The following is a 72,089-nucleotide window of genomic DNA, read 5'->3' as shown; positions in this document are numbered from 1 at the left end:
CTCGAAAACGAGACGAGACGGGACGTCTCGTGAAATGTCTCGTCTCGTCTCGTGTCTCGAAAATGCAAACGCTGGCGGGAAAGGCCAAGATCGAAGTTGCCAGTGGTCATATAGATTGCAAAAGGAAAATCCCCCTTGTGAGAAAAGATTTTGAAAGGCCTTCATAGAAAAGTGTCCTCTGTCTATTGAATGAAACAATCGTGATACATGAGCTTCCAGAAATGTCATCCTTAATGTCTTGTCCCGAATTCCCCTTGCTGTAAACTGAGGAATTCTCTAATTTTTTTTCATTTCTGGCTATAACGATGAAAACAAAACAAAGACAGGGGAGATTTTTACAAGCTCAAGAAACCGATTCAATTCATTCAATTTGAAAACTGGGTACACTCTTCACAGTGGTCTTTATTCTTTTTGCTAAATGCACCGAAAACGGCAATTGAAGCAGGTCATATTGCAACTAAAAGTTTTTCTCCTCTCTCTCGCGCGCGCGCGCGTGCACACACACACACACACACATACACACATACTTCTACCATTTTACCAATCGCTAGCTTAAGGGCATCTACAATATACAGCAGTCGTGTTGTAAAATTCAGCTCTTCGTTTGGAAGCCGGACAAAGGACAAAGGAAGACAAAATATTGTGGACGAACCCTTCAAATTGTTGTTTGCATTCAGTAAATTTATGATACTAGCGATAAAGGTGAAGAGGTTTTACAGGAGGTCTTTGTTTTGTTCCGCGGAAATGCTGGATCTGACCAGAGTGCGAAATTGCCCTCTGCTTCCACGTTGAGAGGAGGGGAATACTTCCCTTTCCTAGTGAATAATATTAATTAGAACCTGAATTATCTTCAGAAACGGTTTCCTACAGGCACATAAAACCTTTCGAACTTGATAAGTGTAAAGGACATTTGGTACAATATTCATGGAACTCCGTTGAAAGCAGAAAATATAATGAGAACGGGCAAAATTCGAACACTGAAGAACATAATTAACAAAAAAGAAATAGGATACCAAACCATATTCTCTCCAAATTTTTCAGACTGAAATCCTCTTATCCCGCACGATTTTGCCTCCTGACACTGATACGAAAAGACAAGTGCTGTTAAAATCCATACACATAACTCTTCCGGGACTCAACCCGGGGTCTTCGAGCCGATGGTATATCGCCGCAGACCGCTCGGTTTGGTATGAAGGTGTACATTGTACGATCATGAATAGATCACGACGATATAAGAAAATGTTTTAAAAAAGTCGCCATCATTAATCGAAAATGGCCACCCAAAAATATTTTTTTTTACACCACTAGCTAACCTGGGTGTACCGTCATGAGTATGTTACACAAACGGGGCGAACACCATATAGGCACAGACCCCGCGAGTATGGGGACAGATTTGTAAAACGGGGGTGTAGAATGTCCCCCAAGCATTCTTTCCTCCGATGTGTCATTCAGCTTCCAGTACTATGGCATTTTAAATAGAGCTTATTGTGCAGTAACCTATAAAATTTGAACTTTTATTAAAAAATAACTAACTCTATGGCCTATGGAACCCGGAGGTTCAATGTCGCGTTCACAAAAGCTCTTTACTGACTTCTATCCTTAGCTAACTGCATCCAATTTCTACTTTGTATTCCAATCTCTGCGAGATCCATCTTAATATTGTCCTCCCATCTGCGCCTAGGTCTTCCTAATGGTCGTTTTCCGATTGGTTTTCCAGTCAAGACTTTGAAAGCGTTTCTACTTTCTTCCATTCTAGCTACATGACCCGCCCACCTAAGCCTCCTAGACTTGACGACTCTAACAATGTTGGGTAAACCATATAAATTATGTAGTTCCTCGTTATGAAGTTTCCGCCATTCCCGTTCCTCTTGGGTCCGAATATTCGTCTCAGGATCTTGTTCTCAAATACTTTCAATCTATGTTCTTCCCTCAGAGTAAGTAACCATGTTTCGCAACCATACAGAACAACAGGCATGATTATCGTTTTGTATATTTTAAGTTTCAGATTCCTCGACAAAATTCACGACAAGAGATTTTGAACTGAATAGTAACACGAATTCCCTGCTTTTAGTTGACATTTAATTTCTTCGTGAATGTGATTTTCCTCTGTTAATACTGATCCTACTTTTATTACTCAATAAAATCATTTTGTTCTACACTTTTTTTTTTTTTTTTTTAATAATTGCAACAAATCTAAACATGCTAAATTGGAAAGTAGTCTTTGGATTAGTCTGGGTTAACATTGCAAAACCTAAAGGCTGGAATATATGAAATCAAAGTATATACCTAGGTATATCTTTCTGCAATATATGAAATCAAGTGTCTCCGTCTTCGATGTGCCTATGAGCAATTTACTGTATATTCGTGTGTTGAAACTCGTGAATAAAATTTCAATGTTTCAGAATGTAAAAAAAAAAATAATAATAAAATAAAATAAAATAAAATAAAATAAAAAAAGTCAGGGTCGATGAGAATCAGACAACTAACAGCAGAGAAATATTAATTTGTAAACTATTTGACCTTGCCTTGTGAGCTTTTTTGAATTTATTTTTAAGACGTTTAGGCAATTTTGGCTCACGCTGAATGGATGATGATGGGAAAATTAGTACAATAAAGAAAGTGGTAGGATACGAGGCAACTCCTAGAAAACACACACACTCGTTTTTTTCACCACAAAGCTCACATGGCACTAACCGAGATCGAACCGACTACCACACGCATCAGAGGTGAATACTTCACGGTGTACTTTTTTTTAGCTACCGTGACATTTCTTGTCTTGTGTGTTCTGGGCAGTTGGCGTGGGTCAATGAAAACTTGACCCGCGACCCACTGACCCAGCACCCACCGCGACCCACTGACCCAGCACCCACCGTGACCCATGACACACTGACCCACCATGACCCACTGTGGCCCACCGTGACCTACTCTGACCCACCACCCACCATGAACCAATCTTATCCACTGTAACCTATTCTGACTCACCAAAATCCATCGTCATCAACTCTGAACACGATCCACGCAGGCCGGTAGCCAGCCCAAAAATGTAGGGGGGTCCGGCTGAAGTTAGGGAGGGCCCGATCCAACCATATTATAGTTCATCATCATATTATAGTTCGTTTGCAAGCCTACCGTGAAAATTTTAGAGGGGACCCGCAAAAGTTTAGGGGGGCCGAGCCTCCCTAGACCCCCCTGGATACGGGCCTGGATCCATGGCCTCTCCTGACTAAAGAGTTTACACTTGTAATAAAACAAGACTGTGAAATTGTTACTAATCGGAGTTTGAATTTCTAGTCAATCGCTCAAGCACCACTCTGTTACAATAACGGTGGATCTGACCTTTACGATATAATATGGTAAAGTGTTTGTCAGTGAGGACATTGAAACAGTCCGAGGTGAGGGGGGGGGGATTAGTGTGTGCCTAAAATATACTTGAACTAAGAGAGTATTCTTGCAAGTGTTAATTTCTGAACGCATTCCAAAAGAAACTTCTATATGCAGGAAAATACCTCTGTACAATATGGAAAATGATATGGTTTCTCAGTTCACAGTATTTTTCTCACAAAAGACTTGAAAAATCTGTTTTTCATAGTGTATAAAGGTGCTTGGGTACCCTATATGAGAGCATTTCCATAAAGTATGCTCATAATTGTAATTTGTGTAATCACTAAAACACCACGTTAAATTTAAGTTACAAATATGCATAATTGCAATTATTATGAATATTTATTCAAAGTAGTTTACCTAAAGCAAAGAAGAGACTTACTAAAAATTAGGTACAAAGTTGAATAACACAAATAGGCCATTAGTAATATAAGTATACATTTTCCATAACTCGTAATTTTCCACTTAAAATAAATCTAAAATAGGGTTTATTTCCTGTTGGTAACTTTTTCGTGGTAAATCATCCGCAGCGGAATGATGTCCATCCTTCAGCCAAGAAATAACTAGCTCGTCTACTTTGAGCTAGTCTAGTGGTGGGCCATTAACATTCATGAACAGCAAGTTAGACAATGTTTTGAGCACTTAGTCTATTTCTAATATAAGTCATCTGTAAATTCATAAGGGGAAATCCTCGTTCGCACTCTGTCGTGGAAATTGATAATATTTCTACCCGATTTCTGCAACTCCTCATCGACAATCTACTTGTTATACTTAAGTCTGATAACGATTTTTCTTGGTCAGTTTTGAAATACTCAGCAAGAAGTGTCATCTCTCTATCACCATACAACATCTTTTCCATATCCACCATGTCAGTTGGCAATGTCGACTCATGGAGAACAGAAACTTCATCTACCACACCTTTGATAGGAAATCTTGTGAATAAATTATCAATTAAAGCCTAATAAACTGATGATTTCTTATTTGTTTATAAATTTAATTTTTGTAATTACACATGAAGGTTTGATGCCATTACCAAATTTCCTCCCCCGTCTAGAAAGCGAAAGGGAATGAGGATCCTGGAAAGTGTTCAGAGGTGAGTGAGAATTTCCCTCCTTCTTCCCCTTCAATTACCACACTGATGTTTGCCATCTGCCAAATTACGATAAATTTCAATTAAATTATCATAGTATAATTATTTCCTTGTTGAATTATCGATACTTTTCAGTGGAAAAAAGGATGAAATTTGAAAGTTTCAAATCAAGGTAAGTAGACCAACGTAAAGGGGAAAAAGTGTAAAATTTTTCATATAATTATGCGTACGGTAAAAACTTAAAATTTCCGTGTAATTAAGCTTACAGGTCAAATTTTATGCCTATTTTCTCACAACTTAATGGGTTGATTGCCCTGTGCTGTAAGCGCTCAATATAATAAACATAAGTTTCAGCAACTATTATAGTAAAAAGCAATGGATATATGAAGCCAAGCACTGTATTTTTTGTTTCTGATTTTTTTTTCTTAAATAACATCGATCGTTTTCGATCATTTCTACAAACCAACTCACTACCAATTTTCCATATATAGAATGCCCCCCCCCCCCATAAAGGAGAATTTTAAAAAATGCTAGGACATTGATTATTTTCAATAAAGAGTTAATACACTGAATTTCAGCTCCGTAAGTTTAACTGCGTGAGACTCATTTTTTTCCCCGCAAAAATTCGGATCCTCACTACCTCCTTAGGATATTATGTATTATAATGAAAGCAATATAACATCCCAGTTTCGATTAAGACCTAAGTATATACCAAAAGTCATTTAATTTGACTTTGCAATTTGACCGTGATGATCAGACACACATAGTTACATTCAATTTTTTATATAATAATTTATATATTACAGTGATTCAAAAATGTATTTTTTTCCAGTAGTTAGGTCCTCTAAAAACTCACAAGCCTCGAAAGCTAAGTAGTAGTATAAGTCCTATTGGTATTATTACAATTAAAAATATCAATATCCAAAAGTGTTTGAAGTTCTTTTTTTACTAGGTTAGATATACTTACCTCAGGTAAATAGACAGAAACAAATGGAAACGGAAGGGAAATGAAGGTCTTGAAAGTAAAACGTAGACAAATTTACCAGTCTTCATTAGATACTGTCTGCAATGCAGTGAGCAGAGTGGATCGGTAGATCATACTGTGTCGGTGGGTCGGAGTGGGTCATGGTGGGTGGTGGGTCGCAGTGGGTCACAGTGGGTGGTGGGTCACAGTAGGCCATGGTGGGTGGTGGGTCGCAGTGGGTCACAGTGGGTGGTGGGTCACAGTAGGCCATGGTGGGTGGTGGGTCGCAGTGGGTCACGGTGGGTGGTGGGTCACAGTGGATCACATGCTGTTCACCCACGACCCACTGACCCACTCAGAAAACTTGACCCACTTGACCCACCAACCCACTGACCCACTCCATCTCTTGTTCTGGGTAATAATTTTGTTGTATCTTGATAAGCATGGCACAGTCTGGTTACATTTTACTTTCGTTCGTATGATATGCCACAATATTTTACGAGGCAAGACGAGACAAAACGAGACAAACGAGACGAGACGGGACGAGACAGAACCCTTCGAGTCGAGACACGAGACGAGACGAGCATATCTTTTCGAGACGAGACACGAGACGAGACATACTTTGCACGAGACGAGACGAGACAGCATGGAGTCTCGTCTCGTGGCAACACTATTTATGATTATTAAAGGTAACAAAGATTTTATCAAGTGAGAAACCACCATAGAGCTTAATTGGTTAAACAAGTAAATAACAAACATAAAAGACTTTTAAAAATGGTCTTAAGATTATGTCAATTAGGTAATTTTGAGTGCTCATATAATTATATGTTATTAGGTGTTGTGTTGTGTTTGTATTTTGTCTTAATGTAATATGTGTAATTATGTTTTATATAATGTAAACTAAAAAATTTTTTTTCCAGGATATAGAAGAAAAAATACATAAAATATAAGCCTGTTTTAAAGTATCAGGAAACAGGCTAGAAATAGCCCCAAAACGAAAGAGAGCAGAGATTAAAAACAAGGAGAGAAATTTGTCAGAGTTAGGGGCAGATACGTCTGCCATTAAGACCTGATTATAGGCATGGGGTAGTGGAGGATCTGAAAGAAAAAAAAACGTACCATACTATAAACAATACTGGAACATGTAATACCATTTGGTATTTCACTTGCTAATTGAACATTACTACAAATTGTGCTGATCTTATGAGCACGCCAGTTCACGGTTTTGGCCTCCGTGATCTAATGGTAGCGTAACAAATTCTACTTAGTAGGTCAAGTACTTGATTTTATCATACGTTCTTTAGGTAACTACGGCTAGGGTGGACGGTTCCTGGAAACGTAAACCGCGGTTTCCGTTTGCCGCTTAAACCGGTTTGGAACGGTTAACCGAAACCGAACCGAACCGTTTCCAAACCGAACCGAACAGATCCCAAACCGAACCGAATCGTACCGTTCTGAACTGTCGGTAGAACTTTGAGAAACTAAACTGAACTGTCCAAAGGCTTTGAAACGTGGTTTCGTTTACTATTGGCTAAGCGAACTCCGTCAAAGCGAATTCAGCTATGCCGAAATGGAGCTAAACTTAACCTTTAACTCACTCGTAACATATGATCAGTCAGCGGATTTGTGTATAACAAAAGAATAAAATAGCAATGAGCCTAAAAGTACTCATTGCTATATATATATATATATATATATATAATTTTGTATATCTTTTGTATGTATGCAGATACATAAAAATATCACACAACTTGATACCACGTATGCACACAAAAAATCCTGGCAATACAAGTATTTGATGGAGAAATGATCCCAATAAATTCCTTCAAATTAAAAGCATTTCATATGTCAACGAAAAAAAAAACTGGTAGTGATCAGTCTTTGAAAAAGATGAAATTCGTTGGGTTAAATTCTGACCTTTCAAGCCCCTATTCTACAACAGCTTCAAATTTGAAAATGTTATTATTCCCCTTGTTTACCTTCACTTTTAATATCCCCACTCAAATAGCAGCTTGGATGTGTGTCTTCATTTCTCTCATTTTTCATACTTTCATTCTCACCGTCGTGATTAATATTATAAGAAAAGCGTGGTTAACTAACCTGACTCATCATGATCAAAACGCCTAACACATATTTCAGACTTTGACGGTTTCTGATTTTGAAAACGCTCCTACGTACAACATTAGTCAATACTCGGCACCTTGTATATCACATCGTTATTAATAAATCATATATAATAACTTTCTGTAAGTAAGAAGTAAAAACTTCTTGTGAGTCTTACTGAAACGTTTGGATTGCGAGCGTAGCGAGGAAGAAAATTTTTAACAAATCTATTTCTTTACTTCAAACAAAAAATGAACGACCAAATCGTATGTGGAGAATCAAATGGTGATACTTCCATATATAGTGGCGTGGCGGAAATATTTCCATGGGGTGTCAACTTCAAAATTTCAAATGGAAAGTGGTATCAATTTCAATTTCTTTGGAAGTATTATTGAAAAAGAAAGAACTTTTACAGGAAACGCTTTTCGTTAAATTCTACGATTTTCCATCTATGCATAGCGAATAGAAGAAAAAGTGTGATCACTCCTCGTAGTTCAGTGGGCCGTCGCTAAGATGGCACTAGTGGCGCTATGGCCTCAATGTAGCAATCGAACCCATATGTAGTAGAAGGAAAATCTACTCATCAAGTAACAGAAAGCTTCAATAATCTACTTGCAAATTACATATAATTTTATATTAACAAGGTACTATGTGGAATGATCAGTGGTGTATTTAAGGGAGGTTCCGGACTCAAGCCCCCCTGAAATTTTAATTGCTATATTACAGTAAATGATATAGGCTTGCAGAAATTTCACATTTCCAATAATAAAGTTAGCAAAGCCCCCCCTAACAAAATCGTAAATACGCCACTGGAAATGATAAACAATTATACAGACAAACAAACCTAAATCTAATAATTAATAACGATAATAAAAGTCACTTACCACAATTAGTTTCCAGCCACCTTAGAAAGTTTTCGATTAGACTTCACAAAGCTTCGACTTTTTAGTTCTTTACGAATTTCTTTTGTGCGAAATAAGACTCTACACTTCATATAATGGAACAACAATTTAGGCAATATGCCCACACTGTGGTCCAGACAACATCCCAATCCTGTAGTATTTTCTACAAGTATATTGTCTATGTTATCAAGACACTCGTAAAAAAATGTCACTCCAAAGAGCATCGGCAACACGCAACTTCTGAATTTTACTTTCTAATTGTAGGAAAATATGATAAATACTTTTTGAGGGATAAGTTAAAAGTAGGTCGTTGTAAGATCCGCTGTCTTTTATCCTAGTAAAAGATGAATAAAGTTTTGTTGGTGGAGTTTCACTGCGGAGGGATCTGTTGCAAATTACGCATGAGATGAATTTTTAAGAGTGTTTAACAATATAGCCAACTAAGTGATAGACCAAGCACGACTTAACAGCACCATTTCCTTCACCTTCTATTACTCCACTTTCCCAGTCAAGGAACTGTGTGGCGTGTTGTCCGGAAACATTTTTTTCTTTAATGGAAGCTTCTACTGCAGATTTAGTAGATTTGTTTATTTGTTCTATTTCATTGGCTAAAAGACGCATTTTTATTGACGAAAGACGTAAGAGGGGCTTCACTTTTTGACTCACAATTTCCTTTTGATATTAATGCTTGCTTAGTAGGAACATATATACACTGCAGCAAGTGTAATTGCAGAAAATCTATTGTGGATGGATGGTCATTGCAGCTTAAGGATCTCAATATTCCAAAATGACGCTCTAATGGATCTTGATTGAGCTTTCCGGTTAAAACATACTTATACCCTCTACTCCATAGCCACTCAGACATTTCTAAAACGCTCTGTACTGTTACTCGCAAAGATTCAATCGTTCTTACAGAGGCAAAAGTGTTCACGGTGGAATTAAGGACTTTGAATTCTCGTATAAAGCTTTCGAAGGAATACGAGAATTAAGAGCATCTGCAAGGTCATTTAAATCTCTTGTGAACATCTCAGTATTTTCAGAATCTTCGAAGCCCTGCGATCCAAGTTCGCGAAGAAATTTTAAACTATCTGCAACGCTGTTGCTAAAAAGTTGAAATGCGAGCTTTGCATTCATTCTTTCAAATGGTTTAGGGTCTATGTGAGCAGAGGTAAGTTTTGGAGAAGTTCTAAGTCCTGCAGATTCATCAGATGTTTCTATTGCATAAAGGAGTCTATAGTGCGAAAAATTGATGAGAGTGTCTTTATAACAAACTTGAACTTTATCATGAAAATAATTCCTTATACATTTCAATATATGTACAGCATCTTAAATTCCCACAATTTTCTTTTATTATCAGCGGGGTTCAAAATGTGACACTGTGTTTCTCCTTTCTTCGCAATGATTCCTAATGATTTCCATGCTTTCTTTATTTGACTGACTCCCATCAGTAGTGAAACCTATTACGATAGTACCAGATTGTTCCAACTACAATGTTACTTGAATTAAAATTTTTGCCAGAATATCCCCAGGTGTCGCATTTTTGCTAGCGTATACAGCAACTCGTAGAATCCAGTCGTGCATAAGCGGGACAAACATAAGTACCAAAGCGTGATTTGCAAGCATTTTCTTTTGAAAATCAGGGGTGTTATCCCCCAAATCAACGAAACCGTCAACTTTAAGAGAGCACGAGTTGAACTGAATTACTTCTCTCAGCTTCACTTCATCAAATATTGACACTCCTAGCCATTTATTTTCGTCGCTTTCATCTTCCAAATATCCCATTACTGCTCTAAGAGCATGTGGGTTAATTCCATATATGCATTTAAGTCCTTTGCAAAGCTTTCTTAAATGATTCGAGGATGGAAGTGGCAGTAATTCGTGTTTTAAACAAAGTTTATTCCCTTTTGGATATTTGATTTTTAATAGCAAACTTTCCAGTATGAATTCATTGCTGTACCTCATCCCTCTGGAACTTCTAACCTGACTTTTTTTAACATTGCATCTATTATTAACTTTTGCTTTTTGCTTAGATATTTTTCAGCTGTTCCTTTCGCTTTGACTTTGCTAAGACCCCTCTCTAAAGAATTAATCCTTGCTCTAGCGGAGGATAAATTACGCTTTGCTGTAGCTAATTTTCGGTTTAGATTTTTAATTTCTCTTTTGAGAGACACAATTGTCTTACGAGCATCTGAAGCGTTAAAGTTTTCAACAGAGGAAACAGATGAATTTTGAGGGAATCTAGAACTTATCAAAGAACTCACTACGTCTAATTCCCTTACTTTGGTCTTCTTTACTACGTTTTTTAGTTGCCTTTCTATAGGGGGCTTCCGACATTTGATAGGGGTGGTTAAATATTTGGGAAGATTGGGAAATATATGTGGGATCGCGCCAGGTAGTAATTTGCACTTTTCCCTCGGGAGTTCAACTTTTTCTCCTTTTATTACGAAAGAATCTGCTTTAATTATAAGTTCTCCGCGAAATGTAGGTCACAGATCCTACTGTTACTGGTTAGTTTCCTGTCTTTCCGTGGGATTGCACTGACCCACTTATCAAATAATGCCTCGTCCCTGGGAGGTGTAAAGAAGTGTTTAGATTCGCTATCGCCACGATAACCTGACCGGCAACCAGGAACAAAACACGTAGGCATATTTTACAGATTATACGATCAACACTAAGAAAAAGAAAGAAAGAAAGTAGCACCACACACTGAAGACCAATAAAAAGCACTTGAACACAAACACATTGACTACAAACAAATACCACTGGAAACAATACAAAACAAAAAACCGCTACTTCTCAAACAAACTTTCACAACGCTAGAGTTCTTAATCCCTTAGACACTTGCTACGATTTGAAGCCACACCGATCGCAGCGCCATTATTGCGAGGGTCCACCGCTTCTAATGGTAAAAGGCAGAGAAAGCGCACTTTTTCTTCTATTCGTTATGATCTATGTCTTATTTATTGTTTAATTGCAATACAGAACAAAAACTTAACGAGGGGCGCACTGAAAGTCGTGAGCAATATTTTTTCACCAGGAACAAAACACGTAGGCATATTTTACAGATTATACGATCAACACTAAGAAAAAGAAAGAAAGAAAGTAGCACCACACACTGAAGACCAATAAAAAGCACTTGAACACAAACACATTGACTACAAACAAATACCACTGGAAACAATACAAAACAAAAAACCGCTACTTCTCAAACAAACTTTCACAACGCTAGAGTTCTTAATCCCTTAGACACTTGCTACGATTTGAAGCCACACCGATCGCAGCGCCATTATTGCGAGGGTCCACCGCTTCTAATGGTAAAAGGCAGAGAAAGCGCACTTTTTCTTCTATTCGTTATGATCTATGTCTTATTTATTGTTTAATTGCAATACAGAACAAAAACTTAACGAGGGGCGCACTGAAAGTCGTGAGCAATATTTTTTCACCAGGAACAAAACACGTAGGCATATTTTACAGATTATACGATCAACACTAAGAAAAAGAAAGAAAGAAAGAAGCGCCACACACTGAAGACCAATAAAAAGCACTTGAACACAAACACATTGACTACAAACAAATACCACTGGAAACAATACAAAACAAAAAACCGCTACTTCTCAAACAAACTTTCACAACGCTAGAGTTCTTAATCCCTTAGACACTTGCTACGATTTGAAGTCACCCCGATCGCAGCGCCATTATTGCGAGGGTCCACCGCTTCTAATGGTTAAAAGGCAGACAAAGCGCACTTTTTCTTCTATTCGTTATGATCTATGTCTTATTTATTGTTTAATTGCAATACAGAACAAAAACTTAACGAGGGGCGCACTGAAAGTCGTGAGCAATATTTTTTCACAATCGTGATCTTTATTTGTAAGTGAAACCAAATATATCGTCTCAATCTATAGACCGTTCCTTTCCTTTTCTACATAATCTCCGTTCTTTTGCGCACATTTTTCCCATCGTTCTCCAAGCTTGAAAGTATCCTTGTGATAGAATTCCGTTCCAGCTGCCCATAGACACTGACGTGCTGCTTGACGAATATCCTCCAATGTTTTTATCGATAGCCTCGCATCTGTTCCTTTACAAAATCGAAAAGATAGTAGTCAGAGGCTGCCATGCCGGGGCTGTAGGGAAGACGTGGAAATGTTTTCCAACCAAATCTTCTGACCTCCTCCATTGTTTCACGCAAAATATGCGAACGCGCATTATCGTATTTAAGGATGATCTTGTTTCCAGGGTACTTATCACGCAACGCACGACGAAGCTTCAAAAGTGTCTGGATGTAGCGGCCAGAATTTGTGGTTTGTCCAGGCTCAAGAAAGTGAACCAGACTGCAATCCTGTGCATCAAAGAAGACGCTCCCTATAACTTTTCCTATCGATTGCACTCTCTTGGCTTTATTCGGTTGTGAAATCAAGTGGGCCATTCCATACTTTGTCGTTTTGTTTCAGGTTCATAATAATGGAACCAGCTTTTGTCTTCAGTCACAATACCCGTCAAAAGGTCATACCCTTCATATCAAAATCTCTGAAGAAAGGTTTGGGCAATGGTTAGTCTCTGACGTCTGAGATCCTCGATTAATAACCGTGGGACCCAACGGGCAAAAACCTCCCGATAACCTAATCTGTGAATAATTTCTTGCACCGCACTATGTTCAACACCAAGTTTTGCAGCGATATCATTCACAGTGATAAGTTTTACCCCTATCTCTCATGATCAGCTCATCAACCGTTACCTTGTTACGTTTCGTTTATGCACTCCGAGAGTGTGCGCTGCGTGGCTGATGTTCGATAATCGTGTTTCCATCCTTAACATGCTTGACCCATCTCCTAGCACTGCTGGCACCCATGCACACATCTCCATAGGCACACTGCAGTCTGCGGTGAATTTCAGAAGCGGATCTTCTTTATCAAGGAATTCAAACCAGAGCCCTGCAAACCCAGGCCCGTAGACGGCCCGGCCCGGATGGATCTGTATTCTGTGCCCGGCTCGACCCGGCCCGGATCTCAAGCCGGGTGGATAACGGGCCGGGCTCTAAACGGGTCGGGCACAAACCCGGGCGTAACCGGCCTGAGAACAACCAAGTCTGATAAGTCAAGTCAATTCTTCAATATGTAATGGAAAATGAGAAATGTGTCGTCATAATATTGCAATGTCTGTTTATCCTTCTGGAATGGGAAAATCGTGTGAAAGGTTACCCAACGTTTGTTTTCTATATCCCTATCTGTGCTTGATCTGTCCAGCCATGTTTATTATACATAGGTATCCTCGTCGCCAAAAGTGCCTTTACATCGCCGTGACGGGTATGTGACTGTGCAGTACTCTAAGGAAGGGATGGTTGCATAAGAGTTTGTGATTAATTTTGAAGAGTTTTTATTTTGACTAGGGATATAACGTAGGTATAGAGAGTAAAGGCCCAGATTTCAAGCATCAGTGCACTGTCATCTCTGTTTTTCAATTTATTGCCTTATATGTTGAGTTAAACACCACAACATCTGTCACTTATAGCGTAGATTATCTTACTTTTTAAAATTACCACTTTAGCTTATTTGTCCAACACTAATCTCCAGACATGATGTAGGGAAGAGAAAGAAAGAGATACAACATCTGTAAGATTTATGTGATTCACTAAGGAACTATAGGGGCTGACTGAGCTAATTATTGCTACTAGCACTTTTCACTCTTCAGGAATTTACTACGACATGTTCGCAGGGCACTTTTCTAAGTCCTAAATCTGTGCATGAATTCATTCGCCTCACTGTAATTATTTGGAAATTGAAACTGATTACGCTGAACGTGAATATGTTTCGCTGTCGTAAAGCAAGGAACGTAATAAATGTAAATAAGGCTCTCATTATTATATAAAAAACAGAAGTATTTATTCCGTGTATAAAACAATATAATACAGTAACTAAGCAACATCATAATCAATAACGCCCGCAGAATATTTTCCAACGGGGGGGGGGCAAAAGACCCATTAGAAAAAATCTTTGAGTTTTACGTCCCACGATTATGCCGGTTAGGCTAAGGGAGACGGTGATGATGAGTAATGAATGAAATGGTGGAATGAAGAAAGTGGGAGGAAACGGGAGAACCGCGAGAAAACACACGCACACGGTCTTTGTCTAACACAAAGTTCAATTGGCGTGGGTTGGGATCGAACCTGGGACCCCAAGCAGCAGAGGTGAACGCTGTACCACAGAGCCACCGCCTCCCCTGACTCAAACGGCCCCGCGTCAAAAGGGCCCGAGTCAAAAGGTCTCCGCAACAAAAGGATGCGAGACCAAAATCCCGAATCGAAACGCAACTCATCAAAAGGACCCGGGTCGAAAGGGGCCGAATCAAAACGCCCCTCAAATAGAATCAGGGTCAAAAGGGTCCCACGGCAAAATGACCCAAGTCAAAAGACCATGCGTCAAACGGGCCCGGGGGGCAAGGGTCCGTTACAAAAGGAACCGAGTTAAACGGCCCTGTGTCAAAAGATTCCCGGTTAAAAGGGCACGAGTCGATAGGAGACGAATCAAAACGCCCCTCATTAAAACAGCCCGGATCAAACGTGTCCCACGACAACATGACCAAAGTCAAAAGGCCCTGCGTCAAACGGGCCCAGGAGAAAAAGGGTCCCTCTACAAAAGGTCCCTAGTCAAACGGGGCCGAGCCAAAAGGCCCTTCATAAACAGAATCCGGGTCAAAAGGGTTCCACGACAAAATGACCGAAGTCAAAAGGACCTGCGTCAAACAAGCCCGGGTGGAAACCCACGTAACGGTGTTTGTCCGCCACAAAGTTTAATTGGCGCGGTCTGGGATCGAACCCGGGATCCCAAGCAGCAGAGGTGAACGTTCTACCACTGAATTACCGCAGCCCCTGAGTCAAACGGCCCCGCGTCAAAGAGCCCGGGACAAATGGTCTCCACAACAAAAGGGCGCGAGTGAAGTCCCGAATCAAAACGCCCCTCATAAATAGAGCCCAGTCAAACGGGTCCCACGACAAAATGACCCAAGCCAAACGGGCCCACGATAAAAAGGATTCCGCTACAAAAGGTCCCGAGTCAAAAGGCCCCTTATAAAAAGAGCCCGGGTCAAAAGGGTTCCACGACAAAATGACAGAAGTCAAAAGGCCCTGCGTCAAACGAGCCCGGGGGAAAACCCACGCAATGCTGTTTGTCCATCACAAAGTTCAATTGGCGTGGGCTGGGATCGAGCCTGGGATCCCAAGCAGCAGAGGTGAACGCTCTACAATTGAGCCCCCGCGGCCCCTGAGTCAAATGGCACCGCGTCAGAGAGCCCGGGTCAAATTGTCTCCGCAACAAAAGGGCGCGAGTAAAGTTCCGAATCAAAACGCCCCTCATCAAACGGGCCCGGTCAAAAGTAGCCGAATCCAAGTTCCCCTCATAAAAAAATCCCGGATTAAAGGGTCCCTCGATAAAATGACCCAAGTCAAAAGGCCCAGTGTCAAACGGGCCCAGGTGTAAAAGGTGCCCGCTGCAAAAGGGCGAGAGTCAAACGGCCCCGGATTCAAAGGCCCGAATCGAAAGGAGCCGAATCAAAACGCCGCTCATAAATAGAGTCCGGTTAAACGTGTCCCACGACAAAATGACCCAAGTCAAAAGGCCCTGCGTCAAACGAGCCCGGGTGAAAACCCACCCAATGCTGTTTGTCCATTACAAAGTTCAATTAGCGTGGGCTGGGATCGAACCTGGGATCCCAAGCGGCAGAGGTGAACGCTCGACCACTGAGCCACCGCGGCCCCTGAGTCAAATTGCCCCGTGTCAAAGAGCCCGGGTCAAATTGTCTCCGCAACAAAAGGGCGCGAGTAAAGTCCCGAATCAAAACGCCCGTCATCAAACGGGCCCGGTCAAGAGTAGCCGAATCAAAATTCCGCTCATAAAAAGATCCCGGGTTAAAGGGTCCGTCGATAAAATGACCCACGTCAAAAGACCCTTCGTCAAACGGGCTCAGGAGAAAGAGAGGCCCGCTGGAAACGGGCCCGAGTCAAACGGCTCCGGATTCAAAGGCCCGAATCGGAAGGAGCCGAATCAAAACGCCCCTCATAAATAGATCCCGGTCAAACGGGTCCCACGACAAAATGACCCAAGTCAAACGGGCCCAGGATAAAAAGGGTCCCGCTGCAAAATGTCCCGAGTCAAAAGGCCCTTATAAAAAGAGCCCGGGTCAAAAGGGTTCCACGACAAAATGACAGAAGTCAAAATGCCCTGCGTCAAACGAGCCCGGGTGAAAATCCACACAACGCTGTTTGTCCACCACAAAGTTCAATTGGCGTGGGCTGGGATCGAACCTGGGATCCCAAGCAGCAGAGGTGATCGCTCTACCGCTGAGCCACCGCGGCCCCTGAGTCAAATAGCACCGCGTCACAGAGCCCGGGTCAAATTGTCTCCGCAACAAAAGGGCGCGAGTAAAGTTCCGAATTAAAACGCCCCTCATCAAACGGGTCCGGGTCAAATCGAGCCGAATCAAAATTCCCCTCATAAAAGAGCCCAGGTTAAAGGGTCCCTCGATAAAATGACCCAAGTCAAAAGGACCTGCGTCAAACGGGCCCAGATGAAAAAGAGGTCCGCTGCAAAAGGGCCCGAGTCAAACGGCCCCGGATTCAAAGGCCCGAATCGAAAGGAGCCGAATCAAAACGCCCCTCATAAATAGAGCCCGCTCAAACGGGTCCCACGACAAAATGATTCAAGCCAATAGGCCCTGCGTCAAACGAGCCCGGGTGAAAACTCACGCAACGGTGTTTGTCCACCACAAAGTTCAATTGGCGTGGGCTGGGATCGAACCTGGGATCCCAAGTAGCAGAGGTGAACGTTCTACCACTGACCCACCGCGGCCCCTGAGTCAAACGGTACCGCGTCACAGAGCTCGGGTCAAATTGTCTTCGCAACAAAAGGGCGCGAGTAAAGTTCCGAATCAAAACGCCCCTCATCAAACGGGCCCGGTCAAAAGTAGCCGAATCAAAATTCCCCTCATAAAAAGATCCCGGGTTAAAGAGTCCCTCGATAAAATGACCCAAGTCAAAAGGCCCAGTGTCAAACGGGCCCAGGTGTAAAAGAGGCCCGCTGCAAAAGTGAACGAGTCAAACGGCCCCGGATTCAGAGGCTAGAATCGAAAAGAGCCGAATCAAAACGCCCCTCATAAATAGAGCCCGGTCAAACGGGTCCCACGACAAAATGACCCAAGTCAAAAGGCCCTGCGTCAAACGAGCCCGGGTGAAAACTCACGCAACGGTGTTTGTCCACCACAAAGTTCAATTGGCGTGGGCTGGGATCGAACCTGGGTCCCAAGTAGCAGAGGTGAACGTTCTACCACTGAGCCACCGCGGCTCCTTGAGTCAAACGGCACCGCGTCAAAGAGCTCGGGTCAAATTGTCTCCGCAACCAAAGGGCGCGAGTAAAGTTCCGAATCGAAATGCCCCTCATCAAACGGGCCCTGTCAAATGTAGCCGAATCAAAATTCCCCTCATAAAAAGACAGACCCGACAGTTTCAGAACCGAGCTAACTCCCAATAAATAGTTTCAGAGATCAATGATAATCCAAGAAAACTATTAGATCTGGCCGAAGATTTTACAGAACTAAGCTAAACTTCCAATCAAAAAACTTACGTGAACTGGGAATAAAATTTGTTACCCAAACGCCATTCGGAAAATTAATAGCAAACAAACGATAAATTATTAGTTCAAAGAAAATAAATTAGGACTACAAATTGTAGCAAAAAATTTTTAATGAACCAATTCAGACGGTTGATTTAACAATTAAAGAAACCCAAACTGAATACAAAATAAACTCCAACAACAGGAAATGACGTTAAAGCACAGAATCAAATTTATTCTTCCGTAATTTTAATTTGAAAGCTAGCTTCATTCAACTAGATCAAATAAACCAAGAGTATCGAACTTGAATAATAATCAAGTATACCAACTTACACGAAGGAAACCTTCAAACAATAAGGCTAACGTTGCATAAGTACTCGAAACTAACAATCCGAATGGGACACTAAATTAAAAAAACTATACACAAACTAAATTACTACGACAAAATTACTCAAAACTGAAAGAACAAAAAAGGACGCTAAATCTAAAAAAAACTTTTACAGAATTGACTATTAACGCAAGATACTCAAAACTGAAAAGAATTAATTATGACACTAAATTAAACTAACCGAACTTCAAACCTAATTAATCACAAAAACCCTGAAACTGAAACAAATTAAATGAGACGAGAAACTAGAGCAACTAACCTCCCAATTAATTATGCAAAAATAGTCGAAATGGAAGCAACTCAATGGGGACGCTAAATTAAATCAACCTTCAGACCAATTAACCAAGAATACTAGTAATTGAAGCAACTTAATGAGGACCCTAAATTAAATCAACCTTCAGATCAATTAACCAAAAAAATATTAGTAATTGAAGCAACTCAATGGGGACGCTAAATTAAATCAATCTTTAAACCAAGTAACCAAGAATACTAGTAATTAAAGCAACTCAATGGGGACGCTAAATTGAATCAATCTTTAAACTAATTAACCAAAAATAACAGTAATTGAAGCAACTCAATGGGGACGCTAAATTGAAACAATCTTTAAACCAATTGGCTAAAAATAACAGTAATTGAAGCAACTCAATGGGGACGCTAAATTGAATCAGTCTTTAAACCACTTAACCAAAAATAACAGTAATTGAAGCAACTCAATGGGGACGCTAAATTAAACCAATCTTTAAACCAATTAACCAAAAGTAACAGTAATTGAAGCAACTCAATGGGGACGCTAAATTAAATCAATCTTTAAACCAATTAATCAAAAATAACAGTAAGTGAAGCAACTCAATGGGGACGCTAAATTGAATCAATCTTTCAACCAATTAACCAAAAAAACTAGCAATTGAAACAACTCAATAGGGGCGCTAAATTAACTCGAACTTCAAACCAATTAACCAAAAAACCTAGTAATTGAAACAACTCAATAGGGGCGCTCAATTAACTCAACTAACTAAACCAAAGACAATAGTACCTCAAACAGAATATTGAACACAAACTATGAAAAATCCACTCCTTTAAAGCAGAGAACTTAACAACCCAAAAGAAAAACAGAGAGAAAGAAATACAAAAATAATATTTCTTCACTTACCGCAATTACGTTAACTGAAGAGGCTTTCTTTTCCTTTCTTCTCAATAGAAATTACAGCAAACATTTTTTCTCAAACGGAAATAAATCCAAACGATGGATAATCAAAATGATTCAAAAAGTCCAAAGATTTCGATAACAGTACCAAGCGACGTAAAAGCAAAAACCACAAAAACAGCAATGAATTCAATTAGAATAAGTCCCTCTTAGATTTCAAACACACCCACTCAAACATGCATACAGCAACTCGTTGACGTGGCAGTACAGAAAGCACGGATGGGATTGCTTCGGTGCTGAGAAATAGCACCTCAGGCAACGTTCAATTCTTCCTAGCTTCTGGCGCAAGGAAAGCAAGGCACCAGCCACGAGGAAGAGAGCAATGGTACAAAGTTGACTATTGACGTATAAATACATAAAACTCTATACAAAACGTCTCTATTACTTTTCAAAGTGATTTCTTTTCAATTTTTCTTCACAATTAATGTATCTTCTTTATTCTTTTATTTCTTCTTTTTTTAAAAAAGAAAGACAGAAAGTTCTTTATTTTTGTATTATTTTCGCATAAAAATAGTCCATTTCACACCCATAGCAGAACGTATTTCTTAAATCAAATAATGCCCGTTGGTTGTAGAGTCCAAACAACAGGGTACCTCAAAAGTTCAAATACAAAAATTGAATTTCACAGAAAATATTGTGACGATGAGTCCAAGTTGTCACAAGGGCCCGAGTCAAACGGCCCCGGATTCAAAGGCCCGAATCGAAAGGAACCGAATCAAAACGACCCTCATAAATAGAGCCCGCTCAAACGGGTCCCACGACAAAATGACCCAAGTCAAAAGGCCCTGCGTCAAACAAAGCCCGGGTGAAAACCCACGAAACGGTGTTTGTCCACCACAAAGTTCAATTGGCGTGGGCTGGGATCGAACCTGGGATCCCAAGCAGCAGAGGTGAACGCTCGACCACTGAGCCACCGCGGCCCCTGAGTCAAACGGCCCCGTGTCAAAGAGCCCGGGTCAAATGGTCTCCACAACAAAAGGGCGCGAGTGAAGTCCCGAATAAAAACGCCCCTCATCAAACGGGCCCTGGTCAAAAGGGAACGAATCAAAATGCCCCTCATAAAAAGAACCCCTTGTTAAAGGGTCCCTCGACCTAATGACCCAATTCAAAAGGCCCTGCGTCAATCGGGCCTATGTGAAAAACGGGATCGCTGCAAAAGGGCCCGACTCAAACGGCCCCGGGTTAAAAGGGCCCAAATCGAAAGGAGCAGAGTAAAAACGCACCTCATAAAAAGAGCCCGGTCAAACGGGTCCCTCGACAAAATGACCCCATCCAAAGGACCTGCGTCAAACGGGCCTTTGTCAAAAATGAGCCCGCTATAAAAGGGCCCAAGTCAAACGGACCCGCGTCAAGAGGTCCCGGGTCAAAATATCTCCACAATAAAAGGGCCCGAGTCAAAAGGCCTGAATTAAAACGCGCCTCATTAAAAGGGCCCGAGTCAAGAGGCCCGAATTAAAACGCCTCTCATTAAAAGGGCCCCGGTCAAAAGATCTCCGCAACAAAAGGGCCCGAGAATAGTTTGTTAACGCAAAAATTTGTGATTTAAGTAGCGATAAGAAACATAACAATTATAATGACTATCTGCATTTTTGCATTACGTTACTATACTCAGAATTTTTGCGAAGACTGTTAAGGAATGACAACCAACGTCAGTAACAGAGGCGAATTTTGATGCAAGTTACAATTTTAAAAATTAACGTTTTACGAATGTAATCCACGAGAACTGCGCAAATGTATGGTGGAAATTCATTTACGGTGGAAAACATTAATGGTCTCAAAACAAACGTTCAAAAAAAGAAAAAAACACAACCACTTTTTGTTCATTGTTATGCAAATTTTATTATTATTATTATTATTATTATTATTATTATTATTACTTTTTCTATTTTTCATCATTAATAATAATAATAATAATATACAAGGTCAGTGGTAGCCCATGCTTTCAAACCAGTATAGCCACTGCTCGAAACTATTAACTCTATATTAATATCGGTCGTCTTTCGATCATTTTATGTTACTCCGTCCCACTGCCCAAGGTGTGCAAGGGTGCCTTCTTAATCCTTGCCCCAAGGCAAGAAAAGCAAACACAGCCAGGCTTAGAGAGGGAGTGACTCAGAGCGCACACAGCTCGCTGTATAGCTGCAAGAGACCCATGGGTAATTAGTTGCCCTTTTGTTACAAGACGTTTAGTCAGTACCTATCAAGGTCAGTTCCAGCAGCAACAACTAGTCCATTCTCTTTACTTTTCACGAATATTTTTCACCATCATGCGTACAGGTCACGTATTGCGTAGATTAAATGACATGTGTCGAGTATATATTCCCAAAAAGATATGAGTACTCAAAAGGCAAAAACATGAACTGTAGCTATTTTTGTTTTCCCCTTTTCTATTAGCCAGTGGAAGTGTGTATGGTTGTTTCACATCCCTCTTGTAGTTTGCTTACTATTCCTTCTTCTTTTTAGTTGAGCTTTTGGCTATGAATACCACCGCGACAAGTCGTAGTTCTTATGATAGTGGCGTATTTTCGCCCCGAGAAATTACGGAAATAATAAATAATGTAGACTACGATGCTTTTGAAACGGACGATGAACGTAGTTTGTAGGAAGATTCTAGCATCAATTTGTGACACACATACCATTTTTCTTATAGCCTCGCTGCTGAACGGGACGTTAAACCAGTGGCGGAGTAGGCACATACATTATATATACAGAGTGGCCCATTTTAATCTTTCCACGGAAATATCTCGAAAACGTTTGAGCATAAATAAACTGAACAAAAACTCAAATAGAAAATACCATGGGGCAAATCGAACAGCGATGTCGAGATGCCCCCAGAGCCGCTTTTCAAGCGGGCCCGGGGCTAAATTAAAAATATTAAATGGAAACATGAGGCAAGTGAGACTTCATTCGATAGATCTTTAAAAACTAAGAAGCGATGTGGCAAAAGATTTTTCATATCGGTCACCGTGTTCAAAATGGCCGCCAAAATATGTTACCTGTATCACATAAACGTCCAGTAGCACTAATATGGAAACGGTTGAACATAAATCAACCAAACAAAATCTCAAATAGAAAAGTCGTGGGGCAAATCGAATAATGTTTTCGCGGTGCCCCCAGGGCCGCCTTTCATTTTAGCCCAGGTCCAACTTAAAAATTTTATATGAAAATATGGATCACGTGATACCTCGTTCGATAGGTCTTCATACACTAAACAGCGTTGTGACAAAAGATAGTTCATATGGACCACCATTTTCAAAATGGCCGCCAAGACATCTTGCCTATATCAGATAAAACGTCCAGTACCACTAATATGAAAACGGTTGAAGATAATGACGGATGAACAGAATAAAACTCATATAGGAAATCACAGAGGGTATCTATCATTCCACGACTCGAAAATGTTGCAACGGAGGAGAAGATGATTAGAGTAAAGGTGCCATAATGCAAAGGAGGAAATCTAATTCCTAGAAAACGGTCCAACGATAAGTGGGTGAAGGGGACGGGAAGGAACGGTGAAATTCCTAACGAGAACCTTAGTTTTTGCAAATTGTATCTACACAACAAAATTATCTGATACATGTTTTATTTATGAGATATATGTCTGTAATGGAAAAAAGTAGGTAAAATTCTTGTTAAACGGTACCTTTCATTTTGATTGCAGGAAATAATTTGTGCAAAATGAATCAACTGAAATGTAAAACCAATTTGTCGAACAATGTAATTTTAGAACAATGTGTAGAAACGTTGGTTTCCTCAAAAGCCGTCTGCAGAATATTGGTTCATATTACAGTACCAGTCACTTGTACACCCCAAGTGTTTCAGGAGCTCCTCCGTGGCTAAGCGGTTATCGTACGCGCCTTTGGTGTGGGAGACCCGGGTTCGATTCCGGGCGGGAGCACGTGTAGTTCGGATTAATCAGTAGGTCCACGTCTCATATAGCCTCGCTGCTGAACGAGACATTAAACCGAAAATCAACTCAACCAAGTGTTTCAGACAAACCATACCTATTGCAAGTAAATGTGGGGGTTCTCATTTGAAATTTTACCATTCATTTCCGCTTTACCCCTTACGGAAGAAGATCGGAAAGAGAATTTTCTAAGAATTAGAGTTCCTCTTTAGCATTATCACTTATACTTTAATCATCTTTTTCTCCATAGGATCATTCTCGAGGCGTGGAACAAATAATACCCTCTGTGATTTCCTATAGCAGTTCTATTCTGTTCATCCGCTATTATTTTCAACCGTTTTCATATTAGTGATACTGGACGTTTATCTGATATAGGTAACATATTTTGGCGGCCATTTTGAATACGGTGACCTATATGAAAAACCGTTTGCCACATCGTTTTTTAGTTTTTAAAGATCTATCGAATGAAGTGTCACTCGCCCCACGTTTCCATTTAAAATTTGTAAGTTGGCCTCGGGCCAACTTGAAGAGCGGCCCTGGGGGCACCCCGATATCATCATTCGATTTGCCTCATGGTGTTTCTTATTTGAGTTTTTGTTCAGTTTATTTATGTTCAACCGTTCTTGAGATATTTCCGTGGAAAGATTAAAATGGGCCACAATGTATATATATATATAGTAAAACCTGTCAACTTGGCCACCTGTCTATCTTGGAAGTTGGACACATTGAAACAATGTTTACCCTATGATGATAATGATAAATTTACCTGCATATCTTGGCCACGCAAAGTATCATTTTGTTGTTTTTCTTAACTCTTTCGTATTCCCATACACGAAGCAGATGTTCTGTATTTGTAAGTGGAAACAAAGAAGCATAGATTCCCACGATTTGTTCTTGGAAGTCAAAGGCCAGAACACTACCCTGATAAAGGGTTAGGGAAGGAAGACATGAATAAGAAAAAGCATGTACAGGTATTCCGGAAATGATTGCACGTATTTGTTTACCCTATCTGTTTTGGTAAAATCATTAACTATAGCCTATCAGCTCCGTTCATCAGTGGGGAGCTTTAGTAATTTCGGAAAATTCTCAAGGCTAAAGCTAACCATCTCAATTCTCAACTATTGGCACATGACTTCTTGTCAAAAGGTAGTGGAGGTTTTGAAATATGAGTTCCCTTAACATTTCTCAAAACATCTTTTGCTCCGAGAGAAACACTTGTAGCTCATTAACAAAAAGTAGTTAAATGATTAATCTATATACATTATTTTAAAGTAGCTGCTGTGCCATTGCTTATTAACAACCAAGTATTACTAGAAATCCTATTCTAAAAATACACGAATCACACTTATTTTCTGTAAGTTGGCCACTTTTCAATGGAACCAATGTTGGCCAGCATAGAAGGCTTCGCTGTACATATATATATAGTATTAGTAAGGCTATATGTTTACTCTCTTCCTTTAAGTATAAAATTTTATAATTAGTGAAATTTGGTGAATAGTTTTTTTTTTTCGAAGTATAGATTTCTGAATGGTACTTCATTTGCAAGAAATGGGGACATTACTTCCCCATACCCTCCTTAGGGATAGTCATTTCTAAATACCTTAGAAATGAACTGTAAAGTAAACAAAAAAAGATAGAAGTAAAAAACCAAACACCTTACAACACCTAACTTAATACCTAATACCAAATACCTTAACTAATACCTTACAGTTTTGTGAATGAGCTCCATACCCTGTTCTTCATTTTGGCGAAAACATTAATAACTCTTTTTTTTTTCCTTTAATTCAGGTATCCTACAAAGCTTCCATACCAAGTTCTTTATTGTAAGTGTCAATAATTCAGAAAGTTTGTCATGCTGTTTGTTAAGTAAGTTACACTCTTTTCAGGGCATTCATTGAATGTTTACAAAAAACTGGAGTTGATGGAATGCTCAATACCATATTTAGCAGCTTCGTTGTTTCCTGATATATGCTTTGAGGTTCATTACTGAGAATATATTTCAAGTATTCAGGAAGAGAAATGTGTTTGTTCTATCGGAACATATGTTGATAAGTTCATTCTTAAGCTGATCTGAGCAAAAAATGTTAGGAAAGGTGGATATCAAGTCATTCAGTTTGCCGTATGCAATAATCTGTTGATGCATACTAAATATTCTATAATTTATTAGTTCTTAAATGACCAGATTTTTGTATTTTTCAAATCTTTTATCTGCACAATTATTGAGCGAAGTAGAGTTTGTTTGTGTGTCTATCTAAATATCTTTGTGTCTGTGTGCGCCAGCGGAGCAGACGAGTGGACCGAGTTACCAAAATTTGGTCACGGGTACCTTGATCCAAGCCCCAGACCAAGACAAAAAGGTTTCTCTTTTTCAAAATTCGAACCGGAGGGGGGGGGGGGCATTTACCGGGACATGTAAAAGTACTGGTCACTCTCGCAAAAAATATAAAAGTGATAGAATACATCTAAACTTTTCGTTAGGGAGTCTTCTTTTTTTTTATTCTGGTGTTGGAGACATATAGGAACAATATATATATATATATATATATATATATATATATATACTAATGTTCTTCAAGGATACAACAATTTAACATTTTATAGAGGGAGCTCGAAAGATGGTTTAAAATAAAAACAAATAAGAAGAAATAGCGGTCTGTTTCTGTCACTTACAAATCCAGCTTAAAATGAAGATAGGTAGCCCTGTAAACGTATAGTCAAAATAGCAACTGTCTTTTCGCAAGTACTACAGTGAAACCTCTATCAACGGACATTTCCCGTAACGGATATATTTTATAATCCCCAAACACTGTAATAGGAAAAAACATATTGATAAACCTCTCTAAAGCGGACACTCTCTAGTACGGACACGTACAGTCTTTCCTGTCTTTTATAGGTATTATTTACCTCTGTATTACGGACACTTTCTCTAGAAACAAGTTGGAAAGTGCGGTAAAAATACATTTCTAGTAATTCATACATGTGTCATCAAGGAAGCATTGTGACATTTTGCCTCCTCAACTGGCTGCTCAGCAACCCAGACGAAGTCTCTGTTTAACAACACTCTCATGTCCTGTGCTTACATCCACTCCCACCCAAACTGTTTTAGACAGAAAAGTGTTTGACAGTTACCCACAATTTGGGATGACACGTTATGGTACTGTTCCTCTAGAATCTGTAAGCAAGCAGAAGACAAGTTTGGTATTTTTGGCCCGCGGGGTACACATATTGTCAGAAAAAAGACACTACTGAACTGCAATTAACTCACAAATTAAAACAACATACCGAAAGTGTAGTAAGTAGTAGCAAGTGTAAAGAGCAGAGAACTATATCATCTGATTTCCATGTTGTGCCTCAAACATAGAGTATTGGGTGGCGGAGGATGATTCAGGCATTTTTGTAATATCCGTAAATACATGATTCATGCAAAAATATGTGTATTACCTTGTTTACTAATTTACATCATAAAATATTGAAACCTCTCTAAGGCGGACACCTCTCTATAGCGGACAATTTTTGATTCCCCATGGCTGTCCACTTTAGAGAGGTTTCACTGCACTACATAGCACGAGTCTTTGGACTTCGCACGTGGTTGTTTGTTTCTCCTACGCTTCTATAGGAATAATGTTCAAGGTTTCGCGAGATCCATTGCTTTCTGTCTTTCATACGCAAGCTTTAAAAACAGCTCAGAATAAATTATAGGAAATTTTAAGTTCAGAATCTAAATTGCAAAATTTTAAGTTAGTAATTTAGGCTTAATGGCTTAATACATATAACATTCTAAAGGGTAGACGCTGTCTACCCTGTCTACCCTCAGGACTTGCCACTGCGTTAAACTCAACACATACCTTTTTTATTTAAAAATATTGTGTGGTATACAATATGCGGAATTCAAGATTGCTACTATGATGTATACTAAATCATTTAACGCAGTTTCTACACCAATACCAAGTTGTAACATTTGCTTTTCATCCGTCTATACATTTTGCTTTTCCTCCATTTCTTTGTTACTGCCCTATCATGATACATTTTTTTTATTAGGTACATATGTCAAATATAGCACACTCTGTCTCAAACAAATGATGTGTAATAAATGAGTTCACATTCTCATTTGTGGGAATATTCAAGCCTAAGTTGAAGTGTAAAATCAAACCTTTTATATTTAAAACAATATTGTGTGATATGCAATATGGCGGAATTCAAGATGCCTTCCATGGTGACCACACTCCAAATCAATGCAGGTTTTGCAATAATACCATTTGTAACATTTATTTTTCCTCCGTCCGCGCATGTCTTTATTATTGTTCTGTCCCAATACTTTTCACTAACCCTGTATGCAGATCCACATATGTATTCTCACAGTAAAATTAAACTAATTTTTTCCACAGAATATTTCCATACTATACTTTGATCCAGGGGAAGAAATGGAATTTTACAAGTAAGGGGAAAATCAGCAATAGATAAAGTTTGATTGGGCTATTTCATGAGAATACAAACTCAGAAATACAGGAGTCAGGGGCAGACTGGCCAGAGCCGTTAGGCCGCAATCGCGGCCTAGGCCCTCTCAGAAAAAAAAATTATGAAACAATAAAGAAAGAAAGAGAAAGAGAGAAAAGCTAAAACAGAAGAAAGCTAAATAATTCTGTAGATCACTGTTATTATGCTGCCGACACACACTTCTCTTCCATTCTTTCATCAATCAGTAAGTTATCTTTTTCAATAAGGTCCTTTTGTTACTGAATTTGTGGCTAGGTTCATCTTTCACTATGGTCTTTTATTATCAGAAACTGTGATTTAGTTTGTAACTGGGGCCTTGGACCCTTCTTTCAATATATTGGACAGTTGGGACCTTCTTACATTACATTGAGCAGTTGTGGCCCTGAGTCCTTTATTCATTATATTGGGCAGATGGGGCCCTTTCATCATTGAAGACTGGGGTCTGGTTTGTAGCTGGGTCCAAATTTAACCACAGGCTGATTGGTCCTTTATGGATGTTAAAACATCTTGTAGGTCTAGATTTGATAACTCAAAAATGGAAAATTTAAAAAAATATTTTCTATCAAAAACGTTTACAAAATTGCAGGAGAGAACAGTGGAAGACGGCAAGAAAGCGGGCATTTTCAGCATAATGGTTGATTCTATTTAAGATGTTTCAGTGCTGAATCAGTTTACTATAGTACTTCTCTGCGTTATAAGCGGTCAAATATTTGGGCGGCTGTTAGCAGTTGTCGTAAAGAGTGACACTATAAGATAAGTAACTTAAAATGAAAACAAAAGAGTACTTTGGGCCAACAATGTTTTGATGTCTGATATTGTAAGTTGCTCTTTTGATGGAGCTGCTAACTTGAGTGGATGCTATAAAGGAGTTAAAGCATTACTGTAGAAGGATAATCCTGAAATCATTTACACCCAATGCATGGCTCATGCTCTTAATTTGGCTATGACAAATTTGACTGAGTAGATCCCTGAAGCTGCAAACTTATTTGGTGTGGTTGAAACCAGTACCGTGTTCTGTCTGAATACTACAAAAGAAAGAATGTTTGGAAGAAAATGATTGATGCAAGCCACGAGGAACATGACAAACTACGAAAAGTTCAACAAGTTTGTGCAACACGGTTGTGGAGCAAAAACAAGGCACTGAATGCGCTACGAAACATGAAGCCAAGACGAGACGACTGTCTATCATCATCAAGATTTCTTTCATTTTTATTGTACCTCAATGATGATGTACAGGACAGGAAACTTTGCTGAATAAATTGACAGAATTTAACACTGTAATGATGTGCTCTGTGTTTCAGGACTTGTTTACAGAAACGAAGCGTGTTTCAAAATACCTGCAGTCTCACGGATTGGACTATCGTACAACCTGGCGACTTGTAGACAACTTGCTGCAGTAGCTTCAGAAGAAAATAGAGGCAAAAGATGTCTGTTTAAGCTTTACGAAAATACAAAAATATTTTGTGTGAAAAAACAACAGCTTGTGCAATCTGGTGTAGAGATAGCAATGGAAAAAGACTTTCCGCCCAGAAGAATCTTAAAGAAGAAGAAAATGTCAGGAGAGCTTGCGGCAGTTGAACTGAGAAAGAACTTAAATATAAGTGAAAATGATTTATTCAGAATAAAAAACTTCAACGAAAATTCTGAATACAGCTGTTACATGTGTCAGTGATAGATTTCAGCAGCCAAATGAACTCCAAATGCTGGATCGCAAGCACTTTTCAGAAATCGGGAAGAATGGTGTGTCTGCAGGAGCTTTCAGAGTTCTTGCGAAAAAACTAAATATAAAATATGAGGAAATATACAAAGATCTCCAGCAATTCTTTGTCGTGTATTCTGTCACAAAACGTTCTGGTTTTTGATGATCCTGAAGAGAACGATACCCCTGAATCCGTAGAAGATCATGATGATTATGCATCTGAGCATGCTATGGGAGATGGAACATTTTGGACGGGATTCACGGCAAGAGTGATAATGATGCTGCAAACACCTTGTGTAAAAAATTTTTGTCATGTGCAGGGAAAATTTTGTACCAATTTCTGTCAGTCTAGTTATTTTAATAATTTATACATTGCATATAAACATGCGTTGTCAAGTGACATGTGAAAGGTGCTTCTCAAAGTTAGAGAGTAAACCAATCTCAGAGCTAATTTGTGTGAAGTCGTTTTGGACAAATTTTTACTAATGAAAATGGAAAGAGATATGTTAAATTTAGTGTCTGTGAACGAAGTTATTCAGGAACTCTGCCATTCATAATCTGAACTGAAAAGAATCTTAACGTTTTAAAATTATTAGTTTTTTAGTTGTTCAGCAATGTTTTTCATTTTCAGTAAAACGTCGTGTTCATTCCAGAGTCAAAAGTTATTATTAATTGTTTGTTACAATTTTCAGTAAGCTGTTCTGTTCTTTCCATAGTAAAAAGCTATTGGCTACTATTTGTTTAGTGTTTCAGCTACTATACAGAGTGTCTAAAAAGTCCCACGACATTCGGTAACTCTCTTATTATCAGAGTTACAACAAAATGTAGGAGGGGAAACCGTCTACAAATATAACGTTTTCAATCTAAAGTGCAAGAATTTTTCAAATCGGACAAGCCGTTTGGGCTGTACGCCCTATATGCGCATAATGTTACATAAAAATGCAACGTTCCTATTTACCTGGACCCAGAACACAAATGAATGAAGTTACTGTCTATTAAAAACTTTATTTGAAGACGGTATTTCCTCTTACATTTTGTTGTAACTCTGATAATAACAGAGTTATCCTAAGTCAAGGAGACTTTTTAGACACCCCGTTTTCTCTGTGTATTTCCCTTTCGACAGTGCTTTGACTTATAGCAGATTTCAAATGATAAGCGACATGGCCTTGAGTTGGCTTCACGCGGCGTTCAATTGGCTTTGAGCGGTGTTGACAATTCGCGACAAGCAGTCCTGCATGCTGACTTCTCGCGCTACTGCGAATCTTGACAATACCAGAGGCTTATTAGAAATATTGTATTAGCACATCAACTGCTCACTTTACGAAATAGAGAAAAGAATTACGAACACATACGTGAAAACTACATCTTTTTATGTCAACTGGTTGTCATGATACACGCTTTTAAAGGTTTCCATATAAAACAATTAGTAAAACGAGCGATGAGTCCCGCGTCTAATTTCCAGGGGATTTTTCTTCAATTTGGAAATAGAACTCAACTTTTATTACAGAATAATCATGGGTGTAACCAGCAGGTTATTCTAGGGGAACATTACTTTCAGGGGGAGGAAAGCTTTTCACACATTTAAAAGAGAACAAATTATCTCTTTCAGAATATGAAAGCATTTTAACTCACCATACATACTATACACATGTTATATTTTCACGATGCTACCTTATCAAAAGACGGATGTTGACAGTACTGAGTTGAAAACCGGATTTTAGATGAATCAATAACCTATTCATAAGAAAACAAATGCTGTTTATAGCAGTCTGTTTATCTGACTTTGTATTTATATGGGTTAAAACAGTAAAGGAAAAAAACTCGAAAAAATATCAACTCAGATATCATTATGCAATAATCTAATAGAGAGTTCATACGGTGTGCTCCCAGTTAGGGAAATGAGAATATAAAGCATATGGTTAATTTTAGTTGTTTTAATTAGATACAGAAACCGTATTGATGATGTTTGATTTTTTTTTTAATTTTCATATTTTATTATAAACGTCCCTCATTTGCATTAACTATTAAATAAGTTTATTAAACACATACAACGAACCTGATTTTGGAGTTGGAAATAGTTTGGAAAGATAGGGCCCCCTTTTCCCCCGTGGTTACACGCCTTTGGAATATCTGATTTATATATATATATATATATATATATAATATGCCTAACATCGTAAGAACAAAGTATGGGAAGTTCGTAATATTGTTTTGAAATTTACTTCGGGATAAATTCTTCCTTACTTGAGAGAAAAAACGCAGTATGTTTTTTTTCTTCACGTTTCACTACCTTACATATATGCGACCACTTATTCCCTCTTTCCTCCTCCAGCAGGGATTCAAAAGCACCAGGCGTCTGAATGGTGTCGTAAATTATCGTAACCCAAAACAAAGTCGATCATATGGACTTGCTAAGGAATCAGACGGATTGTTTTTGTGTGACCTAGACCAAGCCCAAGAAAGTTATTTGTTATGAAAACTAAGAAGGAAACAAAGGTGCTAGTTGTGTTGGAACGTAACTTCTCTTCTATCAAAAACAGAATTCATCAGTGTCTGGGTTACTTTCTTTCGTGGTAGTTCGTTTCTTCTCCAAAATTATAGTTGACAATGTCTTTAAGCAAACCGAGTACAAGTGCGGAGCCTTCTTTAAAAAAAATAAAAAATAAAGTGCTACGAAATCAGTCTCGAAGAAATATTTTTTGTGTTTACATTTTTTAGCCCATGATAATAAATTTACAAGACTCAGATTCAGACAATGACGAAATATTAACTGACATAGATGATAGTGAAAGTAGTGTTGAAGACGAGTGTTTAGCATATCAACTGGAAAAGTTAATAGGTAAGTAATTTAATTGCTATATATACTTCTAGGATGCACAGTCAAAATTCTTGAGTTTGCTGGAATAGTATATTTACATTGCGAATAATGTTGCAAATGTATGTGTCATAATCTCAACTGGAGGAAGAGCGAGAAGGGAAAGGGGAGTCCATGATCCAGCAACACCGCGCGGAATATCGGGCACCATTGGCTATTGCCCGTGATGCTTTACATCTGAAATACACAGTAATTCAATATTCATTTATGTATTCATCTATTTTGAAATTTCACCGAAATTTGTCTGCAGCGCGGCTGTATAAGATAAACCAGGTTTGTTTCGGGGAGGCATGAGCCCCCGAGCTCATAGCTGGTTGCGCCACTGATTGTACGATATTTTAGAAATTGATATTATAGTCTGAGAGCCCTCCATGGTAACCTCGGCCTAGGCCCTAATACACCCAGTCCGCCTATGACAGGAGTGCAAGCAAACTTTCATGGAGAACGACTTAAGCGAAAGCCATTGTTGCAAACCAATCAACAAGCAAACAAAAATAATATCACCATTCACATTTCCTTTTTGTTACTAATAACCAGTGGCGGTTTCTCTTAATGTTTGCATGTTTGTACAAACCTCCTTCCAATATTTTCATTTTTTATTTGCTAAATCACTTTCCATTTTATTGTCAACATCATCTTTTCTTAAACAAGTGCGTTTGAAACGGGACTGGCTAGTTGCTTTCTGCTTGATACTTTGCCAAACTCCCCAGCTTTAACAGCTTCTGGGCCATTGCGGGGGTTGCGCAGTAAGAGGGGGGTTATCACGCCATGTACTGCCTCATAAGGATCCATATGCTTGCACATCTTTTACAAACAAATCTACCAAACAAAAACAGCCTTTCCAGCCTTTGGAACTGGAATTTCACCACCGTTCCTCCCCATGCAGTATTGGTTGACACGGTTCTCGCCTGAAGAGGAATAGTCTGTTCCTTTGTGACAATGTTGCGCACCGTAATCAAGTCGCTACAGAGAAAAAGAAAAACCTTGCGCCTTGCCTAAAAGCGAGATTGCCAAGTGGTCATAACTATCGGTTCTGTCAACCAAGTAACGTCAAGGCAGCTATGAAGACAGTAAAGGCGACCCCGTGAAGGGTGAAGACAAATTGAGGGAGTCGATATTTAATAGACTCGTATCTGAATAAGTAGAAATTTAGCAGCATAGATACAATGTTTTCCTTTTCATGTGTGCATGGGTGAATGAGAACATTGGAGGGCAGTTTTTAAAAAAAGGGCGTTAATTGGGGAAGGGGTGAGATTTTAAACCAGGTAGCGAACTTTGTTGTGTTGTATGTTTGTGTGTGTGTGTGTGTGTGTGTGTGTGTGTATGTGTGCCGGTCTTTGTTGTTCATTGGAATATTGTTGCTGTAATTGCATAATTACGTGTCTGTCCCTGATATACGTGAACTAGCAATGCAGTAGCAATGAATTCTGTAACGTCTCTGTTGAATTAGCCGTTTTCGAAAAGAACTTCAGAAGCAAACCTACTTGTGGAAGACATCGGAAGACCGATTCTGACTCTCAATATAACGCAAGTAATTAGAAGTCGGAAGTTTAATTTCAACTTGTACGAACAGCATAAGTGGTTATGTGAATGTGAAATTAAAAAATGCTTTGTTTTGTTTTCCCTGTTTGTTGTTCGGGGCGGAGAAAGATGCATGGAGTAAAAAAAGGTGGGGATATCCAGCATCTGTACGACAAAAAAAATCGTCAGGTCATATAAGACACGTTCTGATCTCACTGTGTTAGGGAACGTGAATATTGCTGCTCAACTAAATGCTGGTTATAGGCGGTCCGTTGAGAATCACAATCAAAAAGTGACGCAAAGCAGGTACGTGCTCAATATAATCATCAATTGCATTTGGTTTCGTGGCACCTTCGAATTGGCTTTAAGAGGACATGATGAAAAACAGACTCGTCTTCAAATCGAGGCGTTTTTCGTAGATTAATTAATTTCAGTGCAGAACTTGACAGCGCTCTCAAGAGTTATTTAGAAAGCGCAATAATTTTCAAGAGTACGTCAAAAAACATACAAAATGAGCTTCTCCATTGCATGCTTGAGGCATGCCATGAAGAAATCGCTATTATTATTTATAATAACTATCAGTGGCATATTTAGGGGGGCTTTCGGGCTTAAGCCTCCCCCGAAATCTTACTATAGTAAAGTATATGAAATATCTTGCAGAATTTTCACATTTTCAGGCAAAGCCCCACCCGAGAGTTAGCAAAGCCCCCCGAAACAAAATCGTGAATACGCCACTGCTATTATTATTATTATTATTTATATTATTATTAAACTATTATTATTTATAATAATAATAATAATGAAAAAGGAGAGGTCATCTATTGTGCACTACATAAAATTCAAAGCACCAGCCGCCACTGCTAATAACCACAGATATATTTCCTTCTTTTGCACAAACACTTCAATTTACTAAGAGGACACAAACCCCTTGTGCATGCTTGATCTCCAATCTTGCTTTGATCTAAAGCTTTTTACCCGTAAAACAGTATTTACCAGGCCCTTTTGACGCGGGACCTTCCTGACATGTGCCACTTTGACGCGAGGCCCTTTTGACTCAAGCCCGGCTGACGCCTGGCCTTTTAACCCGTGCCCTATTGTAGCGGTGCCGCTTTGACCAGGGCCCGTTTGACGTAGTTCCCTGTTGACTTGGGCCATTTTGTCGCAGAATCCTTTTGACCCAGGCTCTTTCGACGCAGCGCCCTTATGACTCGCGCCCTTTTTTCGCGGAGACCTTTTACCTGGGCCCTTTCGACGTGGGGTTGTTTTGACTCAGACATTTTGTAGCGGGACCACTTTCGACCCGGGTCCGTTTGACGCAGGGCCCTTTTGACACCGACCCTTTTGTCGTGGGACTCTTTTGAGGATCTTTTGATGAGAGGCATTTTGATTCGGCCACTTTTGACTCGGGCCCTTTTCTTGCGCAGACTTTTGGCCCAGACCCTTTTGACACCGTTTCGTTTGGCTTGGGCTTTTTGTAGTGGAGCTCCATTTCACCTAGGCCCGTTTTACGCTGAGCCCTTGCGATTCTAGACCGTTTGTCGTGGGACTCTTTATACCCGGGCTCTTTTGATGAGGGGCGTTTTGATTCAGTCCTTTTGATTAAGGCCCTTTTGTTGCGAGGACATTTAATCGTCCCATTTGACGCAGGTCCGTTTGACTCTTGCCCTTTTGAAGCGGGGCCCCTTTTTGACACGGGCCTGTTTGACGCAGGGCCTTTTGACTCGGGTCTTTTTGTCGTGGAACCATTTTAACTCGACCCCTTTTTATGAAGGGCGTTCTGATTCGGGCCCTTTTGACTCATGCCCTTTCGTTGCCGAGATCTTTTGATCCGGGACCGTTTTGACTCGGGTCCTTTTGTAGCGGGACACCTTTTGACCCGACCTCATTTGAAGCAGGTCCCTTTTGACTCGGGCTCTTTTGTCGTGAGACCCTTTCGACCAGGCTATTTTGATGAGGGTCGTTTTGATTCGGGCATTTTTGACTCCTGCCATTTTGTTGCTGAGATGCTTGACCCGAGCCCTTTTGACTCCTGCCCTTTTATTGCTGAGACCTTTGACCCGAGCCCTTTTGTCGCCGGTCCCTTTTAACTCGTGCCCTTTTAGCGGGGCCACTTTTGACTGAACGTTTGTTGCAGAGACCTTTTGACCCGGACCCTTTTGAGTTGGGTCGTTTTGACTCGGGTCTTTTGTAGCAGGGCAATTTTGACCAGGGCCGTTTTGACGCATGGCCCATTTGTCGTGGGCCCTTTTGATCCAGGTCCTTTTGATGAAAGGTGTTATGACTCGCGCCCTTTTTTGCGGAGACCTTTTCAACCGGGCCCTTCCGATGCGGGGCCGTTTGACTGGACCCTTTTGTAGCGACGATCATTTTTGACCAGGACCCGTTGTACACAGGACCTTTTGACTCGGGTCCTTTTGTTGTGGGAACCTTTTGGCCAGAGACCTTTTTACAAGGGGCGTTTTGATTCGGCCCCGTTTGACTCGTGCTCTGTTTTGCGGAGATCTTTTGAATCGGGCCCTTTTGATGCGGGGCAGTTTGTTTGAGCACTTTTGTACCAACGCCCATTATTGACCCGGGCCCGTTTGACACAGGACATTTTGACTCAGGTCCTTTTGTTGTGGGAACCTTTTGGCCAGAGACCTTTTTACAAAGGGCGTTTTGATTCGAGCCTGTTTGACGGCCCTTTTTTAGCGACGCCCATTATTGACCTGGGCCCGTTTGACAGAGGACCTTTTGACTCGGGTCCTTTTGTTGTGGGACTCTTTTGGACAGAGCCCTTTCTATAAGGGGCGTTTTGATTCGGGCCCGTTTGACTCAGGCCCTTTTGTTGCGGAGACCTTTTTACCTGGGCACTTTTAACGCGGGGCAGTTTTGACTCGGCTCTTTTGGAGCGTGACCCCCTTTACCTGGCTTGTTTGAGACAGTTCCTTTTTTTACTAGGACTCTTTTGTCTTGGGACCCTTTTGACCCGGCCCTTTAGATATGGGTCGTTTTCATTCGACCCCTTTTGACTCGGGCCCTTTTGTTGCGGAGATCATTTAACTCGGTCCATTTTGATCCATGGCTTACTGGGACCCTTTTGTAGCGGGGCACCTTTTTACACGGGCATTTTGACACAGGTTTTTGACTCGGGTTCTTTTTTGTGTGATTCTTTTGGCCAGGACCCTTTTTATGAGGGACGTTATGATTCGGGTCCTTTGGCTCAGGTCATTTTGTTGCGGAGACCTTTTCACCCGGGCACTTTTGACGCGGGCCCTTTCTGTGTTTGCCCTTTTGTCTGCCCTTCTGACATAGAACCGTATATAAAATATAAGGCAGCAGCTGAAATACCTGAGTCAGGGGGCCTGGTGGAGTATGAGTAAATCAATGATCGATCGATCCAGGACACAGTAAAATTAATTACACCACTGTTCATATCTCTTTCTTTCTATTCTCTCAGCATCATGTCTGGAGATGAATGTTCTGACTAATGGGCTACAGCGGCGAAAGACGATATACGCTATCAATATTAATGTTATGGATTTTAACTTAACATATATAGGGCAATACAATGAAAAACACTATATCGGTATTTTACCCTCCCCCCGTTGGAAAAATCCTGCGGGCGTAAGTGATTATGATGTTTCTTAGTTACTATATTATATTGTTCTATATACGGAATAAATACTTCTGTGTTTTGTATAATAATAAGAACTTTATCTACATTTTTTACGGTCCTAGCTTTGCGACAGCGAAACATAGTCACGTTCAGCGTAATCAGTTTCCATTCTCAAATAATTACAGTGAGAGGAATGAAATAATTCACGCACACATTTAGGACTTAGAAAAGTGCCCTGCGAACATGTAGTAGTAAAGTCCTGAAGAGTGAAAAGCTCTAGTAGCAGTTTTTAGCAGTTATTAACTTAACATATAAGACAGTAAATTGAAAAACTGTGAATACAAATGTTTTCAGAGAGGACAGTGCGGTGATGCTTCTAATCTATGCTTTTAGTCCCTATATCTACGTTATTTCCCTAGTCAAAATAAAAACTCTTCAAAATTAATCACAATTTCTTATGCAACCATCCCTTCCTTAGAGTACTGCGCGGTCACATACCCGTCACGGCGATGTAAAGGCACTTTTGGCGACGAGGATACAATAATACAGCTCATGGACGTAAAAGTCTTATACTACACTCATTAGTGCATTACGAGTAACAGAGAAGATTTGTAAAACTGCTACATATGTGACACTAATACTACAACAACTACTACTAATACTACTGTTACTATTACGATTACGAATAACCCTTAGGAGCTCTTGGCTTTTTGAGCTATTTTTGAGACTTTCAGTCAAGCAGCTACTGCATCGTCACTATTTATCCTAGGATCATGGTTCATACCTCATTCTCTTCAGAATAGAGCTGGCTTTCAAATGGTACTACTTGCATGCTCATACCATATACCAGAAGCGGGAAAAAATGTCAAAATGAAAATATCGGAGGAAAAAAAATTCTCGAACTTTGGCCCACCCTGGATCCCCCCTGTGTGATCGTAGCCATCTGAAAAACATCTGATAAATAGTACTTGGTATACTGAATGTGTGTGCCAAATTTCAAGTTTCTATCTTGAACAGTAAGGGCGGGAGAATTTTTATCAAAAATTCCCACAATGCCCCAAATCACCATAAAACAGTATGATCTCAGGGAAAAAAATTCCTGAGACATCACTAATTACCCTAGGACTATAATCCGCCAATCATTCTCTTCAGAATAGAACTGTCTTTCAGGCGGTACCATTCACATGTCTCCATCATGTATCTAAGGCGGGAAATTCCTTAGAAAAGGGATTTTTTGGGCAAAATTTCCCTTTTTTCAACTTTTGCCCCTCTGGACCCCCCTGTTTTTACGCAGAAATCGGAAAATACGGAAACATCTGGTAAATACTACTCGGTGGACTGAATGTTTGTGCAAAATTTCAATCTTCTACGTGAAAAAATAGACCCTCCAGAAAAAATTTCCCTACCATGCCCCACTTTTACCCTATACAGTAGTATATTTGGATAAAAATTCACTGAGACGGCCCTAATTACCCTAGAATAATGATTGGACCGTCGTTCTCTTCAGAATGGAACGGCCTTTCAGACGGTATGACTCACGTGCTCCTATCTTGTATGCGAGGCGGGAAAATGACGAAAAACGGGATTTTGGGGGTAAAAATATTCCTTTTTTAACCCTTTGCCCCTCTGGTTCCCCCCTGTTTTAAGAGTTACATCGGAACAAAAAATCTGGTAAATACTACTCGGTGGACGGAATGTTTGTGCAAAATTTCAATCTCCTACGTTCAAAAATAAGCCCGCCAAATATATATATATACCGAAAATGCCCCATTTTTCCCTATATAGAAGTATATTTTTCAAAAAATCCCTGACACATCCCTAATTACCCTAGAATAATAATTCGACCGTCATTCTCTTCAGAATGGTACGGCCTTTCAGACGGTATGACTCACGTGGTCCTATCATTATGAGAGGCGGGAAAAAGACGACAAACGGGATTTTTGGGGTAAAAATATCCCTTTTTTTTACCTCTTTGCACCTCTGGTCACCCCCTGTTTTAGCACTGATATCGGAACAAAAAATCTGGTAAATACTACTCGGCGGACTGAATGTTTGTGCAAAAATTTTAATCTTCTACGTTCAAAAATAAGCCCGCCAAAAAATAATGAACATAGGCTTAAAAAGGGAAAAAATACATTTTAAGATTATGACGTCATCACCTCCCATGTCTGGACGCAGGACGGTCTGAAACCATACGTAATGTCTTCTACAATGTCTCTGGACTTGAAAAACAAAAAAAACCGGACGAAAAAGCTCAAATAGAAGAGAAATAACGCAATGTACCATGAAAAAAGCGTATGGTACAAAATGTACCATAAGATCCCTAAAGGGATAATAGTACTAATTCCACTATTGCTGCCACTGCTAGTACTATTACTACTACCACTATTGCTACTACTCATTACTACACTAATACGACAGCGAACACCACTACTGCTATTACTAGTAATACGAAAACAAAGCAATGAAAATTAAATCTATGTGTTTTACGTCCGACAGTTACGACGGCTAAGCTAAACGAGAAATGGTGAATGAATAAAGTGGGAGGAAACGGGAGAACGCTGAGAACCTCCTCTCACACGGTGTTTGTCCACCACAAATTTCACTTGGCGAGAGCTGGGATCGAACCAGGGACCCCATGCACCAGAGGTGAACGCTCAACCACTGAACCACCGTTCAAGGAACACCTAATCGACCCTGGCGTCTTGGTGATTTATTTGATGATTATATTTTGTTATATTTGTAGTATCATACCAACTAATAAGATTCAAAATCAATCGGAATAACAGTAATCACGTGTAGGAATGGTACCGAGACCGAGACCGAGACGGACTTTTATATACCGAGACGCGACCGAGATCGAGACAGGCCTCTATAAATCGAGACGAGATCGAGACGAGACCATGGTCAGTCTCGAAAGTCTCGGTCTCGTCTCGAATATTGATAGTTATTTTGCCTTTACTCAAAATTTGTTTCGTTGCTGTATGAGATAATATGAGAACGGTTGACTGATGTACCTGCACAGTGGCGTATTTAGGGGGTAGGTATCGGGCTCAAGCCTCTCCCGAAATAAATTTGTAATCATTTTTCGCATTGCAAGTAAAACACAAATGTTTGTTACCCGTTCCTCAAGCCTCTCCCGAAACAGAATCTCTCTCTCTCTCTCTCTCTCTCTCTCTATATATATATATATATATATATATATATATATATATATATAGGGTGGCCCATTTTAATCTTTCCACGGAAATATCTCGAAAACGGTATAACATAAATGAACTGAACAAAAATAAAATAAGAAATACCATGGGGCAGATCGAACGGCGATGTCATGGTGCCCCCAGGGCCGTTCTTCAAGGGGGCCCGGGGCTTAACTTTAAAACTTTAAACGGAAACATGGGTCGAGTTCGATAGGTCTATAAAAACTAAAAAGTGGTGTGGCAAAAGATTTTTCATATCGGTCACCGTATTCAAAATAGCCCCCAAGATATGTTACCTGCATCAGATGATGGTCCAGTAGCACTAATATGAAAACGGTTGAACATAAATGAACCAAACAAAAATTGAAATATTAAATCCACGAGACAAATCGAATGATGTTTTCGCGGTGCCGTCCAGGGCCGGCTTTCATGGGGGCCCAGGCCCAACTTGGAAATCTTAAACGAAAATATGGGTCAAGTGATACCTCGTTCGATAGATCTTCATACACTAAACAGCGTTTTGGCAAAAGATTGTTCATATGGGTCACCGTTTTCAAAATGGACACCGAGACATGGTGCCTGTGCCTGTATCACATAAAACGTCCAGTACCACTAATATGAAAACGATTAAAGATAATAACGGATGAACAGAATAAAACTCCTATAGGAAATCACAGAGGGTATTTATCATTCAAGGACTCGAAAATGTTGCAACGGAGGAGATGCCTAGAGTAAAAGTGCCATAATGCAAAGGAGGAAATCTAGTTCCTAGAAAATCATCGTTCCAACGTCCTCTGTAAGTGGGTGAAGCAGGACGGGAAGAAACGGTGAAATTGCAAATGAGAACCTCAGTTTTTGCAAATTGTATCTATACAACAAAATTATCTGAAATGTGATTTTATGACAGATAGGTGTCTTTAAAACAAAAGATAGGTAAAAGTCTTGTTAAATATTACTTTCCATTTTGATTGCAGGCAATGATTTGTGCAAAAATGAATCAACTGAAATGCGAAACCAATTTGTCGAACAATGCAATTTTAGAACAACGTGTACAAATGTTGGTTTTGCTCAAAAGTCGTCTGCACAATATTGGTTCATTATTTCATTACAGTACCAGTCACTTGTACACCAATGTGTTTCAGACAAACCATACCTATTGCAAGTAAAAGTGGGGTTCTCATTTGAGATTTTACCATTCATTTCCGCTTCACCCACTTACGGAGGGAGATCGGAAAGATAATTTTCTAAGAATCTGATTTCCTCTTTAAGATTATCTCACTTATACTTTAATAATCTTTTTCTCCGTTGGAATGATAAGTACTTACTGCGATTTCCTACGAGTTTTATCCTGTTCATTTATCTCCAACCGTTTTCATATTAGAGGTACTGGACGTTTTATCTAATACAGGCACCATGTCTTGGCTACCATTTTGAATACGGTAACCGATATGAAAAATCTTTTACCACAACACTTTTTAGTTTTTAAAGATCTATCGAACGAGATATCACTTGACCTATGTTTTTTCCATTGACAATTTTGAAGTTGGGCCCTGGGCCCCATGAAAGGCGGCCCTGGGGGTCACCACGACATCATCTGACGTGTTTTATGTCATTTTCCTGTTTCACTTTTTGTTCTGTTCATTGTCACAACTCTGTTCTGGTGTTTGAAGGTCTATCGAACGAGATATCACTTGCCCCATGTTTCCATTTAAAATTTTAAAGTAGGGTCCTGGGCCCCGATGAAGGGCGGCCCTTGGGGACACTGCGACAACACCATTCAATGTGCCCCCATGGCTTTCCTATTTTAACTTTTGTTTGGTTCATTTATGTTCAACCGTTTTCATATTAGTGCTACTGGACAATTAACTGATACAGGTAACATAATTATCTTGGCTGCCATTTTGAAAACGGTGACTGATATTTAAAAAAAATCTTTTGACACATTCGTTTTCAGTTTTTAAAGATCTATCGAACGAGGTTCACACGCCCCATGTTTCCATTTAAAATTTTAAGGTTGGGCTCCGGGCACCCTTGAAGAGCGGCCCTGGGGGACACCATGCAATCACCGTTCGATTTGCCCCATAGTATTTCCTATTTGAGTTTTTTTTTTCAGTTTATTTATGTTCAACCGTTTTCGAGATATTTCCGTGGAAAGATTAAAATGGGCCACCTTGTATATATATACAGGCGCGGATCCAGGATATGATCAAGAGAAGGGCTAAACCATACTTTGCCTCTTTATCCAGAGTAAAGCAGGATTGAAGCTCATTTTATTCAGTGTATACCTGAACGTTAAGGGGGTATATAGCCCCTATAGCCTTTCCCTTGGATCCGCGCCTATATATAAACAAGCAGTGTTACCAACGCAAAATAAAGTTACATTTTCTCAAATTGCACTATGTAAAGTATTACCTATTTCTAATTTAGATATTAAATAAAACCACAATACCACATATATTATTCAGTGTAACAAAGGACAATACAGTATCACTAACATCAACATTTTGGTGATCTCTGATAACTCAAATATCATACACAGTGCAATGCGCATCATTTGTATCTTAGCGTCAAATGCTATGATCATGGTATAACGTATTTCGAATGAAGGAAGGAACAAAGTTACAAGAAATGAAAAATTTAACTTTTTCTAAAGACTTTAATTCGAAAACGTGCTAACATATCACGTCTCATCATGTAGATGCTTCCAAAAGATTTTGATCATAACGTCATTTACAAGAATTGTTATTTCAAACCGTTTCAGAGATACCAAACACATGGATAGTGATTGTTTTATTGCTTAAAATAACGCATTTGTGTTAAGTTTTTATAATGATTATTGTTTTAGTTTGCTTCTATAACATTACAACAATAGTTTTTGGTTGTTTTAATTAAAACAAGTTGCAGTTCCATTATTTTAAACAGTGTTGCCACTTAAATAAATTGCTAAATATTATTCTAAATATAGTGCAAACAACGTAACTAAGCTGCAAAATATTTTAATAACACGTAATTTGCTTTATGGTGGAAGAATGGTTTCAAAAGACGACGTTTTTCATAGTCTTTGGGCTATTTATAATGTTAATGTCAAAGTTTTGGTTCCAGCAATACATGTAAATGCAAATTGTAACTGAAATTAAATGTAACTGATAACTTTTCAGTAACACTAGTTGTTCTCCTAAGCCTTAGGCCTGATGTACACAAAACCATGCTTAATTAAAAGTTCTAAATACACCCTAGTTACATTTCACTTGCTTTAGTTTGACCACCGACCACCTCAAACTCGATCCATATCATTAGCTATATGCAATTATTCAAGGACTTACAGTTAGTAATACATGTTGTGTTGATTTTTGGGTTAGTTTGTTTTAGTTTAACTTCCCGTGATTATGCTAGGGCGTCTAAAGGAGACGTGGAGCTAATGATTATATTGGAAACCGAACCACTTCGGTCGTTCAACTGTATCCCACCGGAAATCTAATTCGGGACTACGCGAACCGAAGTCAAGCATGCTAGCCGCTAGACCAAATGGAGGTCCTCACATTGTGTTGATATAAATCATTGAATCAGTGTTGCCAGATTCGAAGATCAAAAAGTAGCGTGTCTGTGCTCCAAAAGTAGCAGATTTGAACTATTTGTAGACCAAATATATACAGTAGAAATGAATTATTTGGCAACTAATGACTGGTACTAATTGAGTAATTTTTAACATGGGCTGGAAAATGTGCTGGACATATTGCAAGAAATTATGATCGATGAACAAAAACAATTCTATACAGGATACCACGAGATAAAAGAAGCCTAGGAAACGTCCTTATACAAGAAGGCTTGACGAGATAAAGAACAACTGGGGAATAACCTGAATAAGAATTGCTCAAGATAGATAGTTGTGGAGAAGACTTGGAAAGACCTTCATCCAGTAGTGGATTGACAATGGTTGATTATGATTATGGCTATGATTTTATTATATCTGGACCTCAGAGGTAAACTAAACCAAGTCATAATTTCGTAATTTTACAAGAGAATCGAAAAACCAGTTCCTTAAGTAAGACCTATAGTACTGTTTTCAAACTATACTAAGTAGTTACAAAGTAATAGGATGCTTTTAGACTTACATTGTTATACCACTTGAAAGAATATAGTCTATTAAGAAGAAAAAAGTATTCTTAACTCAATTCCGACCAAAAAATGACTTAGCATAGTCTACCTCTAAAGTTCATGCATATATATAACTTTTACTAGGTAAGATAGGGTAAAAACAGATCCAAAATTTAACGAAATTCGTACAGCGAAAAACAAATTTGATCCTTCATATTGCAGCACAACTACGAAAATTAATACTAAAGAAAACTAGAAAGTTAAGAATCACTTGTTTTGCTGGGACAGAGAAAATAGATACATATAGCTCGAATTACCTATATACTTACATAATACGTATGTCCATGTTTCGCAAAATTCAGCGTAATGAACGCATGATTACTTTTCTCGAATAAAGATCACATGCACCGCTGAGAAAATGAAATGAAATCTTTGAGTTTACGTCCCACGCTTATGCCAGTTAGGATAAAAGAGACGGTAATGATGAGTAATGAATGAAATGGTGGAATGAAGAAAGTCTCCCGAGAGAACCCCGATTAAACCCACGCACACGGTGTTTGTCCACCACAAAGTTCACTTGGCGGGGATTGGGATCGAACCCGGGAACCCAAGCACCAGAGGTGAACGCTCTACCACTAAGCCACCGAGGCCTCATGCACCGCTGAGAACTCAGGAATATGTTACGGCACTGGATATATGCTTCTATAATACCTTACAACCTTATAAACTTGTATAAGAAACAGAATGTACTGAAAGTGAGACGCGAACTATATGAAACATAAAACTTTGAATCTAACTTGTTTGGTGATCCAAACGAGACCACAGATAGCAAAGATAAGTGCCGTAGCTCCCACTATAAGGTTAAGGAAATGCCTTTTTAAAGTGTCAATTAAACACTGAGATGTGAAACGGTAATAAAGCAATTGATCAATTTGAAACAAAATATATGGTAGTAATAATTTACTCTATTTGTTAAGATAATGAACGTTATATTCTGTTTTTAAAATGACGATCAGAGCGGAGTGTTTTGGATAATAACTGAGAAATTGTAAAATTTCAATTTCGGTACGATTAAATACATTTGTGCTGCTATGTGTTGCGTTATCCGTTATGAGGTATCGAACAATTCTGATTCAAAGGAAGTAAATAAACTATTGTACAGTACTGGTATATACTGAGACAAAGTCTATTGCTGAAAGTGAAATATGGGTTACTATTAGTGTTTTATCCCAGGTATGTTATACCCACTGATGATTGAACCCGGGACACACGCATGGAAAGCATTAGCGCTAGCAAATTAGCTACGAAGAAGTACATTATACCATAATTCTGTCAAAAATGAAGGCAAAAAGTAAGAACCGGAAACGACAGACTGTACGATAAAAATACTTTCTCAATTTTAATTTCATATTATTTATTTCGAGACTTTCGAGACGAGACCCGAGACGAGACCGAGACTTGGCCTTCGAGACCGAGACCGAGATCGAGACAAGCATCTGTTGACCGATACGAGACCGAGACCGAGACGCCGATTTTTGACTCGAGACGAGATCGAGACCGAGACCGCTACTTACCAACCGAGACGAGACCGAGACTTACAAAGTCTCGTCTCGTCTCGTCTCGATACCATCCCTAATCACGTGGAAGAAGACAACAATAGGTTTAACTACAGTACGAGGAGAATTTTATGGAATAAATTTAATGAGTCCCTCAGATTACCGGATGTTAACTGCGTAAACGAGGAAGAACTAAATCAAACAGTATCACAAATTCAACATACAATAATAAAAGCCATCAAGAAAAATAGGAATATAGAAACAACAAAAATCATAGCAAGCAATATGTTAACTTACATTACTGGAACAATGGGTTGCAAATCATGAAAAGACATGTAAGAGCCAAAAGAAGACATTTCCAGAGGACAAATGGCCCTCATCTTAGACATATTAGATTACAACAGTATATACAAATTAAAAAACAGTGTACGAGGAAAGAATAAAATAAGTTAAAGAGAAACACTGGAACAACTTTGTCAAAGAGAAACTAAGCACCGACCCTTGGGGCATGCCATACAAAATTGTGATGCAGAAAGTAAATCCTGCGCTGACTCTTTCAACACTTAGGAAGTCGGACGGCACCTACACTAAGGACATAAAATAAACGATCGAATATATTATACATCAGTTGCTCCAGGATGACGATCCAATGTCTGATAATGAAAACAACAAGCAAACCAGACGTGACTACGGAAATCGTATCTTTAATACTCAACGTTTCAATATGGTCAAATAACCAATGAAGAAGTTGCACAAGTCCTTAAATAGCTAAAAGAACAATAAAGCACCTGGCCCCGATGGTATCAAGGCGGAAATATTTAAACAGGATATAGACAGATGGTCTCCATACCTAAGTAAACTGTATAACAAATGCCTATCTTTCGGAATTTTTCCACGGAACTGGAAACTTGCGAACCTAATTATCCTGCAGAAAAATAAAATAGGCGAAATTGCAACACCTAAATCATACAGATCAATTTGTCTTTTAGATATAATGGGGAAAATTCTAGATAAATTAATTGCAAACAGAATAAATAGGAAAAGAAACAACATTAAAAAACTGCCTATTACAATATGGTTTTCGCAAAAACAAAGGAACGACGGACGCAATCAACATTTTGTTGAAGCATGTTGAAAGAACCAAGTATGTTGGAGAAAAGTACACGGCAGTTATCTTTGTTGACATAACTGGAGCCTTCGACAACCTGTGGTGGCCTGTAATGCTCAAGGAATTAGACAAACTGGAAGTAGGTGAAGCAATTCTAAGAATTATTAACTACTTCAGTGTGGGTGGCGAGTTAACTCGTGTCTTCAAAACGCACCTGCTGTGCGGATGGCGTATATATACGCTTTCATTTTGCTTTCGCTATTTTGTATTGCGTATGGCGAATATACTTGCCTATAGTATGAGTAATGTTATCCCGACAATATTTAGCGAGTTTGCGCTCAGCTGGTTTCAATTGTTGCTTAATTAAAAGAAGAAGAGGAAAAAGAAAGAAATTAAAATAGAGTTTGGGCTTCGTCAAACATAGTTTTCATTCTTTGTTTTGTTTGAGAGCAGACAGCACAGTAATGGCTTCAAAACGATATTTCAACGATGCTGACATCGAGGAAGAGTTATTAATTATTGATTCTGATGTTAGTGAATTTGAAACAGATTTAGAATCAATATCCAAAGTTCTCCAAAAAATAAAAGAAAAAACTACACTTTTTTACAGCGGTTCGCATCTGAAAATTACGCACTGAAGGGGTTAAGAACCATTGTACTGATAGACAAGTTGTATACAGGTCAAACTCAATCACAGTTAGGAAAAATATAACCAAAGGCTGCCCTCAGGGTTCGGTGCTAGGACCGCTTCTGTGGGATATTACTTTGCAACCCGCACTAACTATATTGGATAAGCTGAACGAAACTGTAGGCATAGTTGCATATGCCGATGATCTCGCAATTGTCATCAATGCCAACACCAGATCCAACTTGGAATACAAGGCGAACAGAGTCATGTCAGTTCTGGCGACCTGGTGTGACTCGGCGTAACTACAGATCTCGTCAAACAAAACTAAATATGTGCTAGTAAACGGAACTCTGGATAGGAATCCAATGATTAAGATTGGCCAAAACTCAATATCCAGGACTAACACTTTTAAATACCTTGGAGTGTGGTTGGATGAACACCTCAGATTCGACCATCATGTTACAAAACAAAAAGAAAATATAATTGGTTTGGCTAACAAAATATTTTGTATTATGGATAGGGATTACAAATTAGCACCAAGACACTGTCAGTTATGATATAAGACTATTTTTGCAGCTATAACTTCGTACGGAGCAAGTGCCTGGGTACATCGTATTAAAGAAAATAGGAAAATAAGAACCAAAATCGACAGTATTCAAAGATTAATTTTACTAAGGATGTGTGGAGCAATAGCTACGACCCCAGTAGAAGCATTGCAGATAATTCTCGGCGTGGAACCCCTACACCTTTCCGTATTAAGATCTGCAGTCAAATACTGGTACCAAAAAGGCAACTTCGGAAAAATAGAGAAAATACTTCAAGACAGGGTAACAAGCATGGAAGATCTAGAAACTTATATTCTAAGAGAGTGGCAAAACAACTGGGACAGCAGCACCAAAGCAAGGAGTGCCTATGAGGTATTTCCTAACGTTCAAGAAAGGATGGACTTGGGAGATCTCGACCTCAATAAACATTCTATCCAGTTTTTAAGTGGCCATGGACTCTTCCGAGCAACATTCTACAAAATCGGCATGTTAGACTTTGACAGATGTGACTGTGGAGAAATACAAACTTCAAATCACGTTGTTTTTAATTGCCGCAATTTGATACTGGAAGATAATGATCAAGCAATAAGGTCAAACCTACAACAGGTGTTCGAAATCAACGGTCTTTACCATCTTATGCGTAATCAAGAAAAACGGAAGGACTTAAACAAAATCTGATCTCTCCAGTCGAAGAATGAACAAAACAGTCCCTATCAATGGAATCGCTCAAGTACTCAAAATTTTAGTAAAGAAAATCTTACATAATGGAACTATATTATTTTAATGTGGTTGTGTTAGTTTATGTAGTGTAGTATAGAATTTTGTGTTGTTTTGTGTTGTGATGTGTTTAATTAGTGAATATTAAACAAATACCATAATGCTAATCAATTGAACTCGGAGGTCCGGGAATAAATTATAAAGGTTAACGGAGGACCGAAGGAAATTTAATTGTGTAATGCCTGTGTTTTGTTGTTTTCATGGAGGACCAAATATATATATATATATAGTACCAGAAATTAATAACCAGTAGTTAAAATAAATGTTAGGCAATTATACGAGGGAGGAACCAAGATAGCTCATACAGGTGGAAAATTTTTATTAATTAACAGGTGAAAACCAAAATTTTATTTTTATGATTACTAATACTAATAAAATATTTATAGACAGCTCATACAGGTGAAAATTTTATTAATTTAACAGGTGAAAACCAAAATTTTATTTCATGTTTACTAGTAGTAACAATTTTACAAACAGTTCATACAGGTGAAAATTTTAGTATTTAACAGGTGAAAACCAAAATATTATTTTATGATTATTAAAGGTAACAAAGATTTTATCAAGTGAGAAACCACCATAGAGCTTAATTGGTTAAACAAGTAAATAACAAACATAAAAAAACTTTTAAAAATGGTCTTAAGATTATATCAATTAGGTAATTCTGAGTGCTCATATAATTATATGTTATTAGGTGTTGTGTTGTGTTTGTATTGTGTCTTAATGTAATATGTGTAATTATGTTTTATATAATGTAAACTAAAAATAATTTTTTCCAGGATATAGAAGAAAAAATACATAAAATATAAGCCTGTTTTAAAGTATCAGGAAACAGGCTAGAAATAGCCCCAATCCCATCGTTAGGGATATCCAAAACGAAAGAGAGCAGAGATTAAAAACAAGCAGAGAAATTTGTCAGAGTTGGGGGCAGATGCGTCTGCCATTAAGACCTGATTATAGGCAACGGCAGGGGTAGTGGAGGATCTAAAAGAAAAAAAACGTATTATACTATAAACAATACTGGAACATGTAATACCATTTGGTATTTCACTTGCTAATTGAACATTACTACAAATTGCGCTGATCTTATGAGCACGCCAGTTCACGGTTTTGGCCTCCGTGGTCTAATGGTAGCGTAAAAAATTCTACTTGGTAGGTCAAGTACTTGATTTTATCATACGTTCTTTAGGTAACTACGGCTAGGGTGGACGGTTCCTGAAAACGTAAACCACGGTTTGTTTGCCGCTTAAACCGGTTTGGAACGGTTAACCGAAACCGAGCCGAACCGTTTCCAAACCGAACCGAACAGATCCCAAACCGAACCGAACCGATCCCAAACCGAACCGAATCGTTCCGTTCTGAACTGTCGTTAGAACTTTGAGAAACTAAACTGAACTGTCCAAAAGCTTTGAAACGTGGTTTCGTTTACTATTGGCTAACCAAAACTTAAGTGAACTCCGTCAAAGCGAATTCAGCTATGCCCAAATGGAGCTAAATTTAACCTTTAACTCACTCGTAACATACGATCAGTCAGCGGATTTGTGTATAACAAAAGAATAAAATAGCAATTAGCCTAAAAGTACTCATTGCTATATATATATATATATATGTATATAATTTTTGTATATCTTTTGTATGTATGTAGATAGATAAAAATATCACACAACTTGATACCACGTATGCACAAAAAAAATCATGGCAATACAAGTATTTGATGGAGAAATGATCCCAATAAATTCCTTCAAATTAAAAGCATTTCATATGTCAACGAAAAAAAAAAAAAACTGGTAGTGATCAGTCTTTGAAAAAGATGAAATTCGTTGGGTTAAATTCTGACCTTTTAAGCCCCTATTCTACAACTGCTTCAAATTCGAAAATGTTATTATTCCCCTTGTTTACCTGCACTTTTAATATTCCCGCGCAAATAGCAGCTTGCATGTGTGTGTCTTCATTTCTTTCATTTTTCATACTTTCATTCTCACCGTCGTGATTAATATTATAAGAAAAGCGTGATTAACTAACCTGACCTATCATGATCAAAACGCCTAACACATATTTCAGACTTTGACGGTTTCTGATTTTGAAAACGCTCCTACGTACAACATTAGTCAATACTCGGCACCTTATATATCACATCGTTATTAATAAATCATGTATAATAACTTTCTGTAAGTAATAAGTAAAAACTTCTTGTGAGTCTTACTGAAACGTTTGGATTGCGAGCGTAGCGAGGAAAAAAATTTTTAACAAATCTATTTCTTTACTTCAAACAAAAAATGAACGACCAAATCGTATGTGAAGAATCAAATGGTGATACTTCCATATACAGTGTCGTGGCGGAAATATTTCCATGGGGTGTCAACTTCAAAATTTCAAATGGAAAGTGGTATCAATTTCAATTTCTTTGGAAGTATTATTGAAAAAGAAAGAACTTTTACAGGAAACGCTTTTCGTTAAATTCTACGATTTTCCATCTATGCATAGCGAATAGAAGAAAAAGTGTGATCACTCCTCGTAGTTCAGTGGGCCGTCGCTAAGATGGCACTAGTGGCGCTATGGCCTCAATGTAGCAATCGAACCCATATGTAGTAGAAGGAAAATCTACTCATCAAGTAACAGAAAGCTTCAATAATCTACTTGCATATTACATATAATTTTATATTAACAAGGTACTATGTGGAATGATCAGTAGTGTATTTAAGGGAGGTTCCGGACTCAAGCCCCACTGAAATTTTAATTGCTATATTACAGTAAATGATATATCTTGCAGAAATTTCACATTTCCAATAATAAAGTTAGCAAAGCCCCCACCCCGTAACAAAATCGTAAATACGCCACTGGAAATGATAAACAATTATACAGACAAACAAACCTAAATCTAATAATTAATAACGATAATAAAAGTCACTTACCACATTAGTTTCCAGCCACCTTAGAAAGCTTTCGATTAGATTTCACAAAGCTAGGACTTTTTAGTTCTTTCCGAATTTCTTTTGTGCGAAATAAGACTCTACACTTCATATAATGGAACAACAATTTAGGCAATATGCCCACACTGTGGTCCAGACAACATCCCGATCCTGTAGTATTTTCTACAAATATATTGTCTATGTTATCAAGACACTCGTAAAAAAATGTCACCCCAAAGAGCATCGGCAACACGCAACTTTTGAATTTTACTTTCTAATTGTAGGAAAATACGATAGATACTTTCTGAGGGATAAGTTAAAAGTGGGTCGTTGTAAGATCCGCTGTCTTTTATCCTAGTAAAAGATGAATCAAGTTTTGTTGGTGGAGTTTCCCTGCGGAGGGATCTGTTGCAAATTACGCACGAGATGAATTTTTAAGAGTGTTTAACAATATAGCCAACTAAGTGATAGACCAAGCACGACTTATCAGCACCATTTCCTTCACCTTCTATTACTCCACTTTCCCAGTCAAGGAACTGTGTGGCGTGTTGTCCGAAAACATTTTTTTCTTTAATGGAAGCTTCTACTGCAGATTTAGTAGATTTGTTTATTTGTTCTATTTCATTGGCTAAAAGACGCATTTTTATTGACGAAAGACGTAAGAGGGGCTTCACTTTTTGACTCACAATTTCCTTTTGATGTTAATGCTTGCTTAGTAGGAACATATATACACTGCAGCAAGTGTAATTGCAGAAAATCTATTGTGGATGGATGGTCATTGCAGCTTAAGGATCTCAATATTCCAAAATGACGCTCTAATGGATCTTGATTGAGCTTTCCGGTTAAAACATACTTATACCCTCTACTCCATAGCCACTCAGACATTTCTAAAACGCTCTGTACTGTTACTCGCAAAGATTCAATCGTTCTTACAGAGGCAAAAGTGTTCACGGTGGAATTAAGGACTTTGAATTCTCGTATAAAGCTTTCGAAGGAATACGAGAATTAAGAGCATCTGCAAGGTCATTTAAATCTCTTGTGAACATCTCAGTATTTTCAGAATCTTCGAAGCCCTGCGATCCAAGTTCGCGAAGAAATTTTAAACTATCTGCAACGCTGTTGCTAAAAAGTTGAAATGCGAGCTTTGCATTCATTCTTTCAAATGGTTTAGGGTCTATGTGAGCAGAGGTAAGTTTTGGAGAAGTTCTAAGTCCTGCAGATTCATCAGATGTTTCTATTGCATAAAGGAGTCTATAGTGCGAAAAATTGATGAGAGTGTCTTTATAACAAACTTGAACTTTATCATGAAAATAATTCCTTATACATTTCAATATATGTACAGCATCTTAAATTCTCACAATTTTCTTTTATTATCAGTGGGGTTCAAAATGTGACACTGTGTTTCTCCTTTCTTCGCAATGATTTCTAATGATTTCCATGCTTTTTTTATTTGACTGACTCCCATCAGAAGTGAAACCTATTACGATAGTACCAGATTGTTCCAACTGCAATGTTACTTGAATTAAAATTTTTGCCAGAATATCCCCAGGTGTCGCATTTTTGCTAGCGTATACAGCAACTGGTTGAATCCAGTCGTGCATAAGTGGGACAAACATAAATACCAAAGCGTGATTTGCAAGCATTTTCTTTTGAAAATCTGGGGTGTTATCCCCCAAATGAACGAAACCGTCAACTTTAAGAGAGAATGAATTGAACTGAATTTCTTCTCTCAGCTTCACTTCATCAAATATTAACACTCCTAGCCGTTTATTTTCGTCGATTTCATCTTTTAAATATCCTGTTATTGCTCTAAGAGCATGTGGGTTAATTCCATATGTGCATTTAAGTCCTTTGCAAAGCTTTCTTAAATGACTCGACGATGGGAGTGGCAGTAATTCGTGTTTTAAACAATGTTTGTACCCTTTTGCAGATTTGATTTTTAATAGCAAACTTTCCAGTATGAATTCATTGCTGTACCTCATCCCTCTGGAACTTCTAACCTGACTTTTTTTAACATTGCATCTATTATTAACTTTTGCTTTTTGCTTAGATATTTTTCAGCTGTTCCTTTCGCTTTGACTTTGCTAAGACCCCTCTCTAAAGAATTAATCCTTGCTCTAGCGGAGGATAAATTACGCTTTGCTGTAGCTAATTTTCGGTTTAGATTTTTAATTTCTCTTTTGAGAGACACAATTGTCTTACGAGCATCTGAAGCGTTAAAGTTTTCAACAGAGGAAACAGATGAATTTTGAGGGAATCTAGAACTTATCAAAGAACTCACTACGTCTAATTCCCTTACTTTGGTCTTCTTTACTACGTTTTTTAGTTGCCTTTCTATAGGGGGCTTCCGACATTTGATAGGGGTGGTTAAATATTTGGGAAGATTGGGAAATATATGTGGGATCGCGCCAGGTAGTAATTTGCACTTTTCCCTCGGGAGTTCAACTTTTTCTCCTTTTATTACGAAAGAATCTGCTTTAATTATAAGTTCTCCGCGAAATGTAGGTCACAGATCCTACTGTTACTGGTTAGTTTCCTGTCTTTCCGTGGGATTGCACTGACCCACTTATCAAATAATGCCTCGTCCCTGGGAGGTGTAAAGAAGTGTTTAGATTCGCTATCGCCACGATAACCTGACCGGCAACCAGGAACAAAACACGTAGGCATATTTTACAGATTATACGATCAACACTTAAAAAAAAAGAAAGAAAGAAAAGAAAGAAAGAAAGAAAGAAAGAAAGAAAGAAAGAAAGAAGCGCCACACACTGAAGACCAATAAAAAGCACTTGAACACAAACACATTGACTACAAACAAATACCACTGGAAACAATACAAAACAAAAAACCGCTACTTCTCAAACAAACTTTCACAACGCTAGAGTTCTTAATCCCTTAGACACTTGCTACGATTTGAAGTCACCCCGATCGCAGCGCCATTATTGCGAGGGTCCACCGCTTCTAATGGTTAAAAGGCAGACAAAGCGCACTTTTTCTTCTATTCGTTATGATCTATGTCTTATTTATTGTTTAATTGCAATACAGAACAAAAACTTAACGAGGGGCGCACTGAAAGTCGTGAGCAATATTTTTTCACAATCGTGATCTTTATTTGTAAGTGAAACCAAATATATCGTCTCAATCTATAGACCGTTCCTTTCCTTTTCTACATAATCTCCGTTCTTTTGCGCACATTTTTCCCATCGTTCTCCAAGCTTGAAAGTATCCTTGTGATAGAATTCCGTTCCAGCTGCCCATAGACACTGACGTGCTGCTTGACGAATATCCTCCAATGTTTTTATCGATAGCCTCGCATCTGTTCCTTTACAAAATCGAAAAGATAGTAGTCAGAGGCTGCCATGCCGGGGCTGTAGGGAAGACGTGGAAATGTTTTCCAACCAAATCTTCTGACCTCCTCCATTGTTTCACGCAAAATATGCGAACGCGCATTATCGTATTTAAGGATGATCTTGTTTCCAGGGTACTTATCACGCAACGCACGACGAAGCTTCAAAAGTGTCTGGATGTAGCGGCCAGAATTTGTGGTTTGTCCAGGCTCAAGAAAGTGAACCAGACTGCAATCCTGTGCATCAAAGAAGACGCTCCCTATAACTTTTCCTATCGATTGCACTCTCTTGGCTTTATTCGGTTGTGAAATCAAGTGGGCCATTCCATACTTTGTCGTTTTGTTTCAGGTTCATAATAATGGAACCAGCTTTTGTCTTCAGTCACAATACCCGTCAAAAGGTCATACCCTTCATATCAAAATCTCTGAAGAAGGGTTTGGGCAATGGTTAGTCTCTGACGTCTGAGATCCTCGATTAATAACCGTGGGACCCAACGGGCAAAAACCTCCCGATAACCTAATCTGTGAATAATTTCTTGCACCGCACTATGTTCAACACCAAGTTTTGCAGTGATATCATTCACAGTGATAAGTTTTACCCCTATCTCTCATGATCAGCTCATCAACCTTTACCTTGTTACGTTTCGTTTAGGCACTCCGAGAGTGTGCGCTGCGTGGCTGATGTTCGATAATCGTGTTTCCATCCTTAACATGCTTCACCCATCTCCTAACACTGCTGGCACCCATGCACACATCTCCATAGGCACACTGCAGTCTGCGGTGAATTTCAGAAGCGGATCTTCTTTATCAAGGAATTCAAACCAGAGCCCTGCAAACCCAGGCCCGTAGACGGCCCGGCTCGGCCCGGATGGATCTGTATTCTGTGCCCGGCTCGATCCGGTCCGACCCGAATGGATCTGTATTCTGTACCCGGCTCGACCCCGCCCGGCCCGGATCTCAAGCCGGACGGATTACGGGCCGGGCACAAACCCGGGCGTAACCGGTCTGAGAACAACCAAGTCTGATAAGTCAAGTCAATCCTTCAATATGCAATGGAAAATGAGAAATGTGTCGTCATAATATTGCAATGTCTATTTGTCCTTCTGGAATGGAAAAATCGTGTGAAAGGTTACCCAACGTTTGTTTTCTATATCCCTATCTGTGCTTGCTCTGTCCAGCCATGTTTATTATACATAGGTACAATAATACAGCTCATGGACGTAAAAATCTTATACTACACTCATTAGTGCATTACGAGTAACAGAGACGATATGTAAAACTGCTACACCATATGTGATACTAATACTACAACGATTACTGCTAATACTACTATTACTATTACGATTACGAATGCTAGTGCTAATTCCACTATTGCTGCCACTGCTACTACTATTACTACAACCACTACTGCTACTACTCATTACTATACTAATACGACAGCAAATACCACTACTGCTATTGCTAGTAATACGAAAACAAAGCAATGAAAATTAAATCTATGTGTTTTACGTCCGACAGTTACGACGGCTAGGCTAATGGAGAAAGGGTAAATGAATAAAGTGGGAGAAAACGGGAGAACGCCGAGACCCTCTCCCACACGGTGTTTGTCCACCACAAATTTCACTTGGCGAGAGCTGGGATCGAACCAGGGACCCCATGCACCAGAGGTGAACGCTCAACCACTGAACCACCGTTCCAGGAGCACTTAATCGACCGTGGCGTCTTGGTGATTTATTTGATCATTATATTTTGTTATATTTTAGTATCATACTATAAACAATACAGGAACATGTAACACCATTTGGTATTTCACTTGCTAATCGAACATTACTACAAATTGCGCTGATCTTATGAGCACGCCAGTTTACGGTTTTGGCCTCCGTGGTCTAATGGTAGCGTAACAAATACTACTTAGTAGGTCGAGTGCTTGACTTTATTATACGTTCTTTAGGTAACTACGGCTCAGGGGGTATGGATGATGATGGGATGAATTGGTGAAATGAAAACAGTGGGAGGAGGCGGGACCACCCCGGAATCTCCCACGCAAGGAAATAGATCGAAAATCCAGAAAAACAAACATAATTACTTCTGGAATAATGCTCTGCAAATAAATAAAAGACAAGTTAGAGCCAAGAGAAGAAGGTAGCAAAGGTGTAACGATCCATATTTAAAAGAGATAAGGTTACAGCAATATCTACAGGCAAAAGACGAATACAAAGAAAAGTTAAAACGGGAAAAACAAAGAGCATGGTCTAACTTCGCCAAAGAAAATCTTAGTCTTGACCCGTGGGGTACACCATACAAATTGGTGATGAATAAGATAAAACCGTCACTAAGTTTGACGACCATGAAGAGACCTGATGGATCATACACAGCAGACATACAAAGCACGATGGAATATATAATAAACTGCTTACTCCCAGATGATGACCGTACCACAGATAACGACGAAAATAAACTTGACAGGATCAACTACGAGAGAATACCTACCTCCGGTGGTTACAAAGGGCAAATTGCAACAACAAATGAAGAGGTGGAGGATATAATCATAAATCTCAAAAACAAAAAAGCACCAGGTCCGGATGGCATTAAAGCTGAAATACTGAAACGGAACAGACAACTATGGATACCGTACCTAACCAAATTGTATAACAATTGTCTTACATTGGGTGTATTTCCACAAAATTGGAAGATAGAAAATTTAATAATATTACAGAAATGCAGGATCGGAGAGCCTATTTCCCCTAAGTCGTACAGGCCAATCTGTCTTCTTAACATTTTGGGGAACATTTTAGAAAAAATAATAGCAAACAGGATAGTAGGGGTCATATGTATGTTTTGCCCCACTTTCCCCCCTCCACCCCCTAACTACCAAAAAATTATGAAGCCACCCTGACTTTAACACAGAAGGATACCCCAAAGTGAGATTGAATATGCTTTTATGACATTTAAAATCATAAAAACTTACATCTAAAACTTATAACTAAAACTACACTACATATAATTACATCTACTCCTCTTCTATCTTATAATGTCCCCAAGCTAGCGTATTTACACCATCTCGTAGTATATACCTTTTATCGTCTGAGGAATCTAATGCTAGCTTATGAACGGTTATGCTATATATATCGTGCTTATAACTTCTAATGAGGTTTATGTCTTTATACGTTTTAACATTTTTAAATAAGCTTTCTTTATAATCATCAAACTGCAACTCCTTGGCAACTACGCATTTAGTTACTCCTTTAGCTTTTTTCTCTTCTTTATTTTCTACTCTATAAGCATACATCTTTGATCTCAATCCAATAAACTCTGTCATTATCTTACCTTTATTTTCATCTTTCATCTTACCTATTACTTTTTTGTTTATTAGTGGTAGTCCATATATGTTATTTTCCTTGTATTCACTCGTTTCAAACTGGTCAACTATTTCTGCTATATCTTTGTAAAAGTCTTCAGTCTCAATCTCATATATAAAGCTATCAGTATCCATATAACATAAATCTATATTGTTTCCATATTTCGGCTTCATCGTGTTATAATGAAAATCATACATTAACAGTTTTGATAGTTCTAACACACTCATACCAACATATATTGGTTTATTAAATGTCAATCGCTCTTTTTTCATATGTATAGCACATAAATTCTCTGTAAATATTGTTCTGTAATCAAAATTAGGTTTTGCAATTAATTTTTCTACTCTTTCAGGATCACATTCTAATTGTATGGGCTGCCTCTTTCTAATAATTTCCATAGTCTTTCCAAATACCGAGTTATTCATGAGCTTATAAAAATCTTCTTCAAACTTGTTTTTAGCTTGCGTTCTCATATTTGTATTTAAATTAATGTATTTCTTTAACCAGTCTGATTGTTTAAATTCTAATATTCTATGCACTTTCTTTAATCTCATTCCAAGTGACATATATAGTTTTAAGTTCCTATAGTGAATTACATATCTTTCCTTATTATAAAGTGTCGTTAGTAGTTTTGATTGTTTAGATTCTGGTGGACACATGTTTTCTGGAGCTAATGGTAAATCAGAATGCTTGTTATGTAAATGCTTTGGATATTCTAAATCTACTTCTAATATGTAACCAGTTTCTGAGTCATCCGGAATGTTCATTATATCTATGTAAGGTTTAACCCATTTAAAATCTTTATAGGGCATGTATTGACTCATTGCCCATCCATATAAATTGTTTGCGTCTAAATATGCTAGGTATGTTGAACACTCATCTTTATTATAATCTTGCATATATTTGTTGTTAGCTTTTACATATCTTTTACTACATTGTGAGATTTCTCCTCGTATACCCTTTTCTAACATTAGTATTTTATCATAATCAGTTAGCATTTCTAAGTTAATTTTAGTCATCTTTAACATTGCATCCCACGATAGACCTGGTGCTGTATAATACCATGCAGGATCTAATCCATATGCCTTTAAACACACATCTCTAAAGTTTTCAAATATATCTGTTAATTGAAGGACATCTGTTTTGTTATAATGTTCAGTTAAGTCCTCCAATAACTCTAGATTGAATTCTTTACAAACTCGTACATGAATCTTATGACGTTCAGGACTCATTTTTTCTCCTGTTAATCTGTTTGTAAATTTGTCTGGAGATAATGGAACAGGTTCTTTCAATTTTTCAAACGAATCAACATAATCAAATGGATAATCACCTTTAGTATTAACTAGGTCAAGTTTATCAATCGGAAAAAACTTTAATGTTTCTCGAAATTGTTCTGGCTTTAAATTCTTTGTTAACTCTGCTAAACTCTTTGGCATAAATCTTAAATCAACAAATCTTAAATTTATTCCATCTTTTTCTGATTCTGCTTTTACATATTTTTCATATGTTATGTACCTTTCTTCATTGTTTGCAATCAGTTTAATTTTCTGTGTATCATAAGCTAACTCCTTAATAAACAAATGCGTATCATAGCCAGTTAAGTTGTGAAGAAATACAGGAACAAAGTTGGGGTTTTTATAGTTTAAATTGCAATAACTGTGAGCTGCACCTCTAAACTTTCCAGTTAAATGATCATGATCTCATACTTTTGCTTTATTTTTATTTATCTTATACAAACACTTTTTTAAGTCATGCTTCCATTCTTCTATTTTTTCACTCATATCATCTTTGTCTTTGTAGAACTGTATTTTCTTCTTCAGTATATTTATTTTTTTCTCAACAGCTGGTGGTAAGTCATTCAAGTTTTTCTCACATATATGACAAGTATCCGAACTGTTATAAGCTTCTATTTCCTCCTCACTAAGCGGAATCATATTAACTACCCTGTTATATATTTTCATAATTTCTATTGCTTCTTTTTGTAACATTTCAATAAATACTTTCGCAGCATCTGGACCTATATAACCAACAGGAGCTTTATAGTCCCCATTTGAATATTTGACATAGTAACAAAAACTCATTGGTTTATGCTTTTGATATTTTACTGTTTTACTACAATTATGCTCTATTTTTAACTTACATAAGATACATTCAAAGTCAGCATTTATCGTAAATGGAACTCTTAATGATCGATTATAGTTTTGAAACTTTATTTGATTGTCGTATGGTTTTGGAAGTTCTATTCTAACAGCCTCATGCTCTTTACAATCTAATTCATGGTTTTGCAACTGCTTCTCATTTCGAAAGTGTCTTGTTAAACATCTATCACAAAAGTATAACTTTTCAGTATGTTTTGTCACTTGACTTCTTATTAATCGTGATAAGTCTTTTATCCAACAAAAATGACTGTTTTTTTCATCTTTTACATATAATAAATTGATATGAGTTTCCTGCTTATTTTTTGTGATTTGAAGTGGATATACATTATAGTTCTTGTCATAGCCGTAAACATTGATGGAGATATTACTTCTTCTTTCAAATTTTGGAATAGCTTTTAACTGTACAGGAAACTCAATACCATCACAATATTTCTTTTGTAATTCATTAACAAGTTGTTTATAATGAGAGAGTCTTTGAGGATTTTTTGAAACGGTTCTATCAATAGGTTTTAAATAACTTGCAATAGAATATAAGAAACATTTATTATCTTTATTTTGAATATTCATTACTGCTTTCTTATCTTTAATCTGCTTTGGAAGTTCAATATAGGAAGAAGCTCTTAATGGTACATACTTATTTAATCTGATTTCTAGGTGTTTAATTTGATGTAACGTCCATCCTGATCCTCTACCTTCAAATTCTTCCATTTCTCTACGAAATTTTTGTTTTGCATGATGTATATATTCACTTAAGTCAGTTGATTCTAATATTCTCTCGTTTGATGTTTTGAAATTTTGCTCTTGTATTTCTTTATCTTTAATATAGTCACAAATGAAAACAAGGTTTACTTTAACTGGATGAAATTTTAATTCCTCTTTGATTTTGTTAATAGCAATTCTTCCACTTGTATCTAAAAATTTTATTGGGTCTTTATATCCTCCTGTGTTTTCAACTTTAATGGTTTGTAAGCGCTTCTTGAATGTTGTTTCTTCTAATTCTACTTTTATAGGTATACGTGCTGGCTTCGGTTCTTCAATTACTTCTTCTTTAAATGGGAATATATTTCTAATCTGTCTTCTGCTGTGTTCATCATCATATTGTTTAAGAAGGTCTATCAGTTCTGCTTTTCTTAATCGGGAATATCTTTTGATTCCCTTTTCTTTACATTGTCGTCTTAATTCTATTACAGTAAATTTACTATAATTACTCATCTTATTTATTATATAGAAAATTCTACTACTCAATTTTTATCTTCGCCGGATTATTTCTATTCATTTTTGTACTATTTTTAGTTCCATATATCTTAATACAACGCTTAACATTGTACACTCCTGCCATTGTCTACATATTACGCGTTGTATTAGAACACGACTTTGATGAGAATACCCCATCAAAGTCACATATACACATATTAAAATTAAATCATTTTTGTAAACTTACTCATCATCATCATCATAATCATCACTGCCATATTTATATTCATCATCACTATTCAAATCAGATGTTTTTTGTTGCATTATTAATAATTATTTTTCCTTCAACAGTATTTGCTTTTCTACTAGTGCTGCTAAGAGTTTAAGATCATGATGAATAAGTCCATCATGTAATAAATCAAATTCTTTCTCCATATTTGTTATATAGAAAACCAACAAAAAAATGAAATAAATTTAAAAAATCTAAGAATAAAAAACAAACATGACTAGTGCTAAGGAAATATTATCTTACAAACCTGTATTTGATTGTGTATGTAAATATTTAGATATTGGTGGTTATAATGATGAAGACAAAATAAATTTTAGCATCTCCATAGGTATGTTAGATCATTTGTTCAAGAAAGCCACTAAAGAAAACAACTCATTTCTTATACAAAACATTCTCTATGCAAATGTTATGAATTTGTCAGATGAGATATTAGATTCACTGACTAATGAACAATGGTTATCTATAGGTTATGATGATTATGAGGAGGAATATAACTATGATCACATTACAGAAGATTTCATACGCAAATATCTGCAGAAAGTTAATTTGAACGAAATATGTTTATGGAAAAAGTTATCGGAAGAGTTTATAAGAGAATTAGCTGATAGAGTTGATTGGAAGGAAGTATCGTATAACCAAAAGCTATCTGAAGAATTTATTAATGAGTTTATAGATAAAGTTGATTTTGATGCTATATCTTATGGAAGCAAACTCTCTGAAGCCTTTATACGAGAACATGCAGATAAAGTTTCTTGGGGCGCTTATCTGGAACTCAACAATTATCAGAAAACCTTATAAGAGATTATGCTGACAAAGTAGATTGGGAAATAATTTCATTGTTTCAAAATTTAACAGAAGGATTTATTGCAGAGTTCAAAGACAGAGTTCATTGGCATAACATTTCAATTTTTCAACACCTCTCTGTAGAGTTTATATATTTATTTAGACATTACGTAGATTGGAGAGTTATAATAAGAAAATACCGTAATAATCCTGATTTAGGTGGTATATTGAATTTAGCATTCGATGTTACAGCAGATGGTTTGTTTAATGTTTAACTAATTACCTTTTATGACTATTATATCATAAAAGTCGTATCCTTAATTATTAGATATTAACCTTAATTATCTTTTATGATTATTATATCATAAAAGTTGTAACTTTAATTATTTAATATTAACCTTAATTATCAGATAACCTATCATATAAACAATCAATTTCTTTAATCAATTCTTCTTCTGATAGTGATGTCCAAAACTCATTACCTTTACCTTTACGAATATCTAGTTCTTGTTTCATTAGGTTGAATAGCTTAATACTGTTAGGATCTCTAAACTTTTCATATATTATTACATGATTCGGATATTTTTCTTCTGCTTCATTAAGAGGTTTATATAGGCTTTTCTTTTGACATCTGATAGCATAATAAGGAAAAGGATCATTAGGTTTGTTCTTCTTATATATGATTAGGCAATTATCTTTTGAAACATCATCTGTATATGGTGCTGCGATTGTTTTAAGATGATTTATTTCCTTTTCTTGTTTCTCATTGTTTATACGTAATTCATTCATTTGTTGTTCTATTTCTTGTAGTCTTGTTTGAAGTTGATCGTTGTTAGTAAGGTATAGCTGTTGAAAGTCTTTGACGAAGTAGTTAATAATGATTTGATTACATTTAAGATAAAACTCTGGAGATAACCATCGTGATATATCTAGAATCAATTCTTTACAAACATACGTTCCTCTTATTTCATTCCATATTTCTCCTTTGCCACCTGCTACTTTTTTAATAATTTCCACAGTCGGATTACCAACCCTGGAAATATATGTTATGAGTTCTTTCGATTCTTTATTTTCTAACCAATGTTTAAATTCTTTTCCACCATCTTTACACAGTTTAGTAGCATTGAAGTATCCTGTACTCTTATCTATAATCAATTTAAAATCACCAAAAATACCATACCAATAATTGTTCTTAATCTGTTCATAGCAAATATCATTTAAACTATACGAATTATCCATAGTACTCATATTTATTATATAGAAAATGTTGATTTTTAGCCTTTTATGGAATAATAACCATAAAAGACAACATTTATATTTACACTACAACATTACTCTTATCTATCCAGCTATTATGCGAATCATCAAAACCTAGCCATTTAACATATACTTTATCACCTTTCTTTCTCAACACTTTCTCCACCAAGTATTCATCTTTATACCTCGTCTTTAATAGTCCTGGTTCGTAAAATCTACCTTGCACATCCTCTTCTTTTAAATCTTTAATTCTATATGTGGGTGGATTAGATGGAATAACTTCACTAATAACAAATACTTCTGTTGACCAATTAGGTGTATATCCTTTCTCAAATAACCCTTTCGATTTACTTATACGAACATGATCACCTAACTTGTATTTGGGCTTAACACGCTTATATTCTTTTTTATACACTTTCTCCAATATTGTTCGCTCATTCTTCTTATTAACATCTATAGGCTTTAAACCAATTGTTCTATGTACTCTATTATTATACTCACTAACCAGTGTTGGTAATATCTCTATCCATTTGTAATTCCCTTGTGTTGTGAACCTTTTCCACATGTTCTGTTTAAGTGTTCGATTAAATCTCTCAACAACAGAAGCTTTCTTACCACTATAGGTTGAGTAGTGATTAATCTTATTTACCTCCATCAACTTTTTAAATTCTTTATTGTAAAACTCTTTACCTTGATCTGTTTGTAAGTTATTAGGTTTTCTCGTTTTTAATATGGATTCGAATGCTTCTGTAACATTCTTACCACTTTTATCTTTAACAGGAACTGCAAACGCATATTTCGAGAACACATCTATAATCGTTAGCAGATACTTATAACCTTTATTTAATTTGGAAACACCTTTTAATACTCCACTATCCATTTCAACAAGATCAGCTTGCCAAAGATCATCAATACCTTTTATAACTACACTTAATCTGTCAAAGTTTTTTCTAGATGGTTTGTGAATTTCTTCTATAATGTCTTCTCTAACACCTTTACCTTCTTCTAGTCAATCGGGCTTTTAACGAATTGAGTTTTAGTAACACCACATACAGAACAAATACCTTTCTTTAGATATCTTCCATTCTTTGTTTGTTCAATTCTAATGGTATCTTTCTCCGTATCTGTTAACTTCTTACACTTAACACAATACATCATCATTATTTATTGTATAGAAAATCAACAACAAAAATTTAAAATTTATCATTACCTAATTCTATACTTTTAACATTATCATCATCATCACTTGATTCGTTTTCATCTTCTATTTCTACATACATAATAACAAATAATAACTTACCTTCTTTCAATTCAGAATCTTTAGATGGTCTAATTGTTAACTGATCATTTATATTAAAGTGTAATGGAAAACTTTCAACTAAAACGTCATTTAAAAATAAGTCTATAAGATGTTTATTAAAACTCGATTCTATATGCATTAACCTACCTCTATAAAGAAATTTGTAGGCAGCAGCTAAATTATGTACAAAAAAGACTGGTTTCCCAAGATCATCTTCTGCCAATCGACATGGAACTTCAACAATTTCTTTTCTTGTAAGTAAATTAAACTGTTATTTCACTGATTCAAGCTGTTCTAATGTTACAAGATCTTGTTTATCAATAGCATTAGATACATTACCAAAAATATCCATATTTATTATATAGCAAACGTCTTTAGGAAAGCTCTCTTTCTATGTACATCACAACAAACAATAATTGACCTTCTTCCATAGCCGAATTTTTAGTTGGTTTAATCGTTATTATATCATTCTTCTTAAAACCAAAAGGTATATTTTCAATCAAAGTATCACCTAAATATATGTCTAAAAAGTATTTATCCAAACTTAATTCCATGTGCATTATTTTCCCATTATAGAGAAATTTGTAACCATTAGAGAGATTAAATATTCTAAAGATTGGCTCCTTAACGTTTTTAGCTCTTAATCGATATAATAGAGGCATGGTTTCTTTCTGCATAATTAATTTAGTAGTATCCATCCTAACCTTTGGAAGATCTTTTTTCTTTATGTATGTGTCTTGTAACGTTTCTAATGCATCTTCAAATCGTTTTCTATCGTTCTCTAATTGGGTTTCTATTGATCTAAGTTGACTTACGCTAACAACGTCATTTAAATTCTCCAACAATTTTAATTTTTCTTAATTAATATTAACATTAACTTTTCTATCTTTAACATTACCAAATATATCCATACTCATTTATTATACAGAAAATGTCCAACCTAATTTTTCAAAACATTTCTTTAACATCTCTATTTGTTTAGATGAGTGTTTAAAATCAATATCAACATGAACATCGTGCTTTTTCAACAGATGGTACAATACACATTTTAAGTTAATAAACAATACTCTTTCCGGATACAGTTCTTTAAAGGTTTTGTATAAGTTTTCGAAGTCCGTTATAAGTGTTTCTTCCATATGTTGTAAGTTTAATGGTTTTTGATCGGTAAGGTGATAGTGTATTAAATAAACATCATCATAATATTTGGTGTATTTGTTTTTCTTTAATACTTCTAGAACATCTTTTGTTGATATTAAATGTTTTGATATATTTCTAAATTCATCATTTAACACCTTGAACACCTCTTCAGGAATAATTCTATACAGTAAAGCTTGTAAACGAGATAACTGTAACTTAAATCTTTTTATAGTATCATACCATGGTTTTCTTACGCAAGCTCTCATTCCTTCACAAGTACTGTAAACAAAACCATTCATTACAGAACAATTATCACAAATATATGTACTCCTACTTTTGTTAATGACTTACAACCACAATTACTGCATTTTAATGGTCTAGAGCTATAATTTGACAACAACTCCTTTAAGGTAATTATTGGACGTAACTTTTCCAACTCTTTTTCCGTGTACAAAAATTTAGGTATTAACATTCTCCAAAAATCAATAACATCATATACATTGTTTTTATCTTTTAAGTCTATCTCACTAACATACTCAAAATACTGATAAAAATTATAACTAACTAGTGGATCTAGTTCATCCTCATGCTTCTCAAAATAATCTAAAAATCTATTGTGTATAGCTTCCATATTTATCTTAAAACAAAACTTTTATGAATATAAACCATAAAAGTACTTAAACTTAATAATATTTAATCATTTTTAATCATATACATAACATCACTAAAAGAATACCCTTGATTTAGAAGATTTAAAACCTTAACACAAAAATGACCACATATAACTGAACTAAAGTCTTGTATTCGTTCGTCATTGTAAAATAAGTTTTCGGTACCAAGATATTGTACTAGTTGTTTAGGAGGAACACCACCATAAGAATCGAACACGTACTTTATGTTGTTATCTTTCCAATAGCATATCCAATGAGTACCAATGTTTTCTGATTTATCAAAGTTAACTACACCACATTCATTTGTATAGGGTTTTTGTGGAAGTTCATCACTCATAAATACGCCTCTAAATTGTTTTATCTTTAATTCTTTAACCAACCTCTCGATATCGAAGTTGGTCAATGGTTTTAGTTTTTTGACTTCTTTGGTTTACCTGCCCCCTGCTTTTCTTCCATAGCCATATTGTGTCTTTTTTGTTCTTCAAGTTCTTGTTTATTCTTCTTAGCATCCAGTACAGTTTTAGTAATCGCTGCTGCACCACCTGCTAATGAGCCAACTGCTCCTAAAGCTGCTAAAATGGCTGGTATTGTAAAGATAAAACCACCCATATGCTCTTTCTTAATCTTTTTCATTTGTGCAGTAGTTAAAGTTAAGTCCATTCCTCTACCTTCTTTAATATTCTTGGCTTTATCGTTAAGTTGTTTCTTTGTTAATACATGATCGATATTTAAATCCTTTAGTTCATTATAAGGAACACTAAACATACAACCTTTAATAGAACACATCTTCCTATTTATTTCAGAGAAAATCTTAGTTTGTAAAAATACAGTTGTTGTTGCTCCACCAAAATCAATTAAGGAATCATTCTCATCTGTTATCCTTATCTCAAAATTGTCAACCTTGTCTTTGGATATAGGGAAAAATAAAAGATAAATAGGCTCGTAAATAATACTATGTTTGAACTCGGCATCTGTTTTAAATGATGCAATAATTCCTGTTTCTCTATGTGTGTATTCTGTATCTTTAACGAACATGCCATCTGCTATATTACAGTGAACATTTATAGTATCAAACTGATGAAACTTTGGCAACTTACTTCCAATATGTGTTTTGTTCTTTTCTAAAACTTCAAAAACATTAAACCCGAGGACAGTACCTATACTCCCAATTGTAACATGATTACTATCAGTTTCAATTTTAACTCTATTTCTTAAATGATCTTCTGATAATGTTATGTTGATGGATTGAGATTTTAAATACTCATTAAGTGATTTTAAATTATATTGCCCTTCTGGTATAAAAACTTGTCTATTACCATATGAGAAACTGTTTTTTCTGTTGTTATGTTTGGGGTTAGATATGTACTGTAAAACCCAACTAGTCCTATACTTAAATAGTTGCTCCTGTTGTCTAATTCATAATGGAGTTTCTTCTTTAAAACAGAAGTATCACTCGTTAGCTTAAATACCTTAGCCATTTATTATATAATAAATGAATGAGTTTAATTTACCTAGAGATATTCCAAGAGAGAAAGTAATCAAGTTAATAGAAGATGTTATTCAAAAGTTAGAATACAGTTTAAAGAAGAAAAAGAGAAAACTACGAATTGTTAAATATGCATACTACACTTTGATCACGTTATCAGTCATACTTTCTGCAACAACTGGGTTTATTAATATTTTTATACCTGTAACAATTTACTCAATATTAACAACGTCTCTTGCAACTGGAAGTGCTATAATAACAGGTTTGTCTTCTAAGTTAAACATAAGCAAAAGAAAAGACGAATATAAAACCATTGTCACTTGTATTAACTCATTTAAAGAACAGTTAGAGATGATAATAACACTAAATGGTGAAATGGATAGCGAATATATAAAAGATACGTTGCTTAAGATCAGAGAACAACTTAAAGATATAAGATCATAAAAGAGTCGATTTTCTCTATAATAAATGAGTAAGAAAACTATTAATTTTGATGTAAAAGAGATGATTGAAGAAACAACAGTTAAGAAAAGAAATGGAGAGCTTATACCTGATGATGTTCGATGCCTTATCGTAGGTTCGTCTGGGTCTGGTAAGACGTTTTTCTTATTTAATTTTTTATTACAACCAGGTTGGTTAAACAATAATTACTTCTATATATATTCTAAAAGCATGAATCAGCCAAAGTATGACCAGTTAAAAGATCGATTTGAAAAAGCAGAACTAAAGTTTAAGAAGCAAATAGCAACGTTCTTAAGCGGTAATGATTCTATTGTACCTATTGATGAATGTGAAAAATACTCTGTTGTGGTGTTTGACGATTACATTTTGGAGAATCAAGATACTGTTAGAAATTACTTTACAAGAGACATTTAGACTGTTTCTATCTTGCACAAACATATTCAAAAGTACCTAAACAGCTTATAAGAGATAACGTTAACTTCCTATGCATATTCAGACAAGATGATACTAATCTTAAACATGTGTATAATGAGTTTGTTGGAGGAGATATGTCTTATGATAAATTTAAAGAGATATGTTCAAAAGGTTGGCAAGATGATTATGGTTTTATAGTAATTGATATGACAAGGAAGGTAAACAATGGTAAGTATAGGAACAAGATAAAACACTTCTTAAACGTTTGATGTTTATTGACGTTTATTTATGTTCTTTGACGTTTATTTACGTTTATTTATGTTCTTTGACGTTTATTGACGTTTGTTCGTTTTCTATATAATAAATGGATGAGAAAGATATTAATAAGAATATCAAGTTAAAGGAGTTCTTGATAAAGGGTTTCAAATCTTGGAAGAAAGAAAGAGCAGGTATATATGATAAATTTAAGACACAAGAACAACCTGTAAATGATGCTATCCAAAACTTAGGAAGTGAGATCAAAGAAGTAGCAGAACAAAATAAAAATCTAATAACTGAACTTGTTCCAGTTGTACATAAGACGGTTTCAATAGATCCTAGTCTACTAGAAACACCTAAAAAGATAACTTATGATAGTTCCCCAAGTAGTAGTGATACGCCTATAACGGGAGAAATAAAACAAATGAGAAAACAAATTAAAGACAAAGTTGAAGGAGTAGAGCCTTTAACAACAGCACAATCATTTGGTAAGATTGCAACGAAATATTATAGTAAAAGAAATGATAGTGTGTTTGGAATAAGAACTGTAGAAGAAGATGGAAAAATAATAAATAAGATAGGAAATTCTGAAGTTAAAGTGAATGGTGATGATTTGATAATTAATGGTAAAACTTATAAGGGAACAGAAGGTCTATGGGAATTGTTAACGATGAATACTAATAAAACCATTGAAGATTATGATGATGATGATTTTGAACAGTACAAGGAAATAATAATAGAATCAGATGCTGCCTTCCAAAAATATAATCGAGATAAAAAAGTAGCATCTAATAGAGGTTCTAAGTACATTAATATTATCAAGCCTATTTGGGATAATTATATTAAACCATCTTTACCTCCAACTCCTAAAAGGACTGGTGAAGGAATTAAACAATATACAGAGATACCTAAAGAATATACATGGATGGATGATGTGAGAAAGTTAATTGATCGGTTAATAGTTATGGATGGAGAAGAAAAGGCTGGTAATAATAACTTTTATAATGAGAAAGTAGGTATAGTGAGTATGATTAATAATAAGCTTTCACAATTTATTCCTAATGATCCAAAAGGTATTGGTTATTTGATTAAGATCTTAAATACATTACCACCACGATTCTGGAATGATGAGAAGTTTGGGAAAGGACTAATGAATAAGATTTTAAACATGAAGGGAATACCGGAGTTACATATACCAGGCTTCAGATTTTGCGGGCCTTTTACGAAGCTTCAAGAAAGGTTAGAGAGAGGTGATGAAGGTATTAACCCATTAGATGAGGCTTGTAAAGAACATGATATATACTACAGAGACAATAAAGATACAGAGTCAAGACATATTGCAGATAAGGAACTAGAAACTAAAGCATGGAAAAGAGCATTTAGTAGTGATGCGTCAATTGGTGAACGATTAGCTGCTTTTGGGGTTGGTACTGCTAT

The 72,089-nt window shown here is 37.2% G+C and overlaps 1 protein-coding gene across 1 annotated transcript; it reads left to right on the top strand.

The window, feature by feature from the left end:
• Positions 1-48,989: 48,989 nt before the first annotated feature.
• On the top strand, positions 48,990-49,535 carry LOC145675240 (uncharacterized). The gene has a single exon (XM_081745623.1). The coding sequence runs from the start codon at positions 48,990-48,992 to the stop codon at positions 49,533-49,535; it is 546 nt and encodes a 181-aa protein (XP_081601749.1).
• The last annotated feature ends 22,554 nt before the right edge of the window (positions 49,536-72,089 follow it).

This window comes from Thermobia domestica, chromosome 18, assembly GCF_964235325.1.
Source record: "Thermobia domestica chromosome 18, izTheDome1.hap1.1, whole genome shotgun sequence".
Classification (NCBI taxonomy): Eukaryota; Metazoa; Arthropoda; class Insecta; order Zygentoma; family Lepismatidae; genus Thermobia; species Thermobia domestica.
This window is presented reverse-complemented; position numbering and strand designations above follow the sequence as displayed.

What these genes read in the sequence shown, in the direction of transcription:
- LOC145675240 (XM_081745623.1), top strand. Translation starts at nt 48,990, where the DNA reads ATGTGTGGAGCAATAGCTACGACCCCAGTAGAAGCATTGCAGATAATT.